This window comes from Neocloeon triangulifer, unplaced genomic scaffold (assembly GCF_031216515.1).
Source record: "Neocloeon triangulifer isolate White Clay Creek 2 clone unplaced genomic scaffold, ASM3121651v1 ptg000002l, whole genome shotgun sequence".
In the NCBI taxonomy this organism is placed as follows: Eukaryota; Metazoa; Arthropoda; class Insecta; order Ephemeroptera; family Baetidae; genus Neocloeon; species Neocloeon triangulifer.
This window is the reverse complement of record NW_026775545.1, coordinates 5840804-5901751: the sequence shown is the minus strand read 5'-3', so window position 1 is coordinate 5901751 and position 60948 is coordinate 5840804. Positions and strand designations below refer to the sequence as shown.

The 60948-nt window shown below is 35.4% G+C and overlaps 1 protein-coding gene and 1 long non-coding RNA gene across 2 annotated transcripts; one reads left to right on the top strand and one right to left on the bottom strand.

Annotated features, from left to right (window-relative positions):
- Window positions 1-2485: 2485 nt before the first annotated feature.
- LOC132205348 (uncharacterized) lies at window positions 2486-35066 on the bottom strand. The gene is made up of 2 exons (XR_009442687.1): window positions 34905-35066; window positions 2486-2549 (listed from the first exon to the last, which is right to left on the bottom strand). It is a non-coding gene; the product is annotated as an uncharacterized LOC132205348 (long non-coding RNA).
- Window positions 35067-49400: 14334 nt separating this feature from the next.
- LOC132205073 (uncharacterized) lies at window positions 49401-51759 on the top strand. Its single transcript, XM_059633931.1, has 6 exons — window positions 49401-49453; window positions 49717-49836; window positions 50193-50326; window positions 50387-50606; window positions 50682-50827; window positions 50953-51759. The coding sequence occupies exons 2-6, from the start codon at window positions 49717-49719 to the stop codon at window positions 51200-51202; spliced, it is 870 nt and encodes a 289-aa protein (XP_059489914.1). The 5' UTR covers window positions 49401-49453; the 3' UTR covers window positions 51203-51759.
- Window positions 51760-60948: the final 9189 nt, after the last annotated feature.

Genomic DNA, 60948 nt, shown 5'->3' with positions numbered 1-60948 from the left:
TTTAAGGGATGAAATGAAATAGGGATTGATGAACGCTTCACCTTTTCTCGCTAAAGGCATAAATATTATGTGAGCTTGGAGGTAAGTATCAATCTCATTGTCTAGAATTAGTAACCTGCTAATTTTCCTAATTTAGAGACCAAATGCCCTCAACGTTCAAATAAAGTATATTATTTTACTAAATTAATTGAGCACTAGATGAGATGTTTCGCATCCCTAAGGAGTGCAATTTTTTATATAATTATATATTTATTTCAACGTCAGTCAATCATTGAGTTATTTCAAATTCTTAAAAACAAAAATCCCAAGTTCACACTCTATACATTTAATTATGATTATTGATGAAATGATCAATGCTGGAGGGATAATGTATATAAAATAATTTTTTTCTTTATCTGAAAAAATTGAAAAGGAAAAAGTTTTAAAATGAAATATACATTAAAGTTTGCATTTAAATTTTTTAAATAAACTAAAATTATTATATTATGTAAAGCGTATAAAATTTATGAAGTTAGAAAAATATTTTTTCAGTCAAAAATTATTTTATTTTAAACATTTGCACTAAAAGCATTTTATTAAGCAGAACAAATTGATGTAAAATACTATTAGATTGGAAGTAAATACCGGCGAATGCAACTTCTCGTCATTTTTTTCGTATTAGGTGCTGGTTTCGCGCGTGTAAATGATATTCACGCCGCTGGGTGTAATCTGTTGTATCAATACAAAGAGAGGCACATTACGGATCGGTGGGTGCCCTGCTTCTTCGTACTTGACAGACGGCGGCGTGGAAATATAGAAATAAAAAATAATAATAAAAGCAGCAGCTAGAGAGATGGGCACTCGTCAAACCTCTCGCACATTTAGCCATTTTTTCCCAGCAGCAGTTCAAAAGTGTATATAGCAGGGACGTGGATGAATTACGACATGTTGAAAAAATTCCCTATCACCAGGCACGAAATATATATCACGGGGAGTTATTTGAATATACGGCGGGGGAGTCTCCTGACCGAAAATTTTATAATGCGCCACCAGGTATATTCACTCGGTGTGTCTTTATCGCTCGGCGAGAGAATATGGTTTATTACTGTATTCATGTTAATGCATACCAGGATATAGATAACCGAACACAAAACTACTTGTCACCCAGATAACGTATGCACACACACACCGCGCGCGATTTGTGTGCGCCCTTCGGTGGGTGCATGGGAATATTTTAAACATCGCCGGGGAAATCGGAGACGCGGCGGCTGCATGAAAAATTCGTCTTCGTCTCGCGCCATTTGCATAATTAAGCCATTCACGGATACGGAACGGGAATTATAAATATTTCATTAATGCATGCGTTCGTATCGCGCGACCGACCGACCGACGGACACAGTGAAACTTACAACCGACGTTCGTGAGGCGATTTCGATGAGCAGGTATGCAACCTGTCAAACATGCATGTCACATTGTTCACCTAATGTTTAACGGAGGGTGAAGCTCGTTAGAATCATTGAAATATTTCAATTATACCATAAATTAAAAAAATAAATAGTAGCTTAGTAGATAATATGATAATGGAAAATTTGGGATTATAGAAAAAAACTTAGTTCTGGATGACTAAGTAAAAAATGATTATTTGCATATTTCTGAAATTTCTAAATTCACTGCTAAAAGATAAATTTTGTGAGTTATTAAATATTAATTTCTTAATTAAAAGTTAAAACTTTTAGTATGCAATGTATTCTATAAAGCCAAGTTTATTGCGCACAGTTTTGTTGAAACCACGACAAAACCTTTTAATACATATTTTTTTTAAATTTTTTCAATTCCAACTTGAAGGAAACACGTAAAATAAACGACGCATTTCCTCTATCAGTTGGTGATAATTAAAATTGTGCGTCATTGCCAGACCATCAAACAAAAGTTCAAAAATTGATAAAAAAAAAAAGAACCTTGGCACCTTCTAGGGAAAATTACGGCGGTTGAAATGTATTTTATCTACTTGGTGGAAGAAGAAGGAAGTGCTTTCTATGTTATTATTTATGACCTCTTTTTTTTATCAATTTTTGTATACGTATAAAATGCTTCTACGTCTGAAAATTAAAAACTTTTCCACTTTTGATTAAAGGTTGGAAAAATTTATCGCCAGATAATATTCACTTTGTATACTTTCTAAATGTTTATTTTAACTTCTGTTAACTTCCAGTGAAATTTTCGAATCATGAATTCTGCAAAAGATTATTTAATTTTCATATTTCCAAACATACTTGACTTAAGTTTATGTGTTTATCTCCTATTTAAATCATGGACGCATCTCCCATGAGAAAAGAATGATACACGCCTCTATCATCCGCAACAAAAGATCCAAATTAAGCTCGACGATCGCGGAGAGAGATTGGATTTCAGAAGCCGTTCATTCGGTGTGATGTATTACAAGTTTGCGTGCGTGTATACAACAAGTTATCAAAAAATGAGAACCACATCTCATTTCTCTACTCACCTCTTTTCCGTCCAACCGGCATCACCGCTGCTGAGAGATGTCCCCAAAATTAGAAGAGCAGCATCTGAAATCAATAGCATGTGAAATTTAAGATTTCGGCGACAACAATGAAAGGGCTGGACCGACCACACCGTTTGTGCATATATTTTATTATCATCTAACGCAGCAGATTGCAACAAGAAAATCCACTTCAGCTCAGCCAGGGAAATAATGATGATGTGAACAACAACGAACGCGGGAAGAAAGAAATAAAGAAAGAGAGCAGTTGGTCCATCACAGCCACAATGGGCGCTCATTGTTGTTTTCCAAAGCGTCTCTTTCCGTCCAAAAAAGACGTGAATATGTTTAATATTTGAGTTCTCACGAGTGAATAAAAAGAAGCACAACAGGAAGAGCTGCGAGATTTCTGTGCACATAATATTCCACAAACGAAAAAGGGCCAATAAATCACGCCGATAAAATTATGTTTAAGCGAAAAAGTTTCTTCCATCCTGCGGCGTGTTTTACAATCCCCTTCTTATACCGCGAGCACATTAAGCCTCATTAATGAGTCGTAAATCAATAAGCGCGGAATTTCTCGTTTTCAATAAGAAATTACCGTTCATCATGTATAAATTTTCGTGTTGACGCTGGCGACGCTTTTACAATAATTTGAGGTGGAAAAAGAGGGTCAGCAGCGAGAACGGCAAACCAGTCGGTAACATTTAAGACAACAATAAATTCCCATATTATAAACGTGTTTTTTCTACGCGTTTTCAATAAATTCTTATTATAGATCGTTTATCACCGGTGTGTGTTATTTGAAAAGGAGTGAAAGAGAAATACTCAGGTGTTATATAAATGAAAGGGGACGCGCTCTTTGGAGAAAAAGTCACGTATACTTGTTTCGCAACATCATTACGGCGAGTATTATTATTGACTATTGAGACGATTAATTTTTTACTGTACAGACCGCGGCATCGACATTCTTGAAGGCTCGTTTTATTAATTGGTCGCATTGCTGCACGTTTTTCGTGGGAAAAATTGGATCAGACATACTTTGTACTGAAACCAAATGACAATGACAGTTTATATAGAGGAGTTAAGCGTATCGGAAAAATGAACCGAATACCAAAACTATTATTCCTGTAAGGTGAGTAAATTATTGGGCCCAATTTACTCTGAAATTTATCAATTTAATTATAATGCAAAAATAATATAAATTAGCACACATACAATTCATCAATTATTTATGCTATGTTTACTGAAGCATTATTAGGTAATTATTCATAATTTTAGGGCTCAGTTAAGTTTTTTAAACGAAAAAAAAAGTGTAATAGTTATGAATTAACTGATTTAACGGTAAAAATGTGTCTTATTTTGCAGATCGTATAATGTAAAATAATAAAAATTTATTCAATGATTCTGTTTTAACTTAACACATGTCAAACTAATATCATAAAATTAATATATTGGTTTGTTTTACTAAAAAAATTATTTTCTTTTAAATGTTTAAAAACTTTTTATAATACTTTTAGGCACAGGGCAGCATACACGGTGTGTTAGAGTGACAAACAAAAATATGGCAGGGGTCAACCCCTTTCGTTCTAATATCTAAACTGCTTCCGCAGCGCGGCGTGTGTAGCACGACCGGTGCCTATTAGTGGATAAATTTGCTTGGCACATGCATCGAAATAATTACGATCAATCAAAGAGTGCGGCGCTGCTGGAAAGGCGAGCGTGGTGACTCAAAATAAATACAAACCAGGGACAGCCGCAAACTGTATAAAAAGCCAGGCACACGCTCTGGGCAGTAAAAAGTGGCAATATCGGTTTCGTGACGATATTGGGAACAGCAATTATGATTAAACCCTTTGATAATTAACAATAAACGCCGTTTGGAAAAAAGCTTTATTAATGGCGAGCGAGCGAGCCGAGGCGCCCGCGCTTAACTTTCACTCCGCGTATATTGTATAGCGCGCCGTCTAAACGATTTTTTATGTTAAAAATTTCCTCTGGTGCGAGCACGGTGGTTTTTTAGTGTTATTGTTTTCGTGGCGCGGCAATAAGTCACGCTTCATGCTGTGATCGGGCCCAATAAAATTCTATCAAGCTTCGGCCATAATTAACGCGGCGGCGGCGCAATTCACCTGCTCGCTATTGCGCTGCGGTAGGAAAAATAATACTTTAATATTCCACCCCGCCGCCGCAGCTTGTCAGATGCATGTATAATTTATTAAGACGCATAATTTATGCCGCCAACAATCGACACGACCTTTATTAAAGGAAATTCGACGACCTCTCTCTCTCTCTTTCTGTCTTTTCTTTCGGAGAGGAATGTGTGTGACAAGCTAGGTGCCTCCCTGCACAGAGTGCTTTATGCCTCTGCTGCTACTTTATGGCCCGACTGGACGTTTTATCACAAGAAGTGGTCGCCGCCGTTCGCGGTTAATAATAACTTAATCCAACGCCCTACCGGTGTCAATGATATTTTTTATTTCTAGTGGAGAAAACGACAAAAATTGTGCAAAGCCAAAGTGAGGTCGTAAAATTTTTCGGCTAAAAGAGGAAAATTATTATTTTATTACTCGAATTTGCATTTTTCCTCCAAATAATTCTTCCAAAATTTGAGCCAGTTTTACTTTTAAAAGCAAGCATTATGTTAAATTGTCACAGATATAGTGGAAGTAAATTTAGGCATCTCATATTACTAAATTAAAAATAGTAATTCTTTGTCATATATTGTAAATGAAAAGGAGTTATTTATTTATTGCATATTTTTATTTTTTCAATGTTTAATATTTTAAAAACAAATTTTAAATGGAAACAATGATTGTTTTTATAGAAAAAATTGATCAACATAGTAGCAAATTTTTATATATATATAAAAAAAAAACACCTCAAAGAGAAAAAAAATAATTAAAACTTTCTCCACGCTTACACCTCAGTTGAATTAAATAGAATTTAATTAGATTGTTGATTCAGAAATTGTGAAATCAGAAATTTAATGTAAATGCACGAGTGTTCATTACATGTGCAGCCTAATTCAGGTATGTAGTTCAATTTTCATAATTTGTTTAATTATTTTCTTGTAAAATACTAATTTTTCATTATAAGATCTTTGGTAATTTTATTAAAATATAACATTCTGCATGTTTACTTTTTTATTTATGCACATTATGAGAATTTAAATATATTTTATAAGAAACTTTATATTTCTGATGTTTTTATTATTAATTTTTCCGACAACTTTTTGTTTTCTCTTTTGATCCTGCGTGATTTTCCTTACTGTCCTCCTTTATCATCTGCTGTATACCCGTTTTTATCACAAAAGATCCAATCAAAGGAGGCGCTGAGCATCACAGACTTGAATGTATACATCGGAGCAGGCGCTTCCATTTTCATCAGGCTGAATCTTTAATTCCTCTCCAAACAGGCCCTTTCTCTCTCTCTCTCTCTCTCTTGCTCTTTTATCTCTCGTCATCACCTCTCTCTCGCTCGCGAGCGAGCAGCGACTTCCTCCTCCGCCTCGCCCTGATTTAAAAGACAATGCAGGCCAAATGAAATATTTACATTGAATTTTCGAGCGAACGAACGCATCAAGGACATTAATTTACCCCCTTGAGCCCCTCGTCAGATTAACTTACTTTGACGCACACAATGCGCAAAGTTTCCGAATTAAAAGAAAGGGCGGAGAATGAGAAAGGGTTGCAGCTTCAAATTAAACATCTCGCTCGTAATTCCGTCGGTGCCTCGTCGCGGTGGGCGCGAGTTATTTGACGCGATTCGCTATTTTTGTAAAAGCGCCACTATGCCAATTTTCATTTCGCCTTGAAAATTAGGTCCAATTACAACTCGGTAATGAGATAAAGTATGCAGATACGCAAGACCGGCAAACGTATATAAAAGGATTGAGTTACAATTCGCTTTCAAAGCAAGCTTTTCCAGTCGGTGAGCAGCAAACCCGAAAAACAAAAGAGCAACTAGTTTATGCCGCGACGAGTTTCGCACGGTGACACACGTTACAAATAGTCAAAAAGCCCGACTTTATATATGTATATTTTTATTCCTCGTCGTCCACCGCATATGTAGACGCATAATTGATTCGGCCGACGAATTTGAATTTTTGAAATCTTAATCAGGCCGCGATATTGCGTGGGCCGGGCACATGACAGAATTATTAATAAGCTCGGCCGTCGCGGTTATGCAACACGCAACACCAATTGTTGATGCGGACGTGAAAGCAAAGGGGGCTCTTAAGATTAATTAAATGATTGTGTGCCTCGGCCAGTCAATAAAAGAGTGCCGCCGGGGCGAAAGCGAAAGACGACCGGGCTGCTGCGGAAAAGTTGGCTGTCGCTCAAGAAAAGCAAGCGGGCGTTTCAACTCTTGCCCTGCGCGTAACCCGACGTACGATTTAGTTGACCTTTTTGTTTGCCACGATTTATTCTTTTACTTTTGTGAGCTACACTGTAGGAACCTACATTCTTATGAAAGATACCTGATGATACAGAAGAGGAAACGAAAATTCACACGAGCAAAGCAAAACATGCTGTAAGGAAAAACATGATTATTTAAATAAATAAAAAATTCATAATTTTTTTATTCTATATTAATTTTATTGTGTCAAATTAAATATTATTTAAACATAATCATAATATACGCTTCAATCTTATTTTAGACCATGCAATTGTCAATCTTGATAAATTCTGATATTATTTGCGTCATCGGCAAGCAAGATAATATTAATTTTTGTTCTTTTTAAGTTGATTAAGTAAATAATGTAAATACTGATATTTGCTTATATGTGTATGTTATTTACAGGAAAAACTAATATTTATGCCTTTTAAAAAATCTTAAATGTTAAAAAAATTTAAATCGCAGAAGGCGAAAATCTTGTAAAAATAACTTTAGCTGGTAATAAATAATATTATTTTTAGTTTAAATTTTTAACAAGATCTTTTTTACGCGCTGAAAATTGTATGTGTTTTAATTCATCTCATATTTTCACCTTTTTATTTTGAAACGAAAATTTTGATAGTTACATGTATCCCCAATGGCCACGTGGTGCACCGAAAAACTTAATTTGCAACAAAAGCCATTATTGTATTGCCATATATCTATGATTACAATTTTTCACCCTTTATTAATATCCACACCCTCTCTGCTAACTGCCTTTCATCCCTTTTGCCGGCGCTAAGTGAATCCGTCAGACAATGTGCGACAAATTTGATAAATTAGCTGGCAGATTCTGAGTGACTGATTGGCACACGAGCGAGCGAGCGATTCTGCTCGGTATTAAGACGGTGCGGCGCATAAGCAAGAGAGCAGCAGGGCGGCGTTCTTTGAGCCGTGAATAAAACGCGAGAGGAAAAGAATGCCGGGCGGGCGAGCAGCGGAGAATAGCAGCAGGTTGATGGAGCATCAAGCAATTAGCTGTTCGACATTGTGTAAATAATAGACTAATGAGATTAACCCTTTATCAGCTACACATTGTCTTAATTGAGAATTCGTCGGCTGAAAGGCAAAAGCGAAAGCTGCAGGGAAAGAGAGAGGTGTGTGCAGGAGAGGTTCGGGGAGAATGAACGGGCAAAATTTATAATCCATCACTGCACAAAAGAAAGGCGCCCGTGGCGGAAGAGTGGAAAGAAAGGGAGGAAAGTTCAGCGTCTAATTGCAAATTAGATAGATTTTTGAGAGGTTTGAAAAGATTTAAAAACTACTTTTTTTTTTTTAATTCAGAACACATAATTACTAATAAAATGATTATGATGCTACATGTGTAGTACAATATACTATGTTTTACTTAAAAATATACTCACTTCATACTATTCTCTTCCATTACATTTTTCCAAAGTTTACAAACTTTTTTAATGTTTCTCTTGATAAAAAAAAATATGTATATTTAACTTATTAAAAAACTTGTAAATTTATTTTCATGTCAATACTTTAGGTTTATTTTTTTTTTATCAATTATTTGCAATGGTTTTAAATATTTAATTTTATTATTTAAATTAAATTTAATTAAATTTTGAATTAACTACTTCTGACCTGACTTGAGAAGATTATGTAATTATAAAACAGTTAGCAAATTAAATAAATTAATATTGGTAATAGATATAAATAAATATTGTGACATTACTCATATAATGAATGATCACATAATTTTAAGTAATTTAAATACATCATCAATCATCATCTATGAGATGCCCTTCTTTGAATGTATATATTTTTTAAACCGATATGATACTACAAGATAAAATAATTGATTGTTTGCTTCCTGAGGTTCAACCCAACAAAATGGTCCACATCAATACCCTCCTTTGTTTCCACTGGACTGATCTCACCTAAAAGCGTTTAATGAAGCGAGCAGAGAGCTTGTTGCGCACCAAAATCAAGCGGCGGCTGATAATGTAATGGGAGCAGCAGATGAGGCGCTAATTGAATTTTAATAGGGATTACACACCCACATTCCGGTGCTCGGCTCTGGTGTGTGCGATAATGAGGCGGGCGAATTCCAATATTGTTTTGATACCTGGGCGTTGGGGAGGAAGCAACAGGTTGGCTATTGAGATCAATAGCTCGTTCAAAGCTCGGTGATCTATCGACATTTGATACCCGGCAACCCCAACCGTTTTCGCTTGTGTGTGCGGTCGGGGGTGCGGAGAGAGGGCAAATAAAACGGATATACGTGCTGCCGCCGGCACAGCCAGATTAAATGGCGTTTACGCTGCAAAAAGGCTGAAAAGTGAGCCGCCTGATCGAATTTATTTCCAACGCCCGCGTTCGCATATTGCGAGACTGTCGCTCGCTTTTAACTTATTGGTGCGCTCCCATGATGGTATTTTTTGCTCTTTCTCTGCAGCGTGTGAAAAACAAAATTGTGGATTTTTGATGGGAAACATAGAATAAATATCACACCATTGTTGATACGTGAGGAAATAAAAAAAGCTAATATTAATACAGATTTTTCTATCAAAAAGGAACTGACTTTTTCTTGCTTTGAAAAGTGCAAAAAAATATATTTAATGGCTAATTAAAATGAAGAAAGCAAACTTCAATGATTTTATTAGTTAGTAAATATTCATTCAAAATATCTTTATCAAATGAGCTACTTTAATGGAGAATAATAATACTCTCATCGAATCATGTACGGAAATGACAAATTAAAATTAGTTTTTTTTTTTTAGAAATTCAATCAGAAATTTTGTGGGAAAAATTTTTGATTGATATTGAATTTAAAAAGTGCCCTCATCTGTTTGACAAAAGAAAGTTGGAAAAGCTGAATCAGGTAGGAGATCAAACCTTTTTTTATAAATTATCCTAAAACACATGGAACTTAAATAAAATACGTCATCATTAAAATTTCAACACTTTTCTGAAAAGATTTAAAATAATTCTTTAGCAAAATGAATGTGTGTTTTGGCAATTTATGTTTTTCCTGTTAAAATAAATTTAATTATCGTTTATAGCACAGGGAAAATTTTAGTGTCAATTATAAAGAAGAATCTCTGGTATTGCTTTGCTGGATGATTATGAGACAGGCAAAACAGCAAAAGTTCTTGTCTGGAAACTTTTACGTGTTATTGAACTATACAAATAAATATTACTATTCTGCGATGAAGTAAAAAGTATCACAAAAAACGAAATCCCATTTTTCTAACGATCGCCGCTGTCATTTTCTGGGTATAAAATTTCAGAGCAAAGTAATTGCTCCGAACGTAATTGACAAATGAATGGATAATTGGAGTTTGAAAAGTAGAAACGACTGTAATACTACGTATAATGTTGTGCCGCACACCAAAGGACGAAAAGTAAACCGACAGCAGACAGAAGAAGAAGTTTAGTTTGAAAACCGCAAGGTCGGTTGGGGCCGATTTAATATTTGTGGTGATTTAAAAACTTTTCCCAATAGAGTATAGTAATAATCGTAATTTTGTGGTGGCGTTGCCTGACTAAAAGTGAACGAGAGAGGCATATAATCATTCGCCGCGCAAACATAAACCAAAGGGTAATAAAAATGTCTATTGACTGCATGTGAAATAAATCCCCCGCTTCCTTTCTTTTACGAGGGGTTTTACTCAGCCCCGTTTCCATTCGATATCGAAACTCCGCGAAAAGAAGAGTAAAATTTCTCAACTGCGTGCGTTTGAGAAAAGAAAATTTATGCCTTAGGTATTAATGACCCCGTTCGGAAAAGGGCAAAAAGGCGGCGGACGTTCGGCGTTTTTACGATTTTTTGAGAGAGTGCAATTTTAGTTATTATTTAATATTTTCCTCACCGCAAATGCAACGAAGGAAAATCGTTAAACGATAATTATCGGTTTGTCCCGTCACTTCTAGGAACGTTCAATAATTGCCTAGGTCGGGGATGAGCATTAATTTATGGAGATTGCGGATCGGCGCTCATCTTTACGCGGAAATGACTTTTATGCACTCGCCGCTGATACGCCCTCTTTTCTCCTCGTTGTTTTACCTGCTGGCCGTGCCATAATCGGTGGATGCAATTGCATAATGCTGGTGCACATCTCTCCAGCGGCAGCCACGTTTCTCGGAAAACCGTATAACTCTTGGTGGTGCACGACCATTTTGCTTTACAGACCATCAATCAATTTTATGATAGATGCATCCATTATTCTCTCTTATTATTTGAAGTTATTAAATGATATGGAAGCGTTTTATTAATATAAATCTGATGTACTTTTAAAGCCTTTGGATGTATAGTGGTGTAGGAGACTGAAATTCCGGTTTCAACTATATTTATATATACGTGAAAAGGTTCATATGTGGATTAAAAAGTTAAAGAATAAAATAAAATAACAAATTAACCAAATCAAAGATTGTTTATCTCTCCATTTTCCAATGATAAAAAAATCTTGTAATTATGATAAATATTGATATGATCTCAATTTCCGGCGTAAAGAACTATGGGCAATGATCATCTATTTTCAATTAAGAGTACTTTATATTGAAAGGTACATTGGAGAATTAGATATTATGTAGATATATTTTTTCCGTATAATTGATATATTTGAAAATCCATAAATAATATCGTTGTGAAATGAAAAATGAAAATTTTAATTATTATATTAAATAAAACTATAATGAAATGAAGAATTATAAGAAAAGAAAAAAATATCATCGCTATAAACAATTTTTAAAGATATATTTTCTAAATTTTATACATATATATAGTAATTACAAAATTTGAAAACATTAAACGCATACTTTTGTAAGTTGTGAAATAATTTGGCACGTATTTCCCAAGTCTTATTAAAATACAATCTAATTTAATCAGTTAGAATAATTTTTTTACTGATGGATCAGAACTATCAGAAGACTCTTGCGCATTATTCTTGGATTGGATTGAAATCGATTAGCGTAGGGTAATTTTTACTAATCCATCCGAGATAAAATCCCATCTGCAGGGCGATATCGGGAAAAAGTTTTATATTTTAATCTTGATTAGCGCAGCCACGGTTTATCACTCTCTCCTCGCGCATATACAAATTAGATAAATAAAGCTGGCGTTGTGCGTAAAGTGTGAGCTGAATGTATATTACGTATGTGCGTACAAAGCGCTCTCCATACCACATGGATTTTATTTCCATACATAGGAAAAAGCAGAGGCGAACGGACACTCGTGGTGAGAGAGCGAGGGCAGGCGCTGCTTTTTGTGTCACCATGTGTACTTTAAGGTAATAAAAATAAATCAGCCACCAATAATATATATGAGCGGCGCGGTGCAGAGGAAAAGATATCAGAAGTAAATCAGTGAAAAGGGGAAGCGAAAAATTTATATACACACACGTACATATAAGAGAGACGGAGAGAGCAGCGCAGCGGAGAATAAAAGTTAAAAAAAGTAACAAAGAGAGAAAGAGAAAGAGCCCATAAGGGGTTGAGGAAAAGGGTTGCATATCTCTGCGGAGCAGCATCAGACGAGGGTGCACTTTTTATTTCACATAGAACAGAGAGCGGTCCCAAATCGAAACAGTTAGTTAGCGCTCTCGTGTAAAAAAGCGGCCCTGCTGCATCAATATAAGGAGAATTTATTACAAAAGGACCACCCGCATATTATCTCTCTCTCCGCCGCTTTGAAAGGGTTCGAGTAATTTAAGCAGAAAATAAGATATTCAACCAACTTTTGATTATCTTTTGCGGGGAGAAAAAAGGGCGAGGGGACGCTCGGGAATGCCGAAAATAAATGCATTTTGCCTGGTGATAAATTATTCGCAATTTGGCCGAAAAAGAAATAATATAAGTGGGACACATCGACGTTGTGAGTTATGCCTGATGCCGCCGTGCTCTCGGCTGATGATAAATAATTACCGCGCGTTATTTCATTTTAATCCGGTGGGAAAAAATCGAAGATCACACAAATTAGCATTAAAAAGCAACGGTAGCCGCCAGTTTATGGGAATCCTATAGATGGATTTTTCAAAGCCGGTCACATAAAATCAGGTATTACCTTGGTGCTTTTCAGGTTTTTACTCCCTAACACATAAAAATGGTTTATGTCCGCGCATCAAAACGCTGGGCATTCGAAAGCGTCGGCCAGCGCGATTTAGGCACACACCATCAATAGCATCCATGCTTTTAAATTATTGGATTTATTGCCACAGGATTGCCTTGAATTAAATGGAAAAATGCTCACGGGTATAAGAAGAGGTGTAATTGTTTCTGCTTCATTCGCTCCGCTGTCTGGCTACAAAGTTTTAATTTAAGTTGATTAAAATTTTAGAAAAAAATTTGGCTTGTGATAAAATTCAAGAATTTCAAAAGAAAACTTCATTTCAAATTAAAATAGAATCGAGAGATAAAAAAAAAACAGGATATAAAAATAAAACATCCAAGAAATTAAGATTTTAAAATAAATTTTTGTGTTTAGAAGGTCCGTATAAAAAATAAAGTTAAATTATGCTTAGTCTCACTTTTAAAGAAGCTGATAATCTCTGATTCAGCTCTGATTGTTGATTTATATATAATTTTTGTATGTACAATTCAAGGATAATTTTGTTAATGGCAGGAGAAATTTATTTGTAAGCATATTTTATTTTGAGAAAAATTGTTATTTTAAATTTTTTTTATATAAAAAATTAGTTTGTTGTCCCAAAGGATGTAAATGGTTAAAAGGTCTGTTCGCTGGGCGAAAATGCGCGGCCGAAATTTATTTCCATTAAATCTGACTTAAAATATAACAAATTTCTTAATTACGGCTAGGCCTGGTCTGGTGCTAAAGCCCCTTTTTATATTCCTTTGCGGGAATTAATCTTGATTCGTGCTCGCGTTTGTTCATTTGGGGCCAAAACAAATATATAAAAATGAAAAAGGAGTGCGCAGAGGAGAGCTCTAAGCACCTAAAACCTAAGAGCATGTGTGTGTGCGCGCGCGAGGGAGGAGGACGGCTGGGAGTTAAGCATACATTTATTTGGGACGTCCACCCCATATGTTGCTGCTTCTGTGTGTTTACAGCACCACCGGCGGCGCGCGTACACTATAATAATAACAGCTACTTTTATTAGTAATTTCTTAATATAGATTAAATAACGCGCGCGCGAGCCCGGCAAAAGCGGCTCTTCTTTATCCCGAGCTTATTACATTACCCAGAGCGAGCGAGCGCTCCTGATGCTCTTATTCTAATTAACGATAATAATGATTATTAATGGGCTAATTAATTAACAAAAATGATATCAGCGGCAGCGGCAAAAAAGCGGCGTAGGACCGCGCGACGTCTGGAAAGTAACACAAATAATATAAATACACAACGCACGGCAGCTTAAAAATTTATTGCACCTACTTTTGTGCAGCCAAAGTACACCCCTCGAGCTGCACCCCCTTCTACCCTCTCATCGCAGTGCAACCCTTTCTTTACTGCAATCAGCTTTATTGGTTTTTTTTTTGTTGGAACATAGTGAATCTGTAAATATGTTTAGATATATTTTCAGTTTAATTGAAATAAAGTGCGTATATTATGCACCTGATTCCTTAATTGAACTTGATATACATATATATGCATATTTGATATTTATTTTAATTTTGGTGAAAATATTTCCTTCAATTTTAGTCATGAACCAAATGTATAATCTCATCGCTTCCAATGTGAATCCTCATTATATAATAATGTAACGTAATACATGAACAAATAATATAGAAGAAGCCTTAGAGTGCCAAGAGTAGTTTCATTTCAAATTTAAAATTCAACTTCCTCTACCCAGGAAATTATTAAATTATATTGAAATTTAAAATTGCTAATCATGATGTTCTTAAATTAGAAAATGTTACTTTTAACAAATTAACAATAATAAATGAAATATTAGAAAAATTTTTTATTCAAAATAATAAAATACTTATTAAATTCAATGAAAATTTTTAAAACAATATTTAAAAAAAAAAACAATGTAAAAATGTAACAAGGAAACTTGCGTTTAAAAATTTGATGTAATCAATTATCTTTGAAAATAATAAAGAACTTTGTTCATTACAGCAGGATTTGAACATAATCAAAATTTCCTCAATGTGTTTCTTTAAACATTCGGAAAACAGTCAGCTCTATAATTTAGTTTTAATTAATGCTAATTAATGAGCATTAATATGAGAAAGTGGGGCCAAGTGATTTTGTAAGAGTATAGGCGTCAAATTTTAAATATTAAAATAAAAGCTTTAAGTAGAGAACAAATTTTGAATTTATTGTTTAATTTCTAAATTTTTTTGATATTCAATATAAAAGGTGTAGTAGGCCGTGTCATGCAGTCGAGCAACAAAAGCGCAATATTTAGCATCGGAGCGAAAAATATGCTCGTTGTTTGTTGTTCTCTGTACATTATACGATTTTGCACGCGGCGGCGACATGCAGTGAGCCGGAGACAGAAAAGTGTGCGACGGGCGAGCCTAATTAGCCAGCCGCAGTCATTACGCTGGAAATTTAGAATAATAAGCCTTTGCGCAAAGTGGCGCTTTTTCATTAAGGTGCCTCACGGGATGGCTGCACGGCTGCTGGCTTGGGTTTCCCAGACGGCGGAATTGCTGCGGGGAAACTGTTCGATCGCCGCTTAAATTTCAATTTTCGTGTACACGCCTTGAATGAGAAGAAAAAATTCCACACATCCAGGAGATGATGGTGCGAATATTTTCAGAGGAAAAACTGCAAATCTAACCTCCGACACGTGAAAATCCGCCTCAATATATCAGGACAAAGTGGGCGATGGGAACGAAGCAGCAGCGAACACAAGTGGCATTTCTCGGTAATTTTTCGGTTCCTGCTGATTGTGTCTCGTCATTACGTGACGTCACCGTGCGCCTGTCTTCCTTTTTTCGTCTCGGACGTGGGAGTAGCTCGCATGCAATATGCGGCCAAAATGTCAATAATAGAAAAAGAAAGAGAAGAAATAAAACTGCCGGCCATTAGTCCTTCTGATGGCTACATGTGTCGCTGTAAAAAACAGTTTCGGTGGTTCTCAAGCAATCATGACTCTCGAAAAGTGCGCGCTTAATGTGTCATTTAGGCAGACCAACCGGAAACCAATCCGCTTGAGTGCTTGGCGCGATTGAGAAGAACAAGGTCTCTCTTTCCCACAAGGAAGTCCGAAATGACCTGTTATTAATCGCAATGCTGCTGCACAAAAATTGATTGATGAACTTTATTTGTTTGTAATTTTTTTTTTCAAATATAGGAGAAAAAGAACAAATTGATCATGATTGCAAATAAAGACTTTCATCTGTATATAATATGATTTACTATTAGGGATGATCAGAGTTTTGTTGTGAATACCGATTTTTGAATGCATTTTACAAATATTAGTGAAAATTTAGTGCCCTGAATTTTGACATGAGGCCTTGAAATATATGGTTGAATTCCATTTCAGTGTCTTTTAAATAAACTTTTGTATATTTCCAGTTGGACATGAGATATAATTGCAATAAAAAAAAATTAAAAAAGTCGTTTTGCTTCAAATTTTTCATTTTGTTTTGTAATTATAATAACTACCATTATCCAATCTGTCTTCAAATTGATTTTGAAACGGCCAAGCCGGAAAAGGACTAAATTATATAACTTATAATTTTTTTATGGTAGAAATAACAAAATTCAAAAATTATAATGCGATTTAGTGTTAACAAAAGACAAATGTTCATTATTTTCTGTTTTTAGTGCCGAAAATAATTACTCCTTTTGAATTTTTTAATGCATTATTTTGATAAGGTCACAATTCACTGGTAATTCTTTTCGCACAAAAAAGCCAAATGTGTATAATTTTTTTTAAACATCATCTCCTTGATGCGCAGCCCAGTGAGTACAGTAATTTATTTTTTTAAGCCAAAACGTTTGAAAATCACGCGACAAAAAAATTTAACAACTTCATCAGTTGTGTGCAGCTGCGCCAGTCCCGTTATAGCATTGCCGATTTGCGCTCATTATTCACAGCTCTCGGCGGCACTCGGAGAGGCGAGAAAATCTGTCAATGCGCAGAAATTACTCGTCGCTTATTTGGATGAGGTAAGCATCCATTTACACACTCGTCCGTGTTGATTTAATGATTCTCATTATTGCGTGCATGTGTACGTGTTGGCATCAGCGTCAAAAGAGCAAATGTGTTTTGTGTGTTCGCGGATGGGTACTTTTTTTCGCAAAACGCTTAAAAATCAGGCAGTCACATAGATACCACTTCAATGTTCAAAAATATATGCACAAAGTGATGTGTAAAAAAGTCATCATTAATTTTTTTCTCGTAGCAATGGAAATTTTTTAATTTTACATTTATAATTATGTTCAATAAAAAATTTGATATTTATGATGATAATGTTCCCCAATAAACGTCTTTTCAAATTGAAATCAGATTGAGCAAGTATAGTATAACAGTAATCTAAATTAATTTCTAGCTTCTAAATGTATTTATATTTAGTATATAACATCCCGTAAAAGAATTTACGAATTAAAATGGATACTATAACAAATTTTTAAAAATCATAAATTAAAATTAAAAAAATATTACATGTTAAGTTTTTAGGAGTGAAAAAAACGGGTTTTGTTTTACCAAAGAAATTAAATTTTTTAAATAATTCTCAATAGCTTTAAATTTATCAACTATCTAATATTCACACGTTGGATACAATAAATCTGGAATCTTTTGGTGCATGCATTTTGCAGTATTTCGCAGAGATAATTAACTTTCAATTACCACTGTATTGCAGTGCAGCTTTGAGCGCAGTGATAAAATGGCACGGCGGCGCAAAACAATATAACAATTGTGAACTGGCCGCGTGCAATATCCGCGAGCGAAAATTAATCTCATCGTCGGTGGCAGATGATTAATTAAAATCCGCCACCGTGGCACGCTAAATATTTATGTGCGGGTGCAGGTAAACAACACATGCACACGATATACATAGGTACGCCAATTAATAAGCGCAATTCGAAACATAAGCGAATAATAATAGGGTTGGAACTTAATGAGCTCGGCCGTATTTATTATTATGACATCGGCGGTGGCTTTTATTTGTCAGGGCAGCGGCCGCGCCGCGCGCGCGTGTGTGACATTGCAATATGTAAAGTACAGAGAGAGTGAGTGCGCGGTGTGGCAGAGTGCATAGTACGTGAATTTTCTGGTTGCGTGATTTACCTAATGGGGACACACACCGAACGAGAACGAACGCTGACGAGCGCAGTATTATTTGAATGGACTCCGAATAATGCATCGTGGTTAACAAAGGAATGAGGGAGGGTGAGAAGGAGCATTTGCAGGACCAATAATTTTAACTCGTTCAGCTGAAATTTCATAAAAATATTAAATGTTTAAAAAAAATCAGCAAAATATCGGTTTGAAAAAATTCATTGCATAGAAAAACAAATAAATACATGCAATATTTGTTTATTTTAAAAAGACTTAAAAATAAAAAATTCATTATTTCTGTTCCATAATTTTGTAAGAAAAAAATTCTAAAAGTGGACAATAATTTTTGAATCAGTTTCGAATGATATCAAAATTGAGATCTAAAAACATTGAAATAATTATCTAGCAAAATGTTTACATTTTGAAGTTAATTGCATTTTCACTTCAATTGTTAACTTCAGTTTTCAGTAATTTGGCAAAGTCCTCAGCTTAATAATAAAATATTACAGCCAAATTGATTTTTGAATTGAACTTCCACGAGTGAAAATTACTTTTTGTAAATAACGAGGAAGAAACTCGCCCGAAGAAATTGCAATTTTTCACCGCAGCGCGTTTTGTCATAAATCGTGCGCCGAAGAGCACAACATGCACATTCATTAATTTATTCCCGGTGCTCCCGTCATTAAATCCATTTATACTTTCGGGGTGTACTATGCATGCATGTCCTCTCCGCCGACGCGGGATTAATTGCGAGTCGTTAAAATTTAGATGATGCAGCAGCACATGCATGTGTGCAGATAAATCTTTTTGATGTGCACGCCAGCAGCACCTTTTTCTTTCCGTAACACATCATCGTCACTTGGCTCTCGCCGATTATTATTAACAAAATGTACGAGTATTATTCGGTAGGCACATATGGCGTAATATCAAAAGGGGTGCGCGAGCTAGAGAGTGCATGAGCACTGTAGAAACCTTTGGCTGGCGTTTTCCATTTGTTTCCGCCGTGAAATATGAGCAATTTTATCTTTGGAGATGCGCGACACGCACACAAAGGCTGCTGCAGAGCGGCAGTTTTATCATTTGAATATATGTCACCCCGCGCGCCGGTGTTCTTTATTCCCTAAATCAAACTAATACCGCGGCATTAATCTCATCCCTCGGCACCTCTTTCATCTTGCATGGGCACCTGAGATCCAATAAACGCCAGAGTGGCAAAGCCTCCGCGTCTGCTCTGAAACAATAAATATGCGCGCCGGGACAGAAAAGCCACCGGCTCGTGTTATTGCTGCCGGTTACACGGATATACGCGTGGAAAATGAGTGCGTGGTGTAACAATGCCGGCGTCAAAGGGGGACGCTGCGGCTCTCTCGAATTTATGATTTCGGGGATTTGCGATTCTCTCTCTGTGTTTGCAAAAGCGCCGGCAGCACGGAGTCAATGAATCAGCCGCCGGCTTCATTTACGCGACACCCGCTTTTTCAATTTCCCAAAACGATGCTGATGAATATTTTGCCAGGATTATTTCGTATATGGTGAAAAAATGTTTGGGAATATTATTTACAAATTTTATCTATCAAAGATGAAAATAAATTTTGTTCTAATTATTGTAAAAATTCTATAGAGGATTGGGACTTAATTGTTTCATTAAATTTGATCGGACTGAAGGACGGCGCGCCGGCTAATCTGATTATTTGATTCAATTGTCGTTACAGGATTACAAAAATATTCCTATGTTTTATAAATATTATGAATATGGAACAATAACATCAGTTGGTGTCATGACTCTTGTAGATAAAAATTGATGATTAGATCTGACTATGATTTCTGATATTAAGTTGTATTTTTATTTATGAATATTTATGATACAAAAAAGCAGTAGTGAGTAAAATTCTAAAAATTCAAATAATCTAAAAAGGCCTATAAAATTGTTTAATAAAAAATATGTAAAAAAAATTTATTTTGTAAAATAATATATTTAATGTTAAAACTTAAATTACTGACAGTTATAAAATTTTAAAATAATTTCAGTAGTTACAACTTCTTGTCATTATTGATCAAAAATATTTAAATTGGATCATGAAAAATGTTAAAAATTAGAATCAAATTAAAACAAAAATTATATACGTGGCACACTTTTTCGCATCAAAGCATTATTATGATCATTCTAAAATTTTCAGATACGTTGCTTAAAATGGCATTGATCAATTCAACTTCGTAAAATTGAGGGTGATTTACAGCCCAAGTCTAATGAAAAATGCGCGACTCGCAGAGCCCGTTTGGTCTTTTTTCTGCAACGGCAGCAGAATTAATCGAAGATTTCTCAGTTTTGCGAGAGGCGGCGGCGGTTCCGCCGTCCAGGCAGCAGCTTATAAATTATGAAAAAGGCATCCAGTGTGACACTCACTCGCTGTATAAAATCTCTTTTTGCCACATTGAAATTTATGTGCTGGCCATATTTCCCATCGGCCAAGAGAGAGAGAGAGAAAGATCCAAAAAATCCTCTCTCTATTTTTTTCGTCGCGGCGGCAAATAGGTGTAGGGAGGGCGGCCGCGATTGATTAATGCTGGTGTCGCATTCTCACCAAAAGCCTATGTCGTGCTTATCAAAATCGCACGCCGATGCTTTATTTTCCATCTGCCGACCACAGGAATTGGTTTAAAGACCCGTGAGCTTTTTCGCTTTCCAATGTTTTGGCCACGCCAAATAAATCACCTGCTATCACACGATTTTTGAAACATGGAAGCAAAACAGCTACCATCATTCTTATTCACAGTCGGCGTTGCTTGAAGTCTAAAAAATAATCAGCAATTTTGTTTCAATAAGAGAACTTTTAAAAATAAATTTCAAATAATGCCGGGGGTAAAAAAAAATCCAAAAATCAACGATACAGAAATATATTTCAAATAAAATTTGATTATTCAGTGTGCCTTAGTAAATTTAATTTTCATTCATTTGATTCCTTTAAAAATTTGTTCGTTATTTTGACCTTCCCTCCCTTGAATTCTGTTGAAATATATTAACCAATTTTTTACTCGTCTCAAATTCCAATTAATTAAATCAAAGAAAAGGGTATTGATGTTTTCCAATTACCACGCTCGAGCAACCGTTACGGGCCATTTGCATATCGGATTTCAAAAGCGTTCCTTTCCGTTCAACGCTGCATCGCTGGGATTCAAATTTCGCTGCGAGTCTCGAAAACAATGAAAAGGTCCCTCGGCTGCGCACGGCAAACATCTGCATCAATTAAAACGACGACACGGCTGTTGCTGCTCGTTCGTTTATTGGTTTATTCAGTCAGGACGGAATTTTAAGTGTGGTTGACTATAAAAAAGCAGTTAAGCGTGATATTCTGCTTTTCTGATCAGCCCAGATCGCTCTTTATTATCCTCGACGGGGAGGTCCTCTCTTGGCTGCGCCACTGCATCAAACAAACCAACACTAATAAAATCAAATTAAAATCCAAGCAGCTGTAATGTGACGAAATAATCCAATCTCAAATGCACCAGAATTAATTAATTGATTTTTAGGATTGAATAAAGTATTCTGACTTAACCTGCTGTTCTGAATTTAAATTTGCATGAAAAAAGTGAGTGACATTTTGGAGGAAATCCGTCTGCAAAATTTTCCAACATTGCACTGCAATTAGAAGTAATTAAAGAAAATTCTTAAAACAAAATTAGTTTGATAATGCTACGTAGTGAATTTTTTTACTGTGAAGTGCAAATTAGTGTGTACATGTAATTATTGCGTACTCGACATGTACATTCTACGTACAGTGATAATTATAATGATCACGTGTTTGGTGCCTCAGACGATACGCTGAATTTTCGATAATTTTCGAGGCGGAAAACAAACGTGTCTGATGGCGCAGTTTTGACCTCCGCCTGCATTTCCTTTTCGCGTGGACTAATTTTGATAATGATTCCATTGCAGACGGGGAAATGTGACTCAAATTTTAATGAATCATAAGTCATACGGAATATATAAGACATTTTGATAACAGCACCAATCAGCTGCGGCTGCTCGCCAATTATAAATGGGTATCACACAAGTGATAATTTTTGTGAAAGAAATAATCATGACATTCCAAATCACTCAGTAATGAGCGATTTATGCTTGAAACTATGCCATACTAATCAATAGTTAAAAATCCAGTTTATTGAAGGTACAAAGACCTTGAAGCTAAATCAATTAACCTTGAAATTTCTGCAAATCTCACTCAAGTTCGGAGATAAATTTTTACTTGGAATCTACTTAATCTTTCAATTAATTTTGATGGTATCTGCAAGCATCTGGCAATTTTATTGGGCCAGGCAGACCTTTCAGGAGCAAGCGAGGCCGGTGTTTGTATATAAAATTGTGTGAGTGCTTGGCCCGAAAATAGCCCCACACACACAAACGTGTTATCTTAATTGATTGATTCGAGACGAATGGATGCTGCTTTTTATTGAAACCCTCTTTCGGCTCAATTAAAATAATAAATTTTACGACGCCGCTCCATCTCAGCATCATCAAAAGAGCGGCTCTCTTTCACTTACGTTTTTATGTGTTTTGCCGCTCGCAGATGAGAAGAGATGTATATATATTTATTTTTAATTAATTAGCCAGTACAGGTTTAAATTAAAACCCTTTATGCTCCGACGAGGCAAAATCCAATCTGCACGTCTTTTGTTATTTGAATCCGTGCTTTGGAGAGTCACATTGTCATTCGCCTGCGCTGCTCTTTCTCTGCTAAGTACCATCAATTATTCGAAGCCAATTGGGTCAAAAAACCCACCCGGCTGCCGGCAAAAGGAATAAAATTAATCAAATTAATCTGCGCACATCCAGCGGGTGGCGGCCATTAATACAAATCTGCTCACCGGCGTTTTTGCGCTCTCTTTTCTCTACTTGTCGGCGGCGCTCATTATTTTTCAGCTGGAAAACGCTCTTCTCTCTCTCTGCGTGTCCTTTTCTCTCTCTCGCTTTTTCAATTGTCAAATTGATGCGCTCAACATAAATTTTAATTATCGCCGGATGAAATACTTGACAATAGATTAAAAATGATGGCTCTCTCTCTCCTCCTCCTCCGCACGCATTAATTTTTATTTCTCCCCGTCCGAGTTCCGAAAGGGCTCGCTCTCGGTCTGATGACGAATAAATAATGAGATGTTTTACATCAGAAAAAGCGGCAGTTCCTCCGGAGGGCGAATTATTTTGTCGGAGAGAGAAGAGTGGCGGTGTCATTGTTGCCCCGATGACAAATGAATTATATCGTCATCAACAAACGATGAGGAATTTGGCCGATTCTAATTGCTCTCCCTCAGAGCGCGCGCCTTTCTTTCTTTATATATTTATTATTTCCGCACCGTGCATGTTTTTGCATCGGCTCCCCCACCAAGTGGTTTGTATTTTTTAGCAATTAGTCAGAGGACGATGTGACAGGCAGCCCTTTGAGCTCGGAGCCTTCATCTTTCTGATGGAAAAAGGAGAGAAAGAGAGAAAGGCCCGGCAGCCGCAGCGCGAGAGCCAATTCAATTGCAGGCACCATTGTTGTCCAATTTGTACGTGATATGCGAATTAAGAGTCGCGCCGCCACATGCTGTCTCTCGTTTTTGCAGCCCCGCGGCAATTTTTATTAATTGCAAGCACGCCGGAGAAGCAAAAGACCAGGGACGGGCCAGGGAAAGAGGCACTGACTGAATGACATCCGGATATATGGAGAAAATTAGAATCGCTGAGGTGAATATTGTTATAGGTTATGGGAATCTAGGTAGGAAATTACTTATGCAATTTTTAAGTTTCATTTCAAATCAATGAAAGTAAACAACAGAAATTTTACAAATGAATAGGACCAGAATAATATGATATTTTAACTTATTTTTAAATATTAATCAAGCATTTTTATAAATTTTTAAATATTTCATTGTCAAATTAGTGATTTTATTGCATTTTTATGTCAAATTAAAATAAAAATCAACCACCAAAAACTGAATACCTTCGCATAGAGTGCATTGCCATAGCAGTTTTTCAATTTCAAGCTACTGAATCATTGTTTTTATTAAATAAATTAAAACTTACTTTTTACATTTATAAATCGTTTTTAACAAATGGTTCACAAAAATGTTATTTTAAATCTTTTATTACCTCATATTTTAATAACAATATTTCTTTTAATGAAATAAACAAAATTAGTATGAAAAATGTTTGTGAAAAAATATTTTCAAAACTTTAAATAAAATAAAAATGTTGGATAAAAAAATAGCTATTATTATTTTTTTTTCATTTAATAACATCTTTTTACTTTAAAAAACTTAAAACTTGTGACCTAAAATTGAGTCATTACATACAACAAAGAAAGCGTACTTGGAGCTACTTTACGTGACCGCAAATGAGCGTTGGAGAAATTCACACCGGTATCAAAAAACCTCGCACTTTGAAAACAAAAGGGGCTCCCAATTTGTTGCTACAAAAAGTGCTACATCCGACAATCAGGTGCACATCATTGCGAAAAACAGACGCGTGAGCAATTATGAGAATTTTCACTCTTGATAAACGCCTCGAATTTCAACTCTCTCCTCGCAATTAATTTAACAGCCAATTACAAATGCGGCATGAAATCGCCTCGCTTTGATAAAAAGCGCCACGCAATCCGAGACTTTTGCACAATTTTCAAATTTATGTTCGAAATAATGGCGGTTCTCGGCATTATTATTTAGTTTGTCGGTGATTACACGCAGAAGCATTCGGCCTCGAAGAACTTAAAAGCCATCATGAGAGATGATTACGATTGATACGAGAAATGCATCACGCGAGCGAAAGAGCGGCGGCAATTCTTGCAAAGGAACCAACCAACCAACCGACGGCGGAGGCGACCTCCCTCATCATCATCGTGTGCAGGTTTTATGAGTTTTATGCAATGTCATACACTTCCGCTCCCATGGTCAAATAACAATAATAATAAAGATCAAAACCGGCGGCGAGCTGCCTATTGTTATTGCCAAGTGGAGAAAATCATGTACACATACATACACCGCCGCTGCCTGTCGTAATGGAAAAAAAAATAAAATAATACGTGCATTTCAGAAGGGCAGCAGACACAGTAATACAATAATGATACCTGCCAGCGACGACTCACAGCGGCAAAGTGCGGCGCTTTTTTATTCTTTTCATTTTGCGCTGCGGGCAGAGAATTTCGAGAAAGAGACAATTGTTGGTCAGTCGGAAGTATAATGTTGCGGTTCTATTGTTGCAGGTGTTGTGGAAAGGGAAAGTACTTCCTTACAATTAAACCGGGAGAGACTATAAAAGTAACAACTACTCAATCAAATATGTTAAATTACTCATTTTTTAAGGAAAATTCTCTTTGATAAAAATATTGGAATGAATTGGTTCAAGAAGACAATTAGGATTTGAGGTATAACCAAATTTAACAAAATTTCTACATTTTACTAATTTTCATGAATTCATACAATGTATTCTACAAGGTGGTAGTTGGAGAGTGAATCAATTACATATCTCTATTTCTTTTGATCACTTTAATTTGTTTGTTCTTTAATTAGAATTTAATTTGAAAAAATAGATTTAATTTTAAATCTAAAGGAATTCCCAAAATAAACTCATGAATTTACTTTTTAAAAATTCTCCTTAGGTTTAACGTTCTACTTCAAATATAAATAAATATGACTGATCTAATCAAATAAATTGATATTATTCAACCATATACATAAGAATTAACAAAATTAGTATTTATTTACGTTAAAACAGTAAAACAATTTAATTTTATACATTTAAAATTTAAAAAGTAATTTTAAATGGATAAAATTAAAATTAAAATAAATATTAATATACTACAATTTTTTTATATATATAAAAAAAATTATTTTATAACTTAGGCTAAACCCTTGAAAAACGTTTTTCCACAGGTGTTCACCTGCTGCCGAGTTGGATTGTGTGCAAGTGGAAGAGGAAGTCGTTTTGGTGGCGGGCGGGCAGGCAAGGTTGCTTGGCTGGATAACAAAAATATGGAACGCGATATACAAATGTGCATGTACGTATGAATTATCCGATTGCCGTGCAGCCCGCGCGGCAGTTCCTTTTCTCAAGAAGTCGCTCACCAGGAACAATGAAATTGTGACCTTAAAGATTGTCGCATGGGCCTATTAATTTTAACTGCGCGAGCAGGAGGCATCGCATCACATGATCATTAGACTGTGGCAGCCAACAATAAATAATTTCACTCAAAGCAACACAATGGAGTTAGGAAACGGGTTGACAAAATTGCGTATGGGAAATAATTTCGTCTCCAAAATCAGGCGAGTGTATAATGTGTAATTAGCCGCGACTGTAATTACCGAGTGAGCCGAAAGAGGTCGGAAAATGAAGAAGAAGAAGAAGTTTGCATGATTTCGAAATAATAATGCCGTATCATAAAATTTATAAAAACCTGCTCAAAATGAGACAAAAAAGTTCCCATCTAGATAATGCAATAATTTCACAATTGACGATACGAAATCGTGGGTGCTGGAGAACAAAAAGGAAGTTTCTCTGCGGCGGAGAAAAATTATTAGCGATAATTAAAACAATAATAGACCTTTTTATTATGAAACTTTGTGATGTGTGACTGGTTAATTGCCATTATAAGGAAAGAAGAACGCGGCGTGCTGCGATTAAATGAAATTGATAATGCATTGTTTGAGCAGAGCGACGCGTTAGTTTTTTAATTTTCACTAGGGAAGTGCAATCGCACATCTGATCTTGACTCTTTTTCCTATAACAAAAACCTGCAGGGAGCAAAGACACACTGCTCAATAATTGCGCTAGAGTTGTTTTTTTTTTATCACCGGTTGTCACGCTCGTTTTGAAACCCGCGCGACATTTTTGACACAGACAGCGCGTTGGGAAGAATTTTCCCAAAGAACACAAAAGACAATGGGCGCCAACGTAATTAATTCGTTCTTAAGCAGCGTCAATTAACACCCAACGAGCTGCGCATTCCGAGGGAATCAATCTTGAAAGCGAATGCATCCATTAAAAAGTATAAATTTAATTCCGTGGTCCAGTTTTTGATAGTGGGTCGCGAGGGAGAGAAAAGCGAGAGAGTAAATCTAAAATAAACGACGAATTCTGTTGTTGAGGAAACAAATTTAGTGGCATTCAATGTGACATAACAAAGCCCAGCTGTTACCGTTTCTCAAAAAAGCGGCGGCGACGGTGTTTGTCTTTCTGGCCGCCGCCGCCGCTGCCACTCTAGCCCGGTGACAAAGAATAATCAATGGCTGTCTTATTAAGTTAGGAATTTTTATTGCGTTGAAATAGTTACGCCGTATTGAAGCCTAAATATAAACACACGACACAGGATCAGCCTCGGAAACGCACACACTCGCGGAGATCGAGGGGGTCGCGAGAGCGGATAATTTTTATCGCCACACGGCGTCTGAGAAAAACAAACTGCTGCCGCGAGTGCCCCGACGGCTGATTTATGCAACCCGCTGGGCACCTGGCATACAATTCTGAGACGAAGCAACTGAATGTTATAGTCATGTAAACAATTAAAATAACTTTGATTAATTAATTTAAAAATCTTGAAATTTACCCTAATATAATTGATATTTTTGATACTATTTATTGATTAAGAAACTTCAGTGAAAACTTTCATTAAAATTATATTTCCGACGTTGGTTTTTTTATTGGCAAAAATTTAAGTTAGATTTCAAAGTGTTGTACAAATTAAAAACAAAATTAATCAAAATTACTTTTAAATAACCTAGCAGAATATTTATCGATTCAATAAAATTTGAAAACAATTCGACCCTTTTTATCTTCTCCGAAAATTCAATTTTTTGTTAATATTTTAGTCAACAACAAATGAAATTTATTTGAATTTCAAATTTTTTTGCTTCAATTTTTAAATATAAATTCTAAAAACCATTTTTCTTATTCTGTCAAACAATACTGTTGCTTTTGAGCTGATGCGCCGCACTCGCACCCAGTCAGTGCCCCGTGCAAGAATAGATGGTGGCGAAAACCAATCCCGCCGAAGAACAAACACATTAAATCTAAAAATCAGGAGTGAATCAGAGCAGGCGCAATTAAGAAAGAAACACTCGCGGCGGGCCAGCGGCTTACGTGATGCAGCAAAGGGCGCTCGCTGCTTTTGTGTCATTCTCTCTCACTCAATCCGATGGAAATAGCTTCTTCCTTCGAAAGAGATGGAGAGTGCGGTCCATTACCCGCCGTGCAAGCGCTCTCTATTTTTACATGCCGATAGACTCGTCGTGTTCTTAACACCGCAAAATTAATTGCTCTAAAAGCAACACCTCACTGGCCGATACATCAACTTGGAGAGAGTGAGAGATTTGTTTATTCGGCCCCGGCGCTGAAACAATTAAAAAAGCCAGAGAGCGACGAGTTTCGCCGCCCCGGCTTATTTATAATGCCCCTCACTGCCTCCCCGCACTAATTCACCTCGCATTTATTTTCAATCTATTCGTTATTATTCTCGTCTCGGGGTCAACAATCAAGACGAATGGCCCTCCGAGTGTTTTCGCCTTGTGACAAAGGTGATCCGCATTCCTCGCAATCAATCTCCGCGATTCTTTTTGAGGCCTCGCCGGAGTTTAAGAGTCACTCGCCGTGCGAATTAAATTAAAGATAATTGGCCCCTAGGAGAGGACAGAAGCGGCCGGCAACAAAATCAATAGGATAATGAGACCATTGTTAGTTTAGTCCGGTGGGTTTTATTTTTTTGCTTCGCATTAATTAGAGCCCCACACACACGCGTTCAGCTCTGATCCGAAAACAATTTCTTTCTTTCTTCTTCAAGGGTTCTGCTTTGATTTTTTCGCACTGATTGGAGCGGAGCAGAAAAGCAAAAGAACCGACGACGTGATTTACGCCGCGCTCGTTTTCGCCTGCCGATTGTTATCGCGCAACGGGCTCGTTTTCGTCATACTAAATAAATACACGTGTGCCCTAAAATTTGCTCTTGGCAGGTCACTAACGTGACTAACACACGACAGATTAATTGAAGGCAACCTAGAAGTATTTATTTTTAAATATCAGAAACTAACATAGAAAAAATTGATGTTCTTAAAGCTTTGTAATTAATAATTTTTATTGGTTTTCCTGAATCAAATTTAATGCCAGAAGTGTTTGATGCTTTTCTTTGCAATAATCCTTAACGTTTCTGAAATTTATTGATTTAAATACAATTTTAATTTAAGTATTAAAATATTTCATGCTGCATTCAAAGCTGATCAATTAATTGTTTATTTTTTTAAATTTACTCTGTAAAATAATTCATCATTTTTAGAAGCCATAATATCACTGCTGCAGATGTGGTCTTTTTGATCTCAGAAGTTTGAGCAAAATTCTTGCTACAGATGGTGCTGTTTTGTCCAACAATGCCTTTTTCTCAAACAAATTCTTTTCAAAAATTGAATGTAAGCAATGTGGTGTAACAATTGGACGAATAAACAATAATAATATTAAATTAGCAATATATCCTCAAACACACGGCAATAATATATTAAAAGAAATTAAAAGGTCAAATAATATTATATTGAAAAATTAACAGAACAACTTGATTAAAAAATTATAAGATTCACCAAAAGAATGCATTAAACATCACCAAAAATAAACAAGGATTTAAAAATTGCGCCAAAATTTCACCTTTATTTTTTAATTTTATTCAAAAATACTAGTTACTAAAATTTAATTTCTAGGCCTAAAATAGGCAACCGGCAGCAACAATATAGCACTGTGATTCATTCGAACATCCACATTTTCGCGCTCCAAATTTTTTAGATGATATCGAGCGACTAACTAGCTTCACTACCAAAAATTTTGTGGTTGCATATCCAAAAAACTCTAGACCTGTAGCCACACTAATTTGGAGACGTGAATTTTCTATACAATATAAGAGCAGCCACCGCTCTATAGTAAATTTTCTATAACATTTACACCAGCTCTAAATTTCATGGGTGTACATGACACTGGCATTTGAATAAAGCAGAATCAAAAATTTTGGCCGGAAATGTAAGGAGGTTACTGTGATAATCGTCGGATTATTTTAATTAACTATTTTTTTTCATCATTTTTTATAGAGATAAAACTTATTTGCTGCTTTTCCTCACATGGCACGTGCGAGAGGAAATTCTCATATAGGCTTAATCAATGTATGTGAGAGGAAATTCTCATAGGCTTAATCAATGTTTGCGGTTTGTGGAGCGCTGATTTAGGGAGCCTGGACTGCTCTAAAGACGCTTTTATATTAATTAATTTACTTCTTAAATGGGGATAACAAATTTGGATACGTGATAAAGAAACCACAATTTTAATCCCAAAAAATAAAATAAAAATAAAATGGTTTCTTCCAAAAAAAAAGGTCAATATTTATCTCTTGCGTCAATTTGTTTCCTCCAACTAAAGAATCGATCGAAATCCACCACGCCAATAATTTCCTGAACTAATTTTCATGCCGTGTACATACATACAAGGGCCAAACAAAACACGGCCACTCTATAAAAAAAACACACATCCAACGCGACGGCATTCATTTCCATATAAATTTTCGGTGATTACTAATAATTGGGAAAGTTGAGAAGCCATTATTTTTCTGCGGCATAAATTTTTTTTTCCCAGCAGCAGCACACGCTGGTTTGTGTAAAATGGAAAGGGGGCCGTGTGGCAGTTTGCATGTTTTGCTATTAAAAAAGGTCAATAAATTCTTTTTCCATCGCTCAGCTCGGCGCACTCTCGAAACGCTAATCACTGCCTGTGATCAAAATTCACTCTCGGCGGCCACATTGATATACTGTCCATTACCACGAAAGCGGGCGAACCAAACTTATTAATAATATCGCGTATATACGTGAAAAATAGCTGCCATGCTCAAAACGAAACGACGAGGAGAGACGCCGCCGTGTGTATAAATTTCCTATACATGTGCGCGCCGGTATCATGTGTGGCGCAATAAATTTCGGCGACGTCATACTGTACTTTTATGCTCATTAATTCTTGATATTCTATTTTCGAGCAGCATAAAACATGCTCTCGGTGCGCACGGGGTGGGTAATAAGTAAAAGGCGGCCATATTGGCTTTTGCATAAAACTTATATTTCGGAAAAATCATCACGCAATGCTGCATTGCACTCTCATTATTTATATTAGCGCAGCACCACCGGTGACGGCCCCGGAGTAAAGTACTTTCAAAGATTAAATTTGATTATGTCGAGAGTGCCTAGCATGGAAGCCTAGAAAGCGAAGCCTTGATGATTTTTTATATTCTTTCATTAGCGACGGAAGAATTTATGTGAGGTTGACATGATACCCTGCTTTTTTAATTAGACTTATTGTATTCGGATAAATATTAATCCCAAAATTCGCTGTTGATTCGGCATGCAATTTAAATCACGAGCTTATCTCTCCTCCAGTTACAAACGGGCAATTAATTTCAACCTCTTGGTAATAATATTAAGACCAAACGTAAATCTGCTACAATTATTCAATTTATTATGGCCGATATAAAAAAAAAGGTAATTTCCTTCAGCTGACAGCTCACGTTTTAAAATTTTAAAGAGACAATGAAACGACGTGAAGTACTTTTTATTTCATCACGCTATACATTTTCGTGCCTTTTTACTGCCAAAAGTAATCTGTATTTTTTAATGTTTGAAAAATAAATTTAACATTTTGAATTGAAGAAAACGGGACGAGGGTTCAATCAAATATTTAGGGCGTTCGAGGGGAAAATTATTCGCAAGGGTAAAGGAAATGTGCAATAATTACTATTTTTCCTATAATATATTTGCATGTTTCATTATTTAAGAGAAAAAAATTGGTACAAACAATTTATCTGAATAAATGAAATATTTAAATAAAATAATGCAAATTTAAATTAATTAAAATTTTACAATCTAAAACATACTTTTCCATTAAATTAGCTTTCACACTTCTCTTTGCTTGCTCTCCTGCAGTTACACAACATATAAGATTGTGAGTTTATCTGCAATGCTCAAATGAAATCAATAATACGCAAACGTACTTGATTTTCTTTTCAATTTAAGTCTCTCTCGAGCGCCCCGCATACAATAATAATAATTGTTGTTGCACGCACCGTCGTCCGTGATTGATTGGCGTGTTTGCGCTAATTAGCCGCATTAAACACTCGCGAGAATTCTTGACGCTTATTACTCTCATTGACCCTGTTTGACGTCGCACAGGACGCATACGAGAAATCACTTAGCGCCTGTAATATGTGCATGTCACTTGGCAACTCGTGATGCAGCGCGCAACTCTTAATTCACCTTCGACTGAGATTAGAGCGCGCAGTCACTTCAAATGACGTTCGGAATATTTACTGCCGGTGCATTGCTCGCTGCTGCGTGAAATGTTTTAATTTATTCATAAATAATAACGCGTTCACGTCAATGTAAAAGGCAGCTTTAAATTAAAATCAATTATATTTATAAATAAATGTATAAGGTTTTTTGTAAAGATAATAAATGATATTTAATCCTGCTGCAGGTTACATTGAGATTGATTAGTGATTGGATATAAATAATAATGCAGAAATAATAAAATGTAAACTAATAATGAAGTACCTCTAGAAAGTTGAGTTCATTTTGTATTATCTGAATATGTTTACAGGAATTCTTGTAAAAGAAAAAAAGGAATTTAATAAATGAAAAATTATTGTGGGGTATGAGGAACGATCTGATGCTTTTTTTCAAATTAGGTTTTTTTTTTCCTAATTGATTCTATTCAAAATATTTATATTTTTAATTTAAACTTATATACATGAAAAGTTGGCTTATGATAGTTTCTGATGCCAAATTAGCAGGAAAAAATATCTCCCCAAAAATTTAAAACTATTTAATAATCCATGCAACGATCTAATTTTGAATTATCAAGACAAATTCTAAATTTTTATGCAGAGTCCATTAAAGAACAATTTTAATTTTCTACTTAATGATTAAAAATCTTTCTGAAGGAACATTATTTCTCTGCATTGCGATGTAATGACCGACATAAATCTTCTCGCATAACGAGACTCTCTCGCCTCGCACCATGATGCAGTGTTAATCTGAAGTATGTGTGTATGCTTATTGACAATGTCACATAAACCACCAGCATTATGAAAACTGCCTCTCAAGAGAGCAATAATTAAAAATCACACATACGCACAGTTACTCGCTCTCTCTGTGGCAAAATGTGAGCAACATGTAAGTCAAACTCATGTGCACGCCATCAATTCTCGCGCAGCTGATCAGACAATTTAAAAGAGCACCTTTGTGTCGCAGCTTTCTCCTCATCGTCTGCTGCAATTCGCAGATATAATTACTAAAAAAGGCGCGCACAATTAGAGCTCATTATTATTTACTTATTTACACAAAGGATTAGAGCAAAAAGGATAAAAAAAAATTAGCACATGCAGAGGAAGCAGGATGAGCGCAATTTTGGATAGTTAATATCTTATTACAGAGCGCAATTTCATCCAGAAATGAGAGTGCAATTTAACTTAATTATGTTTCCTGACCCTATTACCAAACATTTTTTTAAAGAAAATTTGAAGGATTTCCTGGTGAGGAATAATTGAATGAAAACATTTAAATATTTCCCTGAATTTTATTTTTTTTTTCATTTTCAGTAAATAGTATTTGGTATTTGTAAGGTTTTTTTTTCATTTTCTGAATTATGTCGTGAGAATCAATATGGTGTCGATTCCCAGTGGCACCGATTTTTTTTCGACTGCTCATGCGATCGCAGAGATACAAAAACCACACACGCGGCAATCAGACCGAAAACACACTCACACAATATTTTTGTGGTGTTTCCACGTACAAAGAGCTATTATTTACCAAAATCGATTCCTTTTAAATAGTAACCCCGGCTCCGCGGCGCTCCCCTGGCTGCTTTTAGTGCTTCGCTGGAAACGCTAAATGTTATTATTATTTTTATTGACTCGATCGTGATGATAGGTGGATATATGGACAGGGACACGTATTAAACAAACACAGCAGGAGAACCCCTTTCTCGCATACCACGGCCGCGAGCCGGAGGTGTATTGATGACTCAAGGGATTTTTTATTTATTTAATATGCCTTCGACCGCGACTCTCCCGTTTTATGGCAGCGCGGATCATTATTTTTCAGACGAGTGTATTTATTTTCCTGATAAATTTGTGGAATCTGTCCGTGCTAGGAAAACACCACGCGTGGTCAACGTGCAGCGATTTTCGGATGCACAGAAACGATAACACTTGACGTAGGAAAAGAAAGACCGATTCGCGGAAATCCCAGCGAGTCTTGATTTTGTTTTCCAACGGCAAAAGTCAATCTTCCCAATCAAGCACCATTCAGGAATAATGAATCATGTTTTCACTACATGTTTTCCTAATAATATGTAATTTAATAATAAAAAATTTAACAGTAAAGGTAGAGAAATAATTTGATTTTTTTTTTTTTTTGTAAATAATTAAAGGAGAGATTCAAATTTTGAGAAATAATTTTGATTTATTAGTTGCAAATTTATATATAAATTCTTACTTAAGAATTTTATTTAAAAAGTTATGCTAAATAAGGCAAAATGTTTGTATGTATTGTTGCTCTGCACTACATACATACATACATAATATGATTATTATTGTGCAAGTCTATTCAAGTGCAAGTGAGAAGAAAATGCAATACATAATTGTGTATGAGCAAAATAGGCTAAACTCTGGCAAAAATCTCAAAATCACGGCATTAATAAGGCTGACTTGGCGTTGTTGGCTGAGTTTATCAAGAAAATCAGACTTAACTATGAGCCTGCTAATTTTGCAAATCGAGAGAACGAGAAGGGAACTTACTTTTCCGCCGGCGAATGACGAATCTGGCTGGATTGCGTGCTGCTGCGATGACTGGAAAGCTCTTCTCACTTTGCATTTCAGCCGATTTTTGCCAACTTCGGGCCAAATTCTGGCTTAATCTTGACCCTGACCCCGGCGAGACACGATGCACTTTGTCAACAAAGAAAGCAAATCATGTGTGGGCGTGTCCGATTGTCTTGGGGAGAAAAGCGCGGGAACGAGTTTGGCAACCAGGGACCTCATTATAGCACCATTTGACGTTGACCTTGATCATAAGAATAACATTACAAGGTCATGCAATGCTGATCGCTATAATGTGGTCCCAGACAAATTCCTCCAATAATTTAAATTAAATAATTTAAATGCCTCTATGTGCCTGCTTAGCTGCATTAAGCTGAACTATCAAATGCACCAGGTTTCTTGATTTTCATCATATATTTATTTCCCCTCGCGCCTGCTTTTCCTGCCGTAATTTTTTCGGGCCTTGCTCGCGATGCACCGGGCCGAAGCACATTTCCTGAATCCAATAATGACCCCATCCTTTCTTTCTTTGCCGCACGCTAATGACGACGACGGCGGGCAATCATATAAATACCGCGTGCGAGAGTTGATGGCTTATAATACATCTGAAGACTCCTATACCAAATTGATTTTCCTTGGCACTAAATCTTTTTATGGCTTAATGACTCAAACAAAAAAGCGGCGAGGTCATATTTTTTTGAAGAAAAGGAAAGGAAAAGACGAACCCGCCTGTCTGCCACATTATAACGTGCGGGTGTAAGTGGAGCCGAGAAAGAGCTGGATGATGAACGGCCTGGGTGTTGTTGCATCAAAAGCATAACACAATCGGTCGCTTCTTTCGATCCACCTTCATTTCCTCCTTGTGAAAGAGGGCAGGTGCAATTTGATATTTTTACATTGAATGAAATCACACAGGAATAAGCTTATAAGATATAGGTGAGGAGAAGACATAAATCTTTTCAATTTGACAAAATTTAACTTTTTACTGAAATTGTGAGTGAAAACATTGGTTCATTAAAATTCAAGTTGGTGTCAAAATTTTAATTTCAGAATGACAAAAAAAAAACAATTTCATTTGTTGTAAAAAACTGTACACATGTAAAACAAAAACAAGGAATACATTTTAAATAAATTACAATGTTAATAAAAAAATATTAATTAAATTAGAATGCCGATAAATTGTTCTCAAATCATATAATTGTTATAAAAAATTTTGATAATTAGAAGAAATATCTTTCAAAAATGCAAGATTTAAAAGGTAAGATGTGTGTGCGTCAGTGTGTTTCAGGTATGTATGTTTTTAACACATGTAAACTGTTATTAATTACTTTGCGAAGATGTTCCAATAAAAACCTGCAGAACAGGTTCGCGCGCCGAGACGCGCGAGAGGCTCGGGTGTGCTGCCGGCTGATGATCAGCAAGCATTCTATATCTCTCCGCACGAAATTCATTATTGCGTGCGTCTCTCTCATTGTACATATATAAATGGTCCGCGTGTGTGTGTTCGACAACAAAACGCCGTGTTAATGTCTTTTCAATAGCGCAGCATCACGCGCGCTTCTCTCTCTACATTCATGTTCTTGTTAATAATAATGACCGAGGCGATTTGGAAAAGCTGCTCATTATTTTATTGCCGATTCGCACGAAGCACGCTCATTTGCTAATCAATATGCTAATCACCATCGAGTGAACGCGCGGCGTGCCCTTCAGCGATTTACAAAGGAAACAAAGTGCGAAATGAAAAAAAAAATGATTCCTTTCCTTGGGAAAAATGTGAATAATGTTTCATACAAATGGATAAGCGTGATATTTGACATACACTAAGGCGCAACCAAAATTAAATAAAGTTGAATTAAAAATTTAGTTTACTGATTTTAATGAGGATTTTTTTTAAAATTAATTTACTCAAAAGTTTTTTTCGAATTTATTTATATTACATAAGTTAAAATTTTCACTTTATGGTCATATTTGCTAATCATTAGTCAATTATTTTTCCAGTGATCAATTAATTTAATTAATAAATTATAATTTATAATATTTCTGTGTCCAAACTTCATTCAGTTTTCTCTTTCTCAAAAAACTATCTCTTAAGATTTTAATTAAAATTTGTTACCACATGAAGATACAAATTAACAGGCCGACCATTAGCAACAAATTTTTCAGGCAGATTAAATTTACCACTTTAAAATCATTTTACATGTGAAATATTTTTGCAGATTTTTTTTGCACACAACTGCAAGAAATAAAGCAGAGCCAAAAAGTGAGCCCTTGACAAACGCCTTGAAGAGATTTATGAAAGTGGCGAGAAAAAATTCTGACGGAGGAGGAGATAGGCTGCGCACGATATTGCACACAATATTCGCGAGATTTTTGGAGTGCTCGGCAAATTTCCGTTTAGCGCTGCTGGGGCATTTCTTTGAGTTATGCGGCGGCGGGCGAGAGATGAGCATTCGGCATCACAGGGTTGAATTCCATTCGCCACCACAGATAAAAAGTCGCATCCGCCCTGTGTCTATATATTTAATATTACACAGAGCAACCCCTTTCATATCGCGGCGGTGCAGAGAGAGACTGGAGGAGTTTTCGGGGTCGCTCAGGAAATACAACAACTATGCGCGCAAGAGAGGATGAAAAAATGCCAAAGCCAGAGAGAGAGAGAGAGAAAGGGTTAAAATAAGCGGTGTGTGTGTGCGGCGTGGTCTAAAAGTGTGGCTAACCTTTGTGGTAAGTATTTTGCGGTGCAAAGGAGAATGCATAAGATAAAGGATTATTTTAAAAAGATAAAAGAGACGATCCTCAGAGGTATTTATTCGGAATGAAATTGCTGGGCGGTCAAAATATTTTAATATCTCCTCCTCCTCCTTTTTGTCTGCGGTTTTCTGCTGGAAAATCAATGCTACCACATGAACACAGATACACGTTTGCAGGAAAAGAGCTTAAGTCCGCTCTTCCTTTTGAACCCGTACATAATCCGTCTAATGTGGAAAACTGGTTTGATTAAATTTTTTTCAGTTTTTAAGGGATTTCATTTAATTTATAAAATATATTCAATCAAACGTAATTATGGCCATATTTTAATAATTTGCAAAAATATCTGTAGTCAGGCCGCCGAAAGCGAATAACCAAGGAAAGCGGTGTGGGCGCAGCTTAGGTATAGGGAAATACACAGAAAAAGCCCCTGTAAAGTAGGCTTTTTTCCCGCTTTCGACGAACAGACGTATATTATTTCAACATTAAAAATGTATGAAGAGTTCATAAAAATATCCATTATTATTAACAATTATTTATTAAAATGGCTCAACAAATCTCAATTCATATATATTTATTTCTTCTTCAAAAAATCAAACATTAGATTTGTAAGTTTTGTTGTGATATTAGGCAATGTATAGTAATGAACAATTGCGAAAATTATATACATACATAATAAATATGAATCACGTCAAGGAAACAACTGGCTTGATTCCTAGAAATCTATAGCAAAATATATGATATATATAGATTCATTCAGGGAAGGTCTGGAGTAAACAATTCGTGCGACTTATCAGGGTTCCACTTCATTTCCACCAACGAAAGACGCACGGTGGGCTTTACGAATCTCAGACTCTGATCCCATACTACATGTGAAAAAATCAATTTCAAAAATCGTGATTGAAGCTGTAAATTAATAAAGTGGAACGAAATTGAGATATTAAATTTTATAGCCAGCAATTTGAGCTAAGAGCGCACCTTGAATCAGGATACCAATCAATAACTACAGGAAAAAAATTCATAAAAACTGAGCGAGCAATAAAACCCATTATTAAATGTAAATTTCGAGAGCGATCTGTGCTCGATCGCGAGAGTGAGATGGCGGCTACTGTGCACACATGATGGATGTAGCCACCTAATGTGTGGCCCCATGCGAGCCGCGAGCCGGTATGTTATTGAATTAAAAATTCAAATGGCGCATTGTGGCGTTCGATTTGATCGATGTTGCTCCATTATCGACGCCGTGTGATCAAGAAAATAAAAATATGAGAGCCCCGGAGAAGAATTGAATCGGGCAAAAGGTGTGGCCGGCAGCCCGTGGGTGGGCATTCAAATACATATCCACATCTCTATAATGATTCATCTCTTTCAGGCCCTACATGTGTGCATATAGCAGCAGCAGCAGAGATGTCTTATCAAATGTGCTACCGAATTGCTCACTGTCTGCTGCCATGCTGGGCCTCTTTGGGAGAATCCATCCCAAATCTCAGTATCATTTTTAATTTTTAAATAAAATTTTAAATATAACCAGATGAATATTTTGTGAATTTTGCTATTTTGACATGATTTTTAGTTTTATGATACTTTATAATTGGCCTTTAAAATTAAAAACTAAATTACATTGCTTGTGACTTAAAAATATATTTGCATTATATTAATGATTAGCAACTGAAGAGGAATTTCAGTCTGTTTAAAAATATTAAACGATATAATCGTTAATGAGAGCTTAATTTGAAAAATCACATAAATTTAATACCAATATTTTTTCTACATAACTATAATATTCAATTCAATCCTTCTTGTTTAGTATTATTTCATGATATATAAGTCAATTTTGATCATCTTTACATTAATATAGGAGAAAACTAACCAAGCTCTGTCCAACTAACATTTCAGATACCTATGATCACATAGATTGGGGCCAATTAAAATTTACTATATTTTACTACCTTTGTTTCCAGTTTAATATTTATATTTCTTATCTACGTCTTTATTAAAGAGCCAAACAAAATTATACAATAATATGAAAAACAATAAATTATTTAATTAAAATAATTATTTTAAAATGAATATATATTTTACTTAAATTTTTCTTAAATAAATAATTATATAATTTTTTTGTTAATAAAATTAATGCAATGTATTTATTTTTGTCTTTGGTCTACATGACACTATAGCAAAGATAAAGCTACACAAGTCCAACATCATGCTCCGAACACGAGAAATAATTACCTCGCGGCTTCTCTCTTAATGACGCGTCCACTCCTCTTAATATATAATTCTTTTGCCATCCATACGTGGTACCCAATTTCAGCCTGTCATTCCTATTGATTGCGTCTCACTTAATGGCGTACAGGATTATTTCTTGGTATAAAAAGCGGATCGACCGATCGGTGTGCGGCCTCTGGATAAGATGACCACCATCTGTATAAATTAGGCGAGAGCCACAAGTGATACCCGGTAATTTGGTGTGTCGGTGCTATTGAATAGGCCGGCAGCACCTCTCACATAAATTATCGGGCTTTTTCACTCTCGCGGGCCTTGATATTGTTATTAGATCGAATATAATAGGCGACGCACGGAATTGGGCGTTGGTTTTTATAAAATTTCTTTTCGACACGTGATAAATTGCTGCGAGTATGTGATTTCTATTGATGCGATTCAGTCAGACGGACTGAGAGAGATGACATTGACGTGACTGCTCGCTGCCGGTGAATATAATAATAAAAAATGCCTTACTCGTCCAAGGAGTGTCCGAAACAGATGTATACATTAATTTTGTTCGCCGATTGCAATCAGAGACGCTCTTTATAATTCATTCATTCGCCCCAGCTTGCTTTTGCCGGCGCATATTTATTTTGATCGATTGTATTACGCGGAATTTTGCAGTAGGCGTTTCGCTTTGTTCTTTCCTCCTATTATATTTCTCAAGGTTTCACACCGACCCATAAATTTCAAATTGAAGTCTTGTCTATTCAAAGGAATTGAAAAGCTAAATGCAAATGCGAAAAACAATAAACGGCACGATTTGATATCCAGTTTTCCTCCTACACTTCCCTATTTAATTGTACAGGGGCGAGTTAATGTAGCAAAAGTTTGTATTACTGTGACTTATTTTTCAAAACTGATGAGCAAATATCAATTTCTGCATGAGTTTCTGATTCATTTTCTACGCAATACACATGAATTTTAATAAATAATTTATATTTACAGTTTTGAATTTTCCTGTAAAAGATTTATTGGGTGTTAAAAAAGAGACTGCCCGTTGATAAGTCAATAATAAAATCAATTTATAGTTAATTCAAGAAGTGTGAAAATGTGTGTTTTCCCTTTAAAATCATAGATCATTTTTTTCAGCCGGTATAATTTATTTATCAAGTTTAGAAATTATTGTCTTTTTTCTTCTTAAAAGTTTCAATTTTTTAGTATATCGCAAAATTTTGTCAAATTTTGTGCACGTCATATATATTCATAAATAAATTTATCTATTGCAGTAAAAAATTAATATGCAGTAAATTTGACTTTAAATTTTGCCTTGATTTCACAATTAAATACTTTTGCCTTTTACCAAGGTTGAAGTGTGTGACAAATTAATTTCTACTCAAATAAACGGTGTGGCTGATCTTAATTCGACTATGCAGCTGAATAATTCGGCATGCATTTTGGGACGTTGGCGACGATGGTGGTTTTCTCTCGCGCCGATAGTCAGTTTAGTGTGTATAGTTGGTTGCTCTGTTCCATTCATGGCCCCAGCATGAATGAGGTCCGCGTGCAACATGCGAGCGCCCAGGGCTCGGGAGAACTGCCCCGGCATTCGCGCCCATTCAAAAGCGACGAGCACCGCGGCGGTTCTCCGAAAGCGGGGCGCATCTAATTTAATACACGGAGAGCTAGACTTCTAACAGCTGACTTCACTAGTTACACATACAGAGTAGTGTTCTCCGCCAGTGACGAGGAGGAAAAGCATCTTGAGATTCCTGCATGCCCAACAGGTGAGAGCGGGACACTAAATGTTATTATTATTACCCGCCGTATCAAGACATGATAAGCGTACACACTTCTTAACCTGGCCGACGAAAGAAGATTTTACTCTTGGTTTTAAATGTCCGGACTTTTGCATTGACTGGAATATCAAAATTTCTGCATGGCTTAGAAATATTATTTTAAATTGATCAGTTTAAAATACAAATTTGGATTGCATATTTTATATTAAATTTTTTTTTTTTGCTATTACCAATTTATTATTTAAACCCTTAGTAAAAAGCAATCAATTTACATTGCGAAAAAAAATATTAGCAGATAAAAGATAAATTTTGAATTATTGTAAAAAATCATTAAAATAGCATGGATTTTAAATTTTGAATGTTATAAACGTTATTCTTAAATTTAAATTCAAAAATGTTTTAAAATTAAATTTTGAATAACAAGTTTTCAAGTTTTCCTCAAGTTAATATTATTAAATTTTGTAACAAAAATGTCCGATTCAAATAGAAACGATTCAAACTTTTGAATAAGTTGGAAGCAATTTTCGCATCATTCGAAACGGCACCTCTCATTCCAGATGCACTAATATTTTCCACAATCAACCCAATCTATCCAATTTCCAGCTGACTGCATTTATATTCTCCTATTTGGATTTCACCACAAAATTTGGCGGCGAAAATCGGAAATGCACGGATAGCTTCTTTCTTCTCATTTTTGATGCTTCAATAATCCAGTCATTAGGAATTCGTCACAGGCACACGGTCGAGCGCAACACATTTGAATTCGAAACAAAATAAAATGCGTCTCTGTGGCGCGCGCGTTTCTCTGTATCATCAATGCAGCATCAATTGTGCGGAGAGATAATGATGCGCTATGGGAACGTGGGCAGCAGCAGGCAAACCCAGCGGGTTCGGGAGCAACAACACACATCACAATAAAATTTATAAACGCGCGATCCGCTATCTCCGATTTCAATTTATTTGATTCGATTCCACAACAACAACAGAGAGGCAAATTTAACTTGCTCGGCTGGGAATGATTTTAATGAAGACTTCAATAGAGGCTTATTGAGCTTTCGGAATTGAGTTATTTATATTCTCCGGCGGCAGCCAGTGCGAGCAGCGAATCATCACTCATTTTTCATTCTCTTTGGTTGATTGTGCATTAGGGCATATTGAGAGATGGCCTTTCGGATTGAATGGTGCACACAGTGGGGCGTCAAAACACGAAAGGAAATCATCATCATTGTGTCGGAGAATGAAATATATATTTATATATATCGAGAGGTACATACAAAAAACCAACGCTGCTGAACTTTGGCATTACGCTCGTGCCGAATTAAGAAATTAAAAAAATGCGCACGCCCGCAAATCATCCATCACGACGCGAGACGTGTTTCGTTACATTTTGTTTGATTGGCCTAGATTTTTTGAGAGTGTTTGTATTCACATTATTTTGAGTTTAATACAATGAAATTTGCTACCTTGCAGGCGGTTGGTGTAGGAATTATGGATCGAATTAGTCGGAAAGCACAACCTCGGGGGCATGAAATCAAAGAGCACGCCGGTAATGAAATGTGTATCAGCAATTTTTGTGCAATTTCATCAGCAAGCTTCGCAGTGGTGCAGTAAAATAACTCCCATTGCATGGAATTAGATTGAATTGTATAAAAAAAAGAACCGGTGAAATTGAGACTGGAGAGATCAGTTGTTGCGGCAAACGTGTTGGTGTAAATTAACAAGTAAATATAAGATGTTTAAAAAAAAATTTAATATAAAAAATTTTGATTATAGCTTTAATTAATAATATTTTGCATATTTTGCTAATAAGAGTATTTTTTATTTATATACAAATAAATAATATTTTCAATAAAATATTGTTTATTTAAACATATTAAATTGGCAACAATAATTATGTATAAAAGATAATTTAAATAAATATATATTTTTCTATCTCATTTATTTGTTTAATTGATAGAATGAAAATAAAGTGAGAAACTGTCATGTATTTCCTTGCAGTCCTATGAAGTATGATGTATGCTATAGGATGATTTGAAAGAGAATTTTAATTAATTAATAACAATGTCAAAAAAACTTCTCTATCATCAGACATTTTACTTATTTCAAAAGATTGCGAATTATTTCATTTTAAGTCGGTCATTTTCCCAAAAGAATTATTATGCACGGAAGAGAGTATCGAGTGATACCAAAAATGTGTTGCACTGCCCATCATCATTACGCACGGAAAGGAGCCGCGGCGGTCAATTATCCCAACAGGGTGTCGAACACAGCTTCCATCGGCGTCCTTTCATATCGAAAATCATCGTTCCCATCGCCCAGCTAGCGCTTCATTAGACCGACGTTATGTGCTCGCACTGACAAATTGCTCTCATTTCTCGAGACATGAGCAGCTTCTTTCCCGCGATCATCAATTTTAAGCTGAGGTGAATACAAAAAAAAATCTGATTTGAGCAATGAAACCAATTATGAGAGAATAAATTTGTTTTTCTCCACAAACTATTTATCTTTAAAGGAAAGAAAGTAAAAAATTCCTTATTTAAAACAAAACCACCTAGGGCTTGAGGAAACTGGTGAAATTTGTTCGTTTTTTTTTCACTGGAAAATCTCGGAAATGGGCATCAATCAATGGGCGTGTCATTGCCAGGGCGGAGCTGCGGGAGGACTTAACCCTTGGACGGGCGCATGACTCTTGCATGTCGCAATTGAAATGAAATAAAAGTACCAGCAGCTAACACCAACGCCAGCATCCAGCAAGAGCTCATTTGAAAGAGCAGGAAAATAGAATAAAAAGCAACTCGACAGCCGCGTTCACTCACCTAAGCGCCGGTAGCTTCTGCGCACTGATGGTCTTGTAACTCGTATTAAATTTCGTGGCGAGGTCCATAATCGTCATTTTTCATTTTATTATATCTGATATATATGTTATATATGTTTGCTTATTTGCTTATTTAATTTTTTTTTTTTTTTTTTTTAATATTTTTCGTTATAGGATAAGTCTTAAAATAAAACTGTCAACTGGAATGTAAACAATGTATTTTGTAACAATGTGGACAAATAAACAACGATAATGGGAGTTATTCATTTAGTGATATCCATTGAAATTTATGTACTCTAGATTATGAACAGTTAGAATTATAAATATTTTAATGATAATGATGATAATGAAAATTTAATTGGATGTAATGAGATATTGTTTACAAAATAATAAATCATATTGGAATGGAATTCCTTCTAATTTTTATATTAATTTTACTACTATAAAAAAGTTTATTGATTATCACTAAATTTAATGTTATTTCAATTTTTAAAAATATTATTTAAAAAAATTTGAAACAAAAAAAACAAATAATGATATTTAAAAAAAATTTGTTAAAACAATATAAATTTAATTAAATAAATGGTATATAAAGCTATTTGTATAATAATTATAACTATAATATTTTTTTAAAACAAACTTTACTTATAAAAATATTTTATGTTTTAATAAAATTTAGGACATTTTCAGTCCTACATACATTCACAATATAATTTTAATGATAAAATCCAATTCTACTCAATTCTGCAATGCGTTTGGCTTCTATTGGATGAGACACATCCGCCATACAACAGGTGATGCATTTCAGCACCCAGAATTGCGGATTCCCCAGGATGTTTGACCACTCGGGTTACCAACCTTTTTCATACATATTAAATTAATTCCAGCAGTTCTCCTTTGCCGCTGATACCCAATGCGTTGCATTCACCCGATCTGTCTCGCGCTATAGAATCTGCAAGGCGAAGCAAGGCAGCCGTGCGAGGCGCGCGCGATATTGCAAAATGAGTCAAGCATCAAATCAAAGCTGGCTGGGGTATTAGGTTTTCCACAATTAAATGGAAGGGTTAAACACTATCCCGCGCGCTTTTGTGTGCGACCACATCCACGGTCACGGATACTTAGTTCCCCATAACTTGTTCGCGTATTCTCGAATGTGTGTGCGTTTGTGTGAAGGCAGGTGTGACACACACCACACACAAAACGTGTACGGCACCTACAAATATGAATACGCGTACACAAAACCCTCTCTCGCACCTAATTTTAAGGACCGACCGACCATGTCACTTGAATGTCTGCATTTTAAATTTTCTGTGAGAGATAAAATCAAATTTTCACACGCACGTTCAAATTATAGTTTTGCAACTAAAAAGGAAATGGCAACTTCTTTCAATTAGTCAAACTGTTTATTTATCATTGCAATAAAATAAAATTACATCTTCACTCTTCACCCAGGGAGATATAAAAGAATGAATGGACTGAGGTGAAATAATCTCATGTTTTTATAAAGCAATTGTAATAGGCAAAAATTTTAGTACAAAGAAGCACAAGTAAAATAATTTTTATCATTAAAAAAGTAAAAAAAGGCGCTTTGCTTGATTTCTTTCTTCAAATTTGTATGTGTTGCAACTGTTAGTCATAAATTTTTTGAATTATTTCTGAACTAAGAAATAAAATAATTCCTTGCGTTTGGAATCAGAAAAGACACAATTTAAAGAGATCAAATAGCATTTTAGGAAAAATAAATAATGTGAAAATATAATGATAATTTTTCCTTAAATTTTCATAATTGACTAATTTCTTTTAATATCCAACAAAAATTAACACAAATTGAAATTGAATTGAATCTTTAATAAAATTTTATATAATTAAAAGATTAATAAAGAATTTTAAAATTGTAAGAGAATGTTGGGTGAAAGAGGAGGGTTGGAAATCTGCAGTCTGGGCAATAATGGCAATCCAGCCGTCCGTGTGTCTGCTGGCGAAATAAAATAAGTTCCTCGGCCAGCACGGTACTTTGACCAGAGGGTCACTTTTGGGCGCCGGACGCATATTATTACACACACGGGGCGAGAGAGACGAGTGCCGGCGCGCAATAATAGCGCAGAGACGGCGTATTCGGGAGGGCGCAAAGTCGAGCATGCGAGAGACGGCCGGCCAGCATTTGCATTACATGCTTGGTGATTTTCGCTTAACAATTACGCCGGTGTAAACAGAAACGTTTACATACACAATAATAATAATAACGAGCCCCTGAAATTCGCCCTGGTCTGTGCAATTGCAAAAATAAAAGCAGTGGCAGAATATTTCGCAGTTTTCTTTTTGTGCGTGTGTGTAATGTGTGTCTGCCGCAATTCCAGCCGGTGCGTATTCGTACCTAAAGGGTAACAACAACTAAATTAAATTTCCTCTCTTTTTTATTCACGCTGTGTTAATTCTTAATGTTTCTCTGCATTTTTATGCGCCGAATGAGAATTTTGCTGCAATGCCAGCAGAAAAGGAACTCGTCGAAAAACAACCTTTTTACACTATTGGATTTTTCCTGGCGTGTGTTCACAGAACACAGAGTGGAATAGAAAAAAGTTTTGAATACTCGGTCCTTATTCTCCTCAACTTATGAAAGTATGCGGAAAATTCAGGCAGGACATTTTACGCAGTGAAATTAAATTTATTCGGAAAGATAATATTGTTAAAGATATACATATAAGGAGATTACCTGGTGGACTTTAAATTAATCAATTAATTAATTTATTTTTTTTCTTTCACGATTTAAAATTCCTGATCAAGAAATGATTTAATTAAAAACTTTCCTCTTGAACATTTGACTATCAGTAAGCAGAAGCCACCTTCGAAATATAAATTAACCGTTTTTTTTTTCTTTGTTGCTCTCATGAAAATTAAGTGCGCGTGGGATTAATTAAAAATCGGCGTTGGGGCGCGCAGAATTTTTAATTAAAAATCAGGATGCAGAGACGAGAAATATGATAAGCTATTTACTAGTCGGATGGCTGGCTGGCTGGCGAAAGAAAAAGCCCTAATCAATTATTCAGGGCACACAAAAGGGATGATAAATTTTATCAATTAAAAGCGCTCGCTCGCCCACCCGACGGCAATGGCGCGCGCCGGCGAATAAGTTAGTCGCCGCGCCAGTTTAATTTTTATTTAGCAATTTTTCGCGGCAGCACCAGGACGAAAAAAAAATAGGAAACAAAAAGCGGAGAGAAGGAAAGTTGAAAGCGAGAGAGTATTTAATGCAAATGAAGTCGAATTAAGACAAAAATAACGCAGCCGACGGGCACGTACCCCCTTTTCTCTCTCTCAATCACGTGACTGGAAATAAAATCGAGGGTTAAAAAGTTAAAGGTGTACACGGGGCTGCGGCGAAAAGGCCGCTCTTAAATAAATAAAATACAAACGTAATTTGCTGAGCTGTCGTTTTTGGGGACGTTTTGCTTTTGCCGTCGCTCGTCTTTGCCTTTCCTTTCTCTGCGCTCTGCCGGTTGCCTACTGTACACATTCCCAAACGAGAGAGGGCGGCTTTGGCTGCTGCTGGGGTGAGTTGTGCGTACACAGAGCGAACGTGTATTTGTGCAACTCTTTCTCCTGTCGTCTTATAATCTAATCAAACCTTCCACATGTGATGTGTGTTGTCTGCGTAAATACGCTGATGAGGAGCGGGAAAACCTTTCCAAACCAAATCAGTATATTTAAATTTAAACAAGTTTAATTAATATATTCAAAGAACTGAGGAAACTTCCATTAAAAGAGCTCTCTTCTTGTAAAAGTAAATGAGACACAAATTCATTTGAATAAGGTCTCTTATTTTAATATTAATTTTTTTAGTCGCCTTTACAAGACAATAATTAAAATTTCCTTATCTGCATCCCACTTCCAATTATTGCACATTTATGTATATTTTTCACTTAAATCAATAATTTGTTTTGTTATATTTACTTTTGGATATCACCCTTCTTGAATGTCTCCTTGAGCCGAAACGAAACAACGCAGCTGACGTGCTGTTTGTTTTCCCATAAGTGATTGTTTTCATTGCCGTGTGGCTTTTAATGAATCAGAACGACGACGTCGGCGAAAAAGGGTGCACGAAGTATGTTCACTCTCACAAAATATGAAACGCGGCGCAGCAAATTTATCCGCCGATAAATATACGCCGTGTGGTGCGGTTTTCCTAATGGCCCCGTGATGTATTTGTAGGACTGTTGAAATGAATGCGTCCGTCGTGTTTTCTTAACTCAGTCTGCTCTCATCGATGGCACGGCCAGGCACAGCATATTACATACACACGCCGGCAATAATAATAATCGCGAAACATTAAAATCCTCAACATACGTTGGTAATCAGTTACTTCCAGTCGGGGCGAATTAAAAGACAAATATAGACCTTTCAACAACTATTCTAATTCTTTAATTTTTTTAAATTTTTCAGTTCCAATTCTTTTCTTCTCACAATGAGTCTTAGAAAATTGAAGAGTTGAGAAAATTTTAGTTTTTAACACAATTATTTGTTGTGAAATAATTAAATAAAATATTGTTAATTTTTTTTTACCAGTTACTTGTTCAGATTTTGATTTTATAATTTGCATTGGAACACGCTGAATTGTTATTACTGGGTGTTGCTCAATTTTGAAAACTAGCACGCATGCTAATGTGTGTGGTGATCTTTGACGCCAGCAAAAATCGTAAAACAAAGCTGGAGCATTTATGACACATTTTATGCTGAGCGAGCAGCGGCGGTCAAAACAGAATAACTTCTTACCAATAGCCATGCAGTAAAGCAGCAAAGAAATTATATTCCTCGAAACCATCTAGTTTTTCATTTGGATCACATTCGTCTGCAAAAGCAAAGGAAGTCAGTTCGTCAGTTCTGGTTGTGGTGCCGAAGCTGCTGGTTGTGTCGACAGTGAGTGCAAAGTTTATCAAGAAATTATTCAGTTCTCATTAGCTCTGGTAAGTAACTTACATTATTCATTCTTTTTTTTTTTAATTCAAATCTGAAAATTTTAATTGATTACACATTTTAAACTTCAAACTTGCTTAAATAGTCTCATATCACAAAATGTGGTCAGATTTTCCAGATTTTCAATCATTATACATAAACTGCATTGATTGTTGTTTTTCACCAAAGAACTACGATCTGTGGTGCATTCATTTCCTCACGTCAAAATTCGTAATATTATGAAAAATTTTTATTTATCAGTTTTCAATTAAAGATGAATCGAAGGTCTTTAGCACCAATTACCAAATCACTTGCAAGCAAGTCGAAATTGATACAAAAAGGTGATGAGGCCAACTGTGAATTTTTGGTGGGACCAGACGGAAGAACGAAAGTGGTAGGCCATTAATTAAAATTCTTCATCGAGAGAATCACTTTTCTATAAAAATAACTGTGGAGGAGAATTCATATTAAAATTTATATATATTTATGCTTTGCTAAAGATTCAGAATGAGTTGCGTGTAGGTTTAGCGTGGCAGCCGCGGCTCTTTTTATATTGAGCATTTCAGCATTCATCTGCCTCTCTTATGGTTATCTAGATTTTAAATATTTTTATTCACAAATATGAATAAATAGAAGCAATAAAAGAATATAGATTATTAGTAATTCTGCACCTTATTTTATTTTTAATACTAATCTTTTTTGATTTTGATAAAATAAATTATATATTCAGTAACAGATGTAATTTTTCAGAAAATTTTCGCATTGAAATTGGATCTTTGTGCGGCAAGTGAAATTTTCAGAAACATGCTGAAAAGTCCTCTTACGCCACCGTCAGGGCCGATTGAAATCAAGACTGAACCAAAAATTTTCACTTGTTTGATGCAGTTAGTTTAAAAGATGGAAGTTATTCAGTTTTTGTTTTAACGTGGATGTTTTCTTCATAGGTTTATCCACACCGGAGCCATCTTGGAAAATTTGGATGGCAAGCTTGATGATATAATCGAGCTAGGCCAGACTTCTGACATGTACATGTCATGGTACATGGTAGATCCATTGACGAAACTTATGGCTGAAATGCTTCAAAGCCATGTCAATACGAATAATGTGGTAAAAGTGCTTAACCAGGTATGCCGTATCAAAGCTTTGGCGTCTGCTTGTGACAAGGTAAGCAAAGAAATTAAAATTAGTTAAAGTTAGTTTATAAATTATTTCCTTTGATTTTTTTTTTTTAATATATAGACTATCCGTGTTGCTTGTGTCAATAGCAAATTAATATCGGCAATGAGCCTAGGAAGCCTCGAGTATTTTGTAAAAGTGGATGAAATCAACGTTTCTGACGAGTTTGAGCTTGTCGACGCTTTTAATAAGTTGGAACGCACCATCAGGTATTTCAGTATTATTTATTTTAATTCTAAAATAATGACTTTAATATCTTCAATCCCTGCTAGAAATTTTGTTTCATTAAAGGTTGGAATAGTTTTATTGATTATAATCTCCAAAATTTTTACAGGAAAAAAGTTTTTACAACCGTCTTGCCACACATACAGGTTCTTCTCTTAAATGCAGAACAGCTTCGTCAATTATCTGCGCATCTGACAGAGGAAGAAATGAATGTTTTGGCAAAACGGCTGGTTTTCAACGTGGAACCCAAAGAATTACCAAGAAGAATTTGTCCCATCAAGATACCGAGACGATCAACTCAATCGCCATTGACTGGCTACACCTTGGACCTAAATGGAGAGAAGAATTTTCATTTGTAATTAATCAACTTTTAAACTTCAGCCATACGTCAAAATTCTACGACAGCAGCCACCACAAAGTTTTGCTTAAAGTAGGTACAACACAATTTGAGCTTCTTGGTGAAGCTAAGACGGCGTACAACTCAAGGGTAATGCGCACCTTCTCAGAGCCTGTGATTGTGGCAAGGGGGGATTCCTGCAAACTGATTTTTGAAATTTCAGAAGGAGATGCAGTATTTTATAGATTTGTCCCAAAGTCAGCCCTTATCAATCCTGATTCTAAACTTTTAACTGATTTCTCAATTGATGCTGTAAACTTTGGGAACAGCTTCAGTTCAGTATCATTAAATGCCTACATCACTCCTCTTCAAGAGCCAGACACTAAAGATCGCTGTATTTGCATATTGTCAAAAATATTTTATTCAGAGATTTTCTAATAGAACAACATCAAGTACTCTTATGTTACTGATTTCTCAAGTACCATTTAATGATATATGAAATAATTATCACACAATATAATTTTATTATTAATTATTTTATTACAATAATCTTATGGTTCAATTTGTTTTTCTATCAATAAAAACTACAATCAACATTTTTGTTTCAAAAAAATTAACATTAATTAATACATATTATCATGTATATAAAAATTTGCAAAAAGTTAATTAGTAGGGTATAATTAATGCCTTTAGTTTAAATGTGTTATGTTACTTTTTATTAAAAAAAAACAGCTATAGTAATTACAAATATTCAGCACATTTATAAAAAAATTTACAATAAAAGAACCTAATATATATTAAATACATCTCATTTTGAAAATCATACACCTTACATGTCAATATCTTTGTATATTTGTTATAATAATAGAGCCCAATGTTGTTAAGCAATAGATAAAATTCATTTGTTTCAAGAAGCGACCCTATTTTAACTATTGAAAAATGAAGCATATATTATGGATAAATGCCTGGGTCTCGTGGCATGTGTCGCATTTGTGTGTGTAGCTTTTTATTTATGCGCGTCTTGAAATTGAACGATACTTCTTATTTTCTGGCTTTTGTGTCGCGCAAAACTCTTCCCTTCGCGAAGTTGCTCCGACGACGGAGATAAATGTAAATGCTCGCTTAGTTACAGACATACATAGCAAACATTAGAGGTACCATGCACTCGGTACTCCTTAATAAATGCAGCGCCGTATTATGCTACATGGCAATATAAATTATTGCCATAATTAACAATTATGCCGCATGCACACACACCGGCTCTATGCTCCAACTTTATATGTGCACCGAGTACATAAATAATTTTCGTTATGTATAAAATTTGCAGCCGCCGAGCATAAATGCACTGCGCACGATGCACATTATTGCTATATTTGTTATTTGCATGCGTGCGTGATCCAAGTCGTCTGCCTGGCTTGCGAGCCGCGCGTCATTATTGTTATTTCGCGATGCGCTTTTCCATTTGGGAATTCCTAGAGCATGACAAACATAAATGATGATGACATTGCACCACAGTTTCTCTTTCTTAATGTAATTGATGAATTTTGAAATGGGAAAAAATCCCGTTTTTGATGCTTGAAAAATTATTCTTTTGATTTCAGAATGTGATTTTCAATATAATTAAAATTATTATCATGTCAAAGCAAAAAAAAATTTATATTTTTAAAGACGAAAATATTATCAAATTTTTGGTCACCTTGAATTAAATGCTAACTCTTTTACAACTCGCGTTCAGCACACCGCCGGGAGGAGACTTCACCATCCTATACAAACTGCTCACTTACATATTCGTGCAAATTATCACCCTCCGCCGCCGGCGTGTGCCGCCATTAATTAGTGCTTATAAGCATTATTTACTGCACTTTTGCTTTACTTTCTTTGCAGAAGGCATTAATTATTGATATAATTACCATCGCATCCTCATTTTATTGCGTGCTAGGTGCCATCTACACAGAATTTCCGCAATTCCGGTGGCGCCCGGCCGGCGTTTTCACTAATTATGGCACACGTGCAGCACCGAGCAAGAGATACACCGATTGCAGCTACACACGATCGTAATTTTGAACCAGTTGTTACCTCCATACTTTTGCAATGAATTTTGGATAGTAATTAATTCTTAAAGTTGCTTAAAATGAGGCCTGCAACTGAAAATATAATAACGGTATTAGCAGAATATTGCTGTTTCAAAATTTCAACAAATTTTAGCCAAGAAATAACTATATTTTGAAATTCAATTGAAATTAATTACAATTTTTTTTCAGAATTAATATAAAATTAATGGAAGACTAGAGTTAAACGATCAAAATTTATGATTGATTGCGTTTTTTTTCATTTTGCCATGGCTTCCAATCTGTTTATAATATTTTAAACTGCTTAATTTAACCGTTTTAGATATTTTTATAAGGTTTATCTTAATTAAAAAATCCTGATGGTAGATCGATCTGTTTTTAATTCCATAACATGCAACTATCACAGGTTTACGATTGCAATTTTTAATATAATAGTCGCTCATTATTTATGAAATGTAGAAAATCATCAATTATCAATTTTTGCCAAATAACTTCAACCTTAACCATGGAACCATGGAAATAATTCTATTTTCTAAATCTCGTCTCATCCTTGACGGACAATTATCTTTTATTCTTCACATACTCCTTTATATTAAACTGAACAAAACAACTGACAATAATAAATTTTTAACCCTTTCGCAGTTAAATCCTCAGTCGTATAGTTGCTATTATAAATTCCTGCGTAATTCCAGCACTCGCACAGCAGTAGTCGGGTTTGTTGCCATCTCGATCGTGAATTTGCATTTGAATGCACCCCGGCGCGACCTTTATCACTTCTCGGAGAGCCTCTCATAAGGAAACACACACACATCACACGAGTCGCAAGCAACGTGTGTAGCAGCAGGCAGCAGACAATATAAGGACGAGTTTTGATTAATTTCAGAAAGATAATAGCTGGCACTGCTGGCGCAACACTGATGCCGAAATTATTGTTATTGCTGGAGCAAGTGCGTGTGCAGCTTTCAATTCCGCCAGCGATTCTCCATATATCCTAAATAATCCCGCCCGGCTCTGAATGAAATTTCAATTGGCTTTGGCGCAACAACAGCAGCATCAATATCTGAATTAATTTCCAACCGGCGAATGTTATTTCTAGATTGCCTCTCTACATGAATATCACGCATACACACACACGACGTTTCCAAAATGAAATAATATGCAGGCGCTCTATTAATATATGTATCGCTCTTTCTCCTCTCTCGCTCTCTCTCGATAAATATTATTGGATCTCGGATAGCGAGCAAGGCAGCAATAATTGAAACAATTCCGCCTGCTGATGAGCGGCACTTACAATAACAATTTGCACTTGGCGCTAATTACAATTTGAATTGGAGAGTGCACTCATGCGGCACCCACTCGCTCACTCCATGCATGGTGGAGATTCCGCGGATGGGAAAATCGCTCAACGATTTTTGCTTTGCCCGGCCCTATTATCATTTCATTAATATTTTCGCTCGCGTTGAACGCGCGAGCTCTGCTCAACCGCTCAGCAACTCTCCCAGCAACGTGGGAATCGCGGAAATTGGCACTTGAGAAATTTAGGTGATATTCTCTGGCAGAATTTTGATTCTATCATACGTATATTTTTCCCTGATGGCTTGACGTGAGTAATATAATTCATAATATTTGAGGTTCGATGGAAACAATACTGAATTTTTAACTTAATAAATTCATTATTCCGTACGGTCTGCTAACATTCGAATTAGAAAAACTACAACAAAGCTTTTATTGCAAAGAAAATTGATATTACTTGTTTAAAAAATAGCGATGTATAATAGTTTTAAAATATACAAAAATATAATTTTATAATTTTGGTGTTTTTGTAATATTTATAATTTGTTATAAATAAATTTACAAATAAAAATTGTTTTTATTTTATATTTTATTAAAAGACAAAGAGATATTTTTGTACCAAAATTTTTGAAGGTATATGTAAAATTTTTAAAACATTATTATTGTTTGCTTAATTAAACATTTATTTTAAGTATTCACGATTGAATGAAAAATAAAAATTCAATAGAATAATTAAATCAGTCTTTTACTCTTTTTCTCGCCAATGTAACTAACTTTGTCTTTTGACTGCTGTAAAATCTGGTCTATATTTAATACAATATATTGAAAAACAATGCAAAGCTTTTTCATGGTGGATTATTATTTAATTGGGCTTCAAAAATATTGTTTCAGTTAATTTTATTCCACATATAGATTAAGAAATGTTGAGCTTTTGCTAAAATTTTTAATATTGTTTTGAAAGTGCCATAAAGTGTAGAGCAGACTCATATTTTACAAATAAATCCATGAAGATACAATTCTTGCGCGAAACATGAAAATTAATAAAATGTAAAAACATTTTGAAAATTTAGCGTGCTCTCACTATACAATTTTTTTTGCCGTCGTGTGAAAACGATCTTTCGCGTTTACTTTGAGTAAACCCGTTTCCTTTTGAACTAAAGCGTCAAAACTCGGCGGTCTTCCCTTTATCCGTCGCTTGGCGCGCGCGGTCCTGTTGCGAAAAAAGCCAAATGATGATATTCTAGCCGGCTCAAAGGAGCGTTTCTTTCCTTCTGTGTGTCTCTCGCTCCGCGAAAACATGCAGAGGGAGGAACTCGAAAATTTTAGGCTGTTCGCCCAAAGGACGAGAGACGTGAGAGAGACTGCTGGCGAGATCATGAATATACCATAAAGTACTCACATCTCAAATGATACTTATAGCTGGAGGGTTGACACTTTTGTCAAGAGACACAGAGGCTGCGCTGAAAAATATTTTCATCTCGTGTGTCTCGAGCAGCAGCGCCGTGTATGAATGTGCGCTCGTTGGGTGTTGTGTGCGACTCTTAAAATACGGATGATCATTATTTTTGAAGACTGTAACAATAATAAGTACTGCTGTACCTATAGTGTATCTAATGATAAGCACACATCTTGAGCATAACAATGATGTCAAGTGCTTTATCTTGAAACAATGACGACTGCCTGGATAATAATAACCTCTCTCCCGTCTCGGCGGGTCTCGGCTTGTTCTAACGAAGGGATGAAAAGGTGGAGAGAAAAATAAAGACGAGGAATGAAAGAAAAAGGAGCGAGAACTACTCCTCATCTTGCTGGCTCTCCAACTCGCAGAATGGCAGCAGTTGGAAAATGAACGAGTCCGAGGCGATAGACTTTGAAATCGCACGATGGCCCTCGTCGCGTCGAGTATTGGCCGAGGCTAATTATCGCGGCACTGGATTTGCGCAGTAATTACCGCAACTGCCGGACCCTCTCGAATGAATGGTGCACGATTTTAATTAATGGCCCTCTCCAATTACAACTTGTGTGATTTTTCAAGCAAGCTCGCGCCAAAGTGACCAAGGTTTCATTCAAAAGGGGCACGCGGATTTAAATGAGGGTGCTTCTCGATGGGAGCAGAGAACCCTTGTGGAAATTCGTTCAACGCCTTTCCCAAGGAGGTTCAGAAAGGAATGAGTTTATTTAATTTAGGATAATATTTTATGCAAATGATATTCACATTATTGATATAAAGCATTTCATTTCATAATTTCAATGATTAATGTTATGTATTATTGTTATCAGTAATGAACAACTTAGCACTAATGGCAAAGACGGAAAATTTAAAAATTATTTATTTTATACATTTGTAACTTAATTGAATTGTCCTAAGTATTTATTAATTATTTATAACTTGATCTATTCCAATTTTTATTTATTGCATCACTTTGCATGCGTGTAATATAACAAAGAATAATAATATAAAGAAATTATACTTGTTTATTAAACGAAAAATAAAGAAAGAAATATTTGTTTGATTAAGATTAAATATTATATTAAGAAATTCAAATTTTCTCTTGATTTAACGGGAAAAAATTTAAATAATTTATTTTTTATTCTTCAAACCATGATAAAGAAAAAGGTATAATACATAATTATTATAATTTTCGTACTTTTTGTTACCTAAAACATTTTTGTGAATGTATTAGACTTGAACATTCAAATTCCTTTTTGACAGATTGCGAAATTAAATATTGACATCAGCGGCTGCCAGATGATGAATTCATGAGATGGCGACGTCTCTGTCGTTTCACCTGCACAGTGGCCGCCGCCACCGATTTCAAAAGGGCAAAAACAAAAAGCAGGGGAGAACGACAAATAATAATTTGCCCCACGCCGCCGCCGGTTGCTGTTGCCGCCGCCGCCGTGGCATTATTATATTTTTAAGCCTCAATTCCGTATATACTCTCACTGAGTAATTTTGTGTATAAAACCTTTTCATTTAAAACAGCGAAAAATGAAATATGCATGCAGCACCGGGGCACAATATAGCCTCCTCTCTCTCTGCATTTCTCTGAAATGAAATAAGAATAATTAATTCACAGTCCTATAAAGTTCTTCCTGCATGAGAGTGAGAGAGAGAGGGCCGCCGAGGGTTTTGTGTACGCGAGAGCGATTAAAATTAAAAATTCATACTCGCGCAGCACTACACACTATACATATATTTTTTCCACCATTCTTCAATTCTTTCGGCCGCACACGTTTTCCGTTGGCAGAGAATTGCGTTCCCTCTCTCTCTCCACTAATTCTGGCATCGGAAAAGAGAGCCGCCGACTTCCTGACTGCTCTGCGAAATAATGGAAAAAGGGTGAAACGAGCTGCCTTCAACAAGCGTGGGCACCGCCCCCGACTCTTGGATGCCCGGCTTGTATTGAAAAATTGAACGTCGCATTTCAAATGCAATTAATTATTCAAACCTTCTGTAGAGATGGATTTCACCGTCAAGGGTTAAAATCTGCACGTTCCCTTCTTTTAGAAGGTCCAATAATATTTTTTTTTCTAATTATAAAATTATCATTATTTTGAGTTTTTTTACTATAAAAAATTTTTCGATTTCTTTTCAAATAATTTATATTTTAATTTATTTTATTATTTACAAATAAAAACTCTTTGAATCAAAGAAAGAACTTGTCTGCTATCAACTTAAAATTTTATTCATTATATAAATAATTTTATAAAAAAACATGGCCAAAAAGTTTCCAGGTTTGCGTCAATGAGAATTATTTTATTCCTTAAGTAAGACAGTTGGCAAAAGGCCATGCTGTATTAATTATGATGAATAATACACATTTAGTAATATGCATTTACAAAATGAAGTATATCATAATAGGAAAATTTGATTTTTTTAAAGAGGGTGAAGACTATCACATTAACTTATATCGAGATAACGCAAAAATATATAATAGAAGTTGCAATAAAAAAATCCGTATATATTAAATTTCGATTTAAAAAAATTTAATTTAATAATCAAGAAAATATTTAAGTTGCATGGAAACAAACTTCTTAAAATAAATTAACCTGTATTTATTTTACCAGCAGTCTTACGAATGCGTTTCGCCGGCAGTTTTAATTAGTCCGCATTCATTAATTACGTAATGGGCCTCGAGCATGCGAACTCGATGTCCCGAATCGCATAGTTCATTTACATCGGCTAATGCGTATCCGCACCGAAAACTGCCACACACACAGCGGCGTGCACGAGAGGATTTTATATATTTTGCAGCGAATGCGTCGTAAATCAGCCAAAATGCGAGGCGTCTCTCTAATATTCGCCGCTCATCGCTATCGCTCAGATTTCATCAACCTTAAACGCACTCGATGCGTGACTTCCATTCTTCGGCGGCGAGACGAGAGGAAAATAAAGCTATAAATTACGCTAGCCACCGTGAGTGCAGCACGGAAAAGGACGAGGAAGCACTAAAAGAACGTTTGGCTATGAAAAGTTCAACTCTTTAGCACCTCCTCTGACGCCACAAAGTTATAACACAAAAATTCAATTAAAAGAGGGTTTTTTTAATGTATTTTATTTTGATCTGACTTTCCATTTCAATTGATGGAATAAAAAATTTTATTAGTTGAAATTTTCAAAATTCATGCTTATTTATTTCATTATTCAACACTTTACATTGTAAAGTTACTTTGTTCTAAGAATACCTTGACATTTTTGTCAAAAAATGGAAATAATTAAACAAGGATGAAAAAAAAATTATCGTCCTTAAAGGAGGAGCCCTTTTGGCATGCAAGACAAGGCTTGCTTGTAAAACACGTGCACGTTGAACTCGGAAACAATTAGCAATAATATGGGATGAGGTTATGCAATATTCATAAGCGATTCGTGTGTCCCTTTGTGTTTTGTTCTCCACACTCGGAGTCGCTTGCTGTATTATTTTGGTACGAGACGGAGGTGTTTCAATAACTAATCTATCACCTCCTTCGCTCTTTCTCATTCATTCGACTGAATGCGCGGTGCTCCAGCTCTCTTCATTCAGCTTCACCCTTTTATTATTATTTTCAAATGTGATGGCGTGCCTAATAAATGATAGGCTTAGTTGTTATTATTTTCACGAACCAAGCCTCTTGATTAAGGTGGAGCCGCAATAGCGAGCGAACGAAATTCCTCTTTGACAATAGATATTTCTGTGCTGTGTCGGCCTTAATGGTTGACATCAGTGCCCAATTATTGAGCGACGAGAGGCTCGCCGTCATCAGAATATTTTCGGGGTTTGGCAGCTCAACGACAGACACACCACTTGATCAATTTAAATATTCAAAGAGAGTGCCAAAGAGCATAAGACAAAGTTTCGGTTCAGAATTCAACTGGTGAACTGGAAGATTTTTCAAACAATTCAAACAAACAATTTCAAAAAATGCTACATTTCAGACTTACAAAAAGGGGATAGGAAAGAATTTATAAATGTTTCTAAGATGTTTCATTAAGTTGAATATTGTTATTTGTGATAGAAATGAAAAGATCAAAATTTAAAAATAAATAAAATGTAATCGTTTTTTATTTGTAATTAAAATACAATTATAATTTAAGAGATATTTTAAAAAAAACTTCTAATTTTAGTTCACAGTGACATGCAAAAAATAGCTTTTATCCAAAATGCTTAATAAAGAAATAATGCTCATGTACAATTTAAAAATTTCTAGCCACATGAAATTAAATATTATCTGGCTATGTTTATTCATTTTCTAAATCATATTTTCACACCAAATGAAATAGTTTTTTTTTTTCTAAAAGTAAACTTAAAGTCCTACTTTACTCATATCCCTGTTGTTCAAATTGTTTTTATTTAATAATCCTTTGCACACAAAAAACATTTTAGAAGCAAAAAATTTTATCATTTTTCATATTAATAATTCTCAGCATTCATGATTCAGGGACCTCTTTTGTAAAAACAGACTCCATGGAAATTTTTTAAATTTGCCTCTAAATCCAACTTGAGTTTAATATTAAAAATAAAATTCAAAAGTTGTCTTTGAGAAAATCACGTCCATCAAAATTTGCAATTTAATAATTAATTTTTTATTCATAAATAGAATTTTTTTTTTTTTTTTATTATTTGCATTTCATTTTCAACTTTTATTCTTTCTACCTTCTTGAAGACTTGTGGGTATTTCCGAGGTTAAAACAATTTATTCTCTCGACAAGTATACTCCAAGATTTGCCGCATTCAAATCACTTGAAGTGTTTTTGCTCTCCCGCAATTTATTTATCCCTCCCTGCATTTTATTTCAAACCATTCTGCGATTATAAGAAAAAGGAGAAAAAGCACCCAAGCAAAAAAGCGTGAGTTTTCTGCAGAAGAAAGCATTATGCTGTAAAGCGCATTTTATTTTCCTCAGTTGTTGTGTTGCTTTGGTCTCC

Coding starts and splice junctions, on each gene's coding strand:
- LOC132205073 (XM_059633931.1), top strand. CDS start 49,717: ATGAATCGAAGGTCTTTAGCACCAATTACCAAATCACTTGCAAGCAAG. Junction 50,607..50,681: donor TGGCGTCTGCTTGTGACAAG/GTAAGCAAAGAA, acceptor TTTAATATATAG/ACTATCCGTGTTGCTTGTGT. Junction 50,828..50,952: donor AAGTTGGAACGCACCATCAG/GTATTTCAGTAT, acceptor AAATTTTTACAG/GAAAAAAGTTTTTACAACCG.